Here is a 71,596-nt window from a genome sequence, read left to right as displayed (position 1 = left end):
ATCCCGCCAAAGCTTTCCATCCCTGCACAACGCAAACAGAACCAGCGATGTCGTCTGGACCTCACCACCTCCACCCAGCCAAGCCTCGAGATTCAAAGCCCCTCTCACGACCTCCCTGAGCGAATAGTAATTCCCGTCCGGCAGCGGCCCAGTAACAATGAGGCAAAAACCTCTCCGATCCCAAGCGCCGCCGGACGAGCAAATTCTCAAAAAGGGAGACCTAGGGTAATCCGAGTTTTTGGGAGCTCCTTAGAAGTTTTTGAAGATATATCCACACAATTGTCAATCCTTCGGGATTAAAGCACAGTCATCAATCCTGGCACACTATTATGCAAATGCAATGAAATAAAGTCACGTAAGTGTTGCATGAGTCAGTTGAGGTCTTGCCTTACTTTTCAAGTTTGATCTTCAGCCTTACTTTCCATTGACCTAAGAAACCTAGACCTAGGACTCTATAGTTTGAAAGGGAATGCCAACATACACAAATCTATATATACTGACAAGTGACAACGTGATTGAATGCTAGCTGGTGTAATTGTTCCTTATTTCTTGCCTTGTCTTAAAGCTTTGGTTTGATTAATTTTTTTTTTAAAGTTTGTCTCGTTGTAAATCAACCATTTTAGGTATTATGTTTTGGCATTATTGGCCACTTTTCAGCCAAAGCTCTTTAACCTCTTTCTAACAAGAGCTTACTTACTCGTAATGAATCGTGGAAAGAAGTGGCTGGACTGTGAGGAGAGGCGAAGCTTCTTACTTTGTTATTTGTATTCGACTCACTGAATCAGTGTATCAAGATACGGTAATGCTAATCTAATTGCTCATTTTCCCACCGTTCTTTTCTCCATTTAATGAAAGATCCTCATCCCGCTTCGTGTTCATTTATAGGTTGGGAACCTGTTGATTTGAGAAATTAATTAATCCATGTGTTAGGCGGCTAGAGGCTTCTTCACTTGCACGTGTTCTTCTAAGTTAGTGCCATTGTGAGAGCGTGCCAAATAATGGCCAGGAGACCAGCTAAATTTTGTTTGCTTTGTTCACTCTGTGCTTTTGAACTTCTAAATAAGAGATTGTTAGCCAAGAAATGAACGATCTGCCTGTATTCTCTATGCCTTGGATGCAAGGACTTCACATAAAGTAATGTTACTCATGGATATTTTCGTGTTATGCAATACAATTTGGTGCGTGAATGTGAATGTTAAAAGAGTTTTTCTATTGGAACCTCCAAATTTACTCACTTGACCTCTATGCTTTTTACACCTCTTATCAAATTTTCAAATACTAAATTTACTTACTAAACTTCCTCAAATAACCTCACTCATATAATTTGCAAACAAATTATTAAATCTTAACTAAATATACATTTCTTAATCAAACTTGAGTTTCAAAAATTAATATCTAATCAATAAGAAAATGCCATGAACTATTATGTTTTTTTTTTTTAAAAAAATTTCTATTTTAGCTGTGCAAAAAAAACAAATGAAGAAATCATTTGTTTTTATTTTCAAAAAAAAAATCGTTCGTTTTTTAATGTTTATTTATTTTTCTGTATTTTTTTACCACATGATTAATTATTATTATTATTATTATTATTATTATTATTATTATTATTATTTTGCAAATATAATGGATTAACTTAGATTTAGGTCATAAATCATAAGAGGATTTGTTTTGTTTTTCCTCACCAATATGTGTTCAACATATATATCATACATTTTTATGTCACATGATCTTAACCATATTTTTAATTCTTATTAAATATATATGAATGCTTTAATGAGTCTGTAGTGAAATTGGAAAATGAAAATAGATTAGGAAATTAATAAGGAATACAATCTACTATTATTGAATTCGAAAGTCTACATAAAATAAATATAATATTTTTTTGGTATAATTATTGTCCTTAATAGTCATTTTATAGTAGGTTATATATGTCATTTAATAATTCATAATAGAGTGAGGTCAAGTGAGCAGATTTAGAAGTCCCAATAGAAACTCTCATGTTAAAATAACGATGAAAAATCTATAAAGATAAATATTTGCAAGTCATGATGAAAACTAAAATGAAAGTAAAAGGACACCTTAATTAAAGAAGGGTTAAATACTATTTACTCCCTGAACTTTCAAGGAAAAAACACTTCAGTCCTTGCCTTTTCAATTTCACACGTTTACTCCCTCATCTCTCAATTTTGAACCAATAGGTCCATTCCGTAAAAAAACCATTGTTCTAAAAATCGGCCTAGGCGGCAAGGAACCGCTCCGATTTTGGCCTAGGCGTTTCCCTTAGGCGCTGGGCTACTAGGCGGGCTAGGCGGGGACTAGGCGGCCTAGACGGTGGTGCTAGGCGGTGCTAGGCGGGGACTAGGCGGTTCTAGGCGGTCATAAACCCTAATTTATTCTATATTTTGACTATTTTTATATTTATAATTAATTTTTAGACTTTAAATATTGTCATTTATATTATTCTATGTCATTAAAATAATTTAAAAATAAAAAAAAAACCGCCTAGGCCCCTAGGCCCTAGTCCCTGGGTCACCGCCCGACTAGCGCCTAGCGTTTTTTAGAACTTTGAAAAAAACTCTATTAAAATGTCTATTATACCCTCAGTTCATTTTTTTTCTTTTTCTTAATTTATTTTTTTATCTTTTCTGTTTATCTCTTCTTCTTCCACCTCTCTTCTCCTTCAACATCAAAATTTCTAAAGCGACCAAATCAATCCGAAACACAAAATCTCTCTTCATCTGCTCAATCAAAAAAAGGAAAGAAAAAACAAAACAAAAGAGAAAAAAATATTTTAAAAAAAATTAATTAATTAAAAAATTTGAGGGTAGAATAGACATTTTTGGTCGGAGAATAACAAATTGGACCTATTGGTCCAAAATTGAGAGATAAGGGAGTACACATGTGAAATTGAAAAGGTAGGGACTGAACTGTTTTTTCCCTTAAAGTTCAGGGAGTAAACAGTATTTAACCCATTAAAGAAGCTTGAACCCTAGAAAACTTGTTTATTGGATAAAGATGCTCATGCGATATTTTTTATTTCTTTGATATAATTTGTATAATACGAAAAGATGAAAATAAAATGAGATAATTAAACAACAACAAAATAAATTAAGTGTAGGAAAGTAAATAGCAAGAAGTACGAAAGAATAATTCTTAGGTTCACCCCTAGGGTGAATGAGCATATTCACCCCCATTGTCAATTAACATATTTTTACTTAATAAATTTATAATCCAACGGTCTATATATTAAATTATCCTTTAAAGATCATCTCTGTTAAAAATCAATCGAATCAGAAATTGTTTAATTATCTAATTGAATCAAACAAATGGATGGTTCTAACAACACTTATTATTACTATGATGAACCGTTCATGTATTTCATAGAAATGAATAACTAAAAGGTCTTCAATTTGATTGATTTTTTACAGAGCTAATCTTTATATTACATTATACAACATGAATGGTTGGATAAGAAAATTATAAAGTTATTATGCATTAATCGCAAGAGATGGTGAATTTGCTAATTCACCCTAGGGTGAACCTAAGAATTATTCAGTACGAAATACCAGTACATAAAGCAATATAAATATGTAGATTTGTGTATCTAGAGATTTAGTAAAATACTGAGAATGCTGAATTGTACGGAGATGTATTTGTATTTGGTCAAGGACATCTGACAAAAAATATCTTTTGTAATATAATATAAAGATGTTGAACAAAGAAAAAAAAAATCCCTCCTTTCCCCTCAAAAAAAAAAAAAGAAAACACAATCTCGGCATTAATTGTCGAAATTATTGATAACAAAAGTAAGTTTTACGTAAAACCTTTGACATGGTAATAGAAACTTACAATTAGAAGTTAAAACTCTACGATACATATTCAGGGACTCAGGGTTGCTAGCTTCTCCAAATACTTTGAATAATGAGAAATAATGACTCATATGCTTGGTTGTCGCCTAAATATTTTGCCTTGGAAAAGTTGGCCAAATCCGGCTAGGAATTAACTCGGAACATGTCTCGGGTAGAATTGGCTCAACCTCAAGCACTATTGATTCGGCTAGGATTATAATTAGCCAAACCCTGGGTTAGAGCTAGCCGAACCTTGACCAAAGTTAGCGGACCCTCGACTAGAATGGTTAAAGGCCTTCCTCTCCTCACACTTCGCCTTTGCCTAGTCACCAAAGAATCTGTGAGGTAGGAATGCCAACGCATAAGAAAAGCCTCGGATCCTCATAGAAATTAAGATTCCATGGAACCGCCAGCCATTCCTTACTGCAATTTTTCTTAAAAAGTAGTCACACTATTCTGTGAATTTGGATTCCTCCAACAGTTACAATCACCGGAAAACAGCGTCGGCAAAATTTTTGGTAATCTTATTGTACGTTTATTTGTTACTTGTACTTCTGTTCTGAATTTTCGTTAATCAAAATCGATCTGATTGGTATATGCTGTATAAAGTTGCTTAGTAGGGAATCCGGGTCCAAGTAGAAATAGGAAACTTGAAAGAGAGAGTAATCTCGGCAGGGATTGGTAATCCTTGTCTATATAACAGGACGCCTGCCATTCATTTCTTCATTCTGAAATTACAGCATTAGCTTAGTAGCTGAGCAGAACGTCCCTGCCATTCGTGTCTTCATTCTTCAATTATATATGCTCAGCATCAACACTTTCGATCGATGCTTTTGTGAGATGGAATGGTTTACTGTGCAGGTCTGTTGATACCTCGTCCGATATTCCACCACGTGACGATGATGCGCTTAAGATCAAATTTGTGTTCCTCAATGAAACCCGACACGCTTTTACACCAGATATCATATACTCAAGATCAGATAAAAAACAGAGATACTCGAGAAACTTGGGTGATCCCCCACACAACGACAACAAAGGTCATTACAGTCCGTCCTTCCGAGTTATACAACCACGATTCTACTAGCTAGTATTATGCAATCCTCTTCAGGGCGTATTATAGTAGACTTTCTAAACACCCATTTTCCTCCTCGAGGCAAATTAGAACTCCCCAAATGTTGTGGCAGAAATAATTTATTTTGTTCAAAACTCCATTCCCTTGGTTCCTAATGATTCCATTCGTGTGCGAAGATTTGCAGGGATTGAAATATTGCATCATCTTGATGATCAACTGACTAGAGCGGACCTACATAATCGTTTTGAAGCTACGAAACGTGGGACATGTGCTATTTGTTTGGATGACTTTAAGGTTGGACGTAACACTAGTCGATTGCCTTGCTTGCACGTTTTTCATGGACCTTGCATTGTTAAGTGGCTGGAGATCGATCCTCGTTGTCCCCTTTGCCGATATTCTTTGCTCCCTGAACTAGTACCATGGTTTAATGCATAGTCCACAGCTAGTTTTTTGCAGCAATGAAACTGGATGTTGCATTGGGGCATTTGAGTTCGCTTGGTTGTGTGGTTGAGATCTTTTGCAGCTGTGTAATTTGTTGGTTGTACTTCTGCCCAACTGTTTTCCTTTCCTTTATTTGAATAATCTAAGGTGTAAACTTTATGTCATGTAGTTAAATAGTTCTAAAAACATTGGTTTTTTCATTCCAATTAAGGAATAGTTTCTGAAAATCAGTTTTTCAGCCAAGCTTTATTCAATAGAATGTGCATAACCACGCAAGCATAGGTATGCCTAATCACGTTTAGTCATTTCTAAGAACTCCCATGAGATGCTCAATGTTAATAAGGTTTGCTTAATTCTCTTTTGCTGGCAATGGTTGTTTCCACAGCATTAGCGAATTGAGTTATTATATACTTATGAATGGAATTCTGTGGGAAACAGGCCGTTAACATGTATAATGTGAAGAAAGATAAGAAGCGAAACAACAGATCGGAGAAGACTTCAGGAACCCCGAGCCAGTATCCAACCCTCAGAGCCATTTAACAAGGGCTCTTCAAAGCCACAAGGGATCCAAAAAGCCATTTAACAAGCAGTGATCTTCGAACAAATGCAGAAAATGAAATTCTTAGCCATGACAGAGATAAGCTTTTTTGTTGTGTATCAAAGATTATTTATGAAAGACTTTTGTTTTTCAGGAGAAAGCATTTCTACTCTCTACTCTTGCTATCTCGCTCTGTGTGTCAGTGGCAGTGGGATTGGGATTTGGTATTCCACCAAATCCTCAGAATCTTAGGACGGACAGCACCACAAAACTACTGAGCTCCACATACATGAGATATGGCACTATGCCGGATTTGGGTTTCCGGGTTGGTGGAGTTGAAGGAGGTAATGGAAGAAGTACTAGAGATTGAAGAAGAAGCAGAGGAACCGAACATGCAAGATGAAGAACAGAAGAGATAAGGTTAATGATGAAGTTGAAATTTTCAAGTGCTTGTTAACACAACACCTAGAGCTAGCTTACAACACTACCAATCTAGAACGAACAACAATTGAAATCCAAACACTTTTAAGAAACAAAAATCTCCAAATCGGACTTGTTTTCCTGCTCAATGACGTCAAGAAACAGAGGATCAACGGTGATGTGACTGTCCACGTGCACCACAAACTTATGCTCCCACCACAGAACCTTGGCGGCGCCGGCAATATCGACGGCGGCGTCGAGCACCATCTGGCGCTTGGCGACGTCGGAGACGAAGCTGGCGGCGTGGTGGGCGAGCTGGAGCCCGTCGAGGCGGGCCGGGAGGCGGAGGAGCTTGCAGGACTTGGCGGACTGGGAGCCGGCCTTGATGTCGGCGGAGCCGAGGAGGGAGCCTTTGTAGAAGATGGACATGGTGGTGGAGGAGTAGTGGATGGGGGTGATGTTGGGGTTGGTGATGTGGACGGTGAGGACGAGGCCGGCGTCGAGGAGAGGGAGGTTGAGCTTGAAGGAGGTGAGATCGATGGAGATGAGGTCGAAGGTGGGGTCCTTGGGCTTAGCGGAGAGAAGAGAGGTGGTGGCTAGGGCCGAAGCGGCGCCGATGAGGGCGGAGGTCCAGCTAAATTTCACCTCCCGGCTGCTCATGGTGGGTGAGAGTTTGAGATTTGAGGGGTCGAGAGAGGAGTGACTGAGGCGTTGTCGTTTTGGAGGTTTGAGAGAGAGAGAGAGAGAGAGAGAGGTGGACAGATGGCAGGAGGAAATTAGGAGTAGTAGAAATGTCCTAATTTTAAATCCTCTGATGTCTGCTTCACACTAACAGTGTGAACTTAAGCAGCCTCCACATTTTCGACATTCTTTGCTTAAGAAATGAGAAAACTCTCATAGAATTAATATTAATTATTCAATTTAAAAATAAAAAAAATTAATACAGGCAAACTTTGAGTTTAAGTAAATGAGATATTAAATAAGGAATATCTTACTGCTCAAGGAAAAAAAAGTATAATTTGTAAATACAATTCTCACTAAGATTTGTCTATGTTTGGTATAGATGTGACTTCTTCCTATTTTGCTCCGGAAAGATGTTGTGAGTTAGGTTATGTCTTCAAGTTATATGGAATGTATTTGTTTCATGTTGTTTTGTTTGTGTTCCTCAAAAACAAAAAACTACTGTTCTGTTTGAGCTTCATTGTTTTAAAATGTTAAATGTAGAGCCTGGTTGTTAGTTGGTGTCTGGTTAAATATATTTATTTGGTAGAGACTTTTGTTATTATTTCAAGATGTTCTCTACGTGCTTATTGTAATAAGGGGTCTAGGCTCAATGTCTCCCCCTTGTATTGCACAGTTTCATTAATCAAGGCTTGAGGGCAGCTGTACCAGCATTTATTTAAAAAAAAAAGTTAAATGTAGAGTGAAATATATATATATATATATATATATATATATATATATATATAGACACACACACACAAGAATTCAGTGGTAGCACTACTGAAGAAGATGTCATCTTTTGGAAAGCTTTGTATGCTCAATGAATGAGATTGCATTTTGACGGAGTGTGCAATATTGAGCATAGAATGTAAATGCTCAATCAATTGGACTTGTAGTGGTCATAAAACATAAGAGGAAGCCTTGTTGGAGCAATGGCAAGAGTTTCTTTTAAGTCCTTATGCCATTAAGGCTGTGGCTTTGTTGTGTGGGTTGCAATAAGGCAAGTAGCTGGGAAATTAAAGTAGTTGGAGATGCGTTGAATGTTCTGATAGTCATGCAACATGTGCTCTTGATTAGTTAGGTCTATTTGAGATTACTTTTTGAAGACTCAGAGTTTTTCAATAATTCAAAAAAAAAAAAAAGTGTCTTACCACTCTTACCTGAGTTTTTAGAAGCACTTAAAAATGGTTTTCAAAAACACTTGATAAGTGCTTATTCTTATCAGACAAAAAAAAAGTGTTTCTTCTTAGATAAGCGCTTTTGTCAAATTTAAAAAAGCACTTTTAAACATTTCAGAAGTAATTCAAACAACTTAGTGAAATTGGAAGACCTAGACCTAGCCGCTCTGTTAGGGTTTAATCGTGAACTTCTCAGTTTTCGATCAAAATTCTCAAAATTGTTGGTCATGGCCACTGCTAGACTCATGGCTGAATAGATCCTACTTCTCGTCACTTTCATTCAACCGAGGGTGTTGTGTGGGTGTCACTTAGATTTTGGAGATGGTGCATCAAGCCCAGAGCAACATTTGGTTGCTGACAAGGGTTGGTGGCTCGCGGAGACTCTGGCGCGGATCTCTGATGGCTTTCCATCAGGGCTTCTTGGCCTAGATTTGGCTGCTACATGTGGTAATGGCAATGGCAGCAGCAACCTCAAAATGGTGAAGAATGATGGGATTAGGTTCAGGGGTGGACATACTAGTGTTGGGGTGATTGCCGACAGTTGTACTATTCTATTTCAATCTGTGTTCATTGGAGAGGCTAACTGTTGGGAAGGGTTGCTTCAGTCAGATTTGTGGTGGTGCTATGTGGCGGTGACATATGGCGGAGGAGGTGGTGATCTGGAATTTGGTGGTTGTAGACTAGTGGACAAGGATGGTCACGGTGGTTCTACCGTCGTTGGGCAAGGTGGTCTGCGATGCCGATGTTCTCTGGCAGCAGTGCAGGTTACCCGTGTTGGTGATTTGGATCTTCATGGAGAAAGCTACATAGTGCTTGTAGCATTCCCTGATTGGGTGCTCTTAGGGTTTCCATACCTTGGGCTATTTGGACCAGGCTTTCTTTGGATGGTGATGTGGACATCGTGGGCTTGGGTAGAATTGGAAGGGGAGTCTACTACTCCTCTTCTGAAAAGTATTTAAATTTTTTAGGTCGCAAAGATCATAATCTCTGAGGTTTTTTATTCTTGCTTCGGAGGTTACTGATCTTTGTTTGGAATAATGGTGCATGAATTGTCAAGAAAGTGGGTGTACTGGGGGTATATTGGGTTCTTGTTCTTGTTTTAGAATAGGAATCTCAATGTACTCTGAGAAACTATTTTTTTTGTCTGCCTTATAAGAGTGTTTCGTTTTATACTACTTTCTAAATCTATATAATGGGCAATTATGGTGCTATTGGTGCAATTATGAAGAAAATGAGACTTCTAGTATCAAAATGGAGACTACATTTTAGAAATATGTAAGTAAGAAAAATAATTGAGTTGCTCACAACTTCGTTCGGTTAGTATACACAATAATTTACACAATGTATTAATTGCAAGGAGGTTGACCTCGCCTCCGATTGACAGTCAACGATTGTATTGGAGTTGGAAAGCAGTTATTAGTTCTTTTTTTATTTTTTTTGGTGTTTGGGGGTAGGATAAGCAGTTATTAATTTTTTTTGTAATAAAATTCTTTTTTGAGTAGAAGGAGGTTAGCTATTTTTATTCAATATGAAAAAAGCAATATTACACAGTTACCCTTCCCAATGGGCCCATCATAAAGAGACACCGCTAAACACAATACTACTCCACCAATTGAGTGAAGCTCAGGGGAGAATAAAGTAATAAAAAACTGACAGTAGATGTTACGTCCCGTGCCTTAATTTACCCATTTACTGGTCATTTGGATGGTAAACGACAATTACTTTCACTTTTTACATTGTTTCGATACTTTTAGTGGACCAAAAGTTGACTTTTAGTTCGGGTCAGTTTTTGAGAAAATTTTATTCACAAAAGTTGTAGATGATGTTAAACCGACCTCGTGGACACGTGGTGCACTTAAATCGGAATTTTTATGCTAAAATTATGGTCAAAATACTAAAATTACTGTTTATGGTAAGTTTTCTATAAAAGGTGGAGTTTCTGTGGTAAGTTTCCATTTTACTGTGGTAAGTTTCCATGCTCTCTCTCTCTCTCTCTCTCTCTCTCTCTCTCTCTCTCTCTCTCTCTCTGACCTAGTCAACTTTGACCAACAATAACTCCTCCGTCCGGCTACAGATTTTGACGTTGGAGCTACATTTGGAAAGGTCTCGCCGTCCTCTTCAATTCTTGGTGGTTTGGTGGCTTGGTTTGGACAGTAGAAGGTGTAGCACGGAGAAGAAGATCATTGCATTGTTGTTCTTCTGGTTTTGGTAGGAATTCAGGTTTCAGGTCACCTCCGGCGACGATTCTTGTTAGGTCTTTAGGCTCTTGGATCATACAACCATCTCTCAAAGTCTCTTGGTCCAATTTGAAGTGTGGAGCACAAATTGAAAGATTGAAGATTTAGGGTTTCAAATTTCCCCTCTTTGCTTTTGAGGTAAATTCTGGACTTTTGACTTCAAATTGGACTTTGTTGTAATTATGAAAGTTGTTAGGCTTGATGAGAGGAAGATTTTGGCATAAGTTTTGATCCCGGTTCGGGGGTTGGCCGACCCCACGGCCCACCACTGTTGATGGCACGTGGAGACGCGTGGGGACCCATTTGGTCTCCTATTTTGGTTGGTTGGGTTCCTTGTAGCGTATAGAACCTGTAGGTATGAGTTTGGTGGAAATTGGAGGAAGTTTGATATTGATTGAGAATTTACGAAATTTCATATTTTCAGGTGTTGATTTCCGGAGATCCAATAGTTAGATTTCCTTAATTTATGCTCTAGAATGCTAAAGTTGATGAAACTATATTGTTGGTAGAGTTTGGTTTGATTTTGAGGAGTTTTGGAGCTTTTAGGTTTGAGAGGATTGGTGATATCAAGTTTTCAGCGTAATTATAGTGATTTATTTTGAACCCTTCGTTCAGTTATTTAAGATGTATTGTTGTCTATAGTACGGCAAGGAAATCCTTCATCCACTGCTTTGTAAGGAAATCCTTACGCCTGATCGCCTAAGTCGTACTGTGAGTGGAATTTGATTTTAAATGATGCATGTCTTTATTTCCGAATTTATGATTTATTTAATTATGGTTTCATTTATCGAGCATTGAATTGGTTTAGATTATAACTTGGTTTATTGATTGGATTTCCGTCATGATTTTCGAATATGAGTTTGCGATGCTCGGATTTGGATTTATGATTTATAATGATCTTCGATGGAATTATATTGATCTATCTATTATTTCTCGCTATATGTTATTGATTAGAGAATATTTTTTGCGTGTGGGACACGTCGTTGTTTTATGTGATTTCTCATGAGATTTTCCGAGTACGGTTGGGAATTGTTCTCATGACTTTATTGTGAGATCTTGGGGAAGCCTTATGGATTTTACTGTTTTCGAATGTTTTCTTCACCATACTTGGGTCGCTTTATTAGTTCTCCTAGTCTCCTCACGTGGGTTGTAGTCGAGCTTATTAGTTCTCCTCCTCACTTACTCTGTGTTTGTGGGTGGTAGTCGAGCCTAGAGCCTGGGAAGCTCCTTTATCGTATGGTGATTCCTTCTTCCCCATATCCTACTGTTACTTGACTAGCGGGGCTACTCCAATTTTGTCCAATCAGCGGCGGGGGGGGGTTATGTTTTCACCAGATTTCGAGTTTAAAGAAATATGTTTTATAAACCTTACATGCATCGAAGTTTTGTAAATAATTCAAATTGTGGGAAATTATTAAAGCTCATTTCATTTTAAATTATCTTATTTTATTAATTTATTTTTGTCTACTCACACTAACGTGTTTTTCAATACTTTCCCCTGGGCCCTTCGATTTCAAATGCCCAGTTTACAGACCAGATTAGTCGAGGCATAGTCAACATCACAGCTTCCGCATATTGTATTTCTTTTTTCCTTGTTTACCTTGTGGATTAGAATTGCTTTGATAGCCTATGGGGTTAATGTTATTAAGTTGATACTTGAACTTGTGAAACGAGAGGTGTTGTGATTTAGGGAGCCGGGTGGCTCCAGGAGAATAAGGATGATTGTTTAGAAGTGTAAATGTGTGTTTCTATATATGTTGGGTAATCCATTTCTAGGGGTGACTCTATTAATTTTTCGGTAGAGTTATTCCTAAAGTGGGCCCTGCAGGTCCACCTTGAATTTCAGGGTGAAAATCTAGGGCAAGTCTTGTTCTTTTAAATTTTCTACAAAGTCCCTCAATAGACTCACTAACAATCTCAGACCAATAGTCCCGCCAGTTCCTCGTGGGTATTGATCTCAATCAAAATAAAAGGTTGGATATCAAACTGGGAGTCGTCCCTGATCCCAAGTTTTAACACAAAAAAAAACCACCTGGATCCTAGATCAGGATCCAAGACTTAGTAACCCTAATTTCTACTGCTATAGACCACCCAAAAAGTCTCAAGCCCAAGTCTAAATAACAGACTTCTCTTAGCTGTCATTTCATCTTGGTAACAGGCCCTGCCACCGCCGACTCACCAAAACCCTATATCAGTACCTTGCGCACTACCTCACCTGAGAAAGTCCACTTGCTGTGCCGCCGTCACTCACCTGAGGGAATCAACCACTCCCCCTAATAGCTCGATGGCAAACCCACAACAATCAAACCCTTTAATTCTGACAGACAATCTCGTCGCTGCCAATAATTGGCCACCGTCGCCAAGAAATTGTAAGAGAGCCATTAGATTTGGTCAGAAAACAATAGCCAACATCCTTCGCCACCCAACATCCAGATTTGATTTCCATGCGCCTTCAAAGGACTTGAATCCCAAATCTGGATCTGACCCAAGACCTCCCATTTTCCATCGAAAGGTTGCCAACCACCCTTATTAGTCTGCCAGACCGAATTCAACAATGGTTGCCAGGTCATGGCGACTTGAGAGAGAGGGAGAAAATCATGATTCACCGCTGCAGAAGAAGACGAAGACCACGCCTTCATGGAGCAAAACGAAAGAAAGGAAGAGATTGTTTTGGAGATGAAGAAGAGTATAGAAACTCCCACTCATCGGTAATGTTCTATCAAACCCTAGCAGAGAGGGTCTTGATTTTTTTTTTTTTTGGTAATAAAATTCTTATCTATATTATTATTAAGATAAGAAGTTTTGTTAGCCAAAACTGAAGAAATGTACCAAAATAATCATGAAATATTAGTAAAATTTATTACTTATAAAATATATGGGGATAATATAATCAAATTACAAAAGAAATAGAAAAATAAGAATAGAAAAAAAAATGGTGGAACAGATAAGTACGTGGGAAAAACTATCCACTGAGTCTATTTTTCTCTGCAGATAACTACTCACTATTTGTGGATAACTATTGTTCTACATACATGATAAGGAGCAAACGCGCCTTAAAACCAGAGTGTGGCTTCTGTGCAATTGCTCTCATCCGGAGGCGCACAACGTTGGGACGGGCCACTGGCAATAAGTGAAAAGTTTGCTTGCAATTTAATGAAAAACTAAGCGCCAGAAGATTGCAGGCATTACTCAAACTCACACCAAGAATACATCTATGTTACCTAGAGGCAGGAATTTGTAGGATTCAAAGTTACTAGGACAAAAGTCTGTCTCTCCCCTAATAGCTAGGAATCTAGGATAAATAATGATACTTTCCTTAACAAACTTGGAAACTAAAAACATATTAGGAAAGTCTAGCATAAGTAATAGTATATCTTTGATCGAGGTGATCCATCAATTATTTAAGTACCATTTAATTTGGATTTATTGTTCTTTTTTTTCCATCTTTAAATTAATTTAGATCGATGAGTAATTTTTTTATGGTTCTGGACTACCACATGGGTATTGTCAATGACAAATAAATACATGTTACGGACCAATGACTGATATTCAGGCCGCCACATTGTACCATGGTCCAAGATGATATAATAATTTTTCTAGATCGATAACCCTTTGGCCACGGTTTGTACCCCTGACTGGAATAGATTGATATATATTAGGAAATGGATTAGATTGGATTTTAATATCCGAATCTCTTATCTGGTGTTTGCATAAATAGATAGTACTTTAGGAAATTAAAAAACAATTTTTGATGTAAATTAGTTAAACTAAAACAAGTACATATTGTCAAAATTGTAAGTTTGCATCATTATCGAGCCTCCATTGTAGTTACTGTCAAGTCATTTCTAGAAAAAGATCTGTTTGAAAGTAATGGATTAACATCAGTGCCGAAATTTCTTCTGTAAACAACTGCCGGCTGCTTTGGCAATGGAGGAGATGCTTCATCACTCAACATGAAAACAATGGCTGACATGGCAGGTCGGTCCATCGGATCTTCTTGTACACACAAGAGAGCAACTTGTATGCATCTCATGGCTTCATTTGGATGATATGACTTCAGTGTTGAATCCACAATATCCAAGGCTGTGCCTTCTCTCCAGAGCTCCCATACCTGCAGTTGAAATTTAATTTAAAAACAAATACGAGTCAGAGATAAAATGTTAGAAAGATATGTGTTGCTTACACGTCCTATTAAGTTCACGGAAGGATCCTCCGGATCAGAACCATTGTTTTTCTGGCCACTTACAATCTCCAACATTATGATCCCAAAACTAAAGACATCAGACTTTGTGGAAAATCTCCCAAATACTGCGTACTCCGGTGACATGTAGCCACTGTATATAAACAATATAGAATGTTAAACCCAAAAAATAGCATAACAAAGATTAAATGTGATATTTATTATTCTTACTATGTTCCGACAATTCGGCTTGTCTTATCTTGCAGTTGGTCTCCATGGAATATTCTAGCCATGCCAAAATCAGAAATTTTTGGGTTCATCTCATCATCTAGTAGAACATTACTAGTTTTTAGATCTCTATGGATAATCCTCAATCTTGAGTCTTGGTGAAGATACAGAATCCCACGAGCAATCCCGTTGATAATTTCAAAACGCTTTTCCCAATCCAAGAAGGACCGTCTTGTCTTATCTACATCAAAATTGAAAAGACAAATGGTACTCTTTAGTAAGAAGCTTTAAATATGTGCTTTATATTTGAGAAATGGCCTAAACCAATCATTATTTCCTCTACACGTACCAAAAAGAAAGGAGTCCAAGCCTTTGTTAGGCATGTATTCTAGGACTAACATCCTTTCTTCTCCCCTTATACAACAGCCTAAAAGTTTCACAAGGTTCCTGTGTTGAAGTCTTGCTATAAGTGCAACTTCATTCTTAAATTCTTCAATCCCTTGTCCTGAAGTTTTGGACAATCTTTTCACAGCAACTTTCTGTTCATTTGATAGCTGACCCTGAAGTTATGTTCAATATAAATATTAAGCTTTTACATACTCAACAACTTTCAGAAGCAACTAAACTGTTGATTAACTAATTAAGAATAGTGAAAAAAGCAGCCATGCCAGAACCTAACTTAGCCAGAACAAAAAGAGATTTATGAAGCTTGTTTAGGACATCTAAATTTGTTGCTTACCATATAAACAGAGCCAAAGCCACCGCGGCCAAGTTCATTGACATGAGAGAAGTGGTCTGTGGCTGCTGTTATTGTGTCAAGATCGAAAAATTGCAATTCGGGGTGTCTCTGAGTTTCCTCAAGCTCCTCTGCCTCCACAAAGTCTATGCCTAAACAATAAAGAATATTCTCTACATCATTCTATTGTTGTTGTTCTAACTGCATAACCTCCTCATTTTAGTCCATGTTTTTAAGATGCAAATGATTTTATTTTAGTTTTTCATGTGATTTACAGACGGAACAAGTTTTACCAGCTCATGACAACTAAAGCAGTATAACTAATCAATCAAAATAGATGAGAACTTCATTCACCTCTTGTGTTCCTGTTCTTCTTACGCCACTTCCATGCAAGCATAATGATTAGTACCAATGCTAGCGCACTGCACAGTATTGGAATAGCCAGCATACCCCTCCTTTCCCACAAACCTTGTGATCTTCCGGCATTTGCCGCTACATAAGAGGGTGACAAAGGATTAGAAAACAATGACATAAAAAACTAGTAATTTTGTGATTCAACACTTAAATGTAGTTAGTTGCGTGTGCTTCCATTGCAAGCAGATTAGTACCTAAGACAGTTGCATTCACACGAACATAGAGATCTCTTCCAATCTCTGTGTACACTAAAATGTCCATCAAGTCATCATACCATGTCAAGCAATCAACAATCCCTTCATTTTCATCGCTCAAATATGCAGTGCAAGAACAATTTCTTAGGCACTCCTGTGCACACTCTTTGCCACTCATACCTGATTTTAATGATGCTGCTATCGATGTGTCTGGATATTTAACTCTTGCCACCTTTATAAACCCGTCTCCATCTCCACACTTCAACAAACCAAGTCGATTACTCACACATCCACCTGAACCATTTTTCTGATTCCAATCACTTATAGAATTAGGCACATACCCTGGCAAACAGTCACACTCAAACAGATTAACATTATCAGGGCTACATCTGCTGTTGGCACCACACTGTCCGTACCTGTCACAACGGGACTTCGGTGCAGAGTAATCTTCCTTCCATTGAAGGCCACCACCATCCCATGTAAGGCGCTCTAAGGCAGAATCAGTCACTGTTATTCTTGCAATTGCGTTGGTTTCATTCATGAAATAATAAGTTTCATCTTGATTAGCGACCAAAGTAGGCGCTGGCCCTGGATCACTTCGCCAATACTTACTCAAACCTTTATACAAAAAAAATTGGGGAGATGCATTATGATCTGAACTTAGCCTATAGGTATAGTCCCCAGTTCCAGGGTCATCTTGTGACTTCCAAGATGTTAAAACCCATTCTTGCCCAGTTTTCCAATTCACCCCAATTTTCATACCTGGAATTAAAGTATCTATAGGATAATCAAAACTTTGCCATATAAAGATTTCATTTTTATCATCCTGGAACACAACTAAATTTCCTGTATCCAAAAGCTGTGCAGATAAAGTGCTTGTGTTAACATTTTGAACCGACCGTGACGCATTTGTGGACCATATAGGGCTGCTCTCCATGTTATAAGCATAAAGGACTAGTTCTCCATACCTGTTCATTGTGAGCACACCAGAGGTATCATTGATGGGATTGTTCCTGTTTGCAATCCACACCACTGTTTTATTAGGTACTCTAGTCTGAGAATACCAGATTCCAACATACCGGTAGCTAGAATTTCCGGGGCTGAAGAAACCCAATTCAAACTTGCTTTCTTTGGACACTAAATAGTCACCATCAGCATCCTTCAATTGTCCTTCGTTCCCTCTCATGGTGTCCCTGGAAGTGCAGAACTGAAAGAAGAGAAAGAGAAGCAGAGCTTTCAAAACCATTTTCTCGGTATTTTCAATTCTGTAGGAATGAACCAATGGCATCTTTTTTCTCATTTTCATACTTGAGCTGGTGATAAATGAGATGAGTTGCATAATGTTGATCTTCCGGGCAATTCTTCTACTTTGAACTTTTCCAAATAGGGTCATTTTGTCTAGTCTGAGATGACAATAACTCATCTAAAAGCCGGTCATTCTAGGCCAGACATCAGTCTGAGGTCTTAACTTGTGCCTGCATGTTGACTGTGACTCATGTTGATAATCTGGCGGTACAATTATTAGAGTGAAGCTACTAAATGGAGAAAATGATTTTCTTGTTTAGTACTTAATGCCGGGTCAACAACGCATCTGATAACTAGACTTTGGGCAGGAGTTCGACACTTCTCAGATCACGGTAAAACACCAAATAAGCAGGACATTCTTTGAAATCCACACCGTCATCAGGTTCTGTTTTCTCTCCAGAGGTCCCAAACCGGTACTTGGAAGTATGAATTGAGAAATGGATAAATAATTACTCAATGCCTGAATTTGAAATGCTGTTAGTATTTGGGGATTTGTGTCATAAATTTTTTTTTTTTTTTTTGTGATGTTTTTGGAGCTTAATAATAGGTTCACAACTTGCTGTGGCGTTAGCAACTTGTCGCCAAGTTGACCATGGTTGATACCAAGTGATGCAACTCCTTGTAGGAAATAGATGAGCGAACAGAGAAGAAGCAGAGCAGTATAGATTCAGCTAAATTTTGCCATTGAGACTGTTCAGTGAAAAGTTTGCTTGCAATTCAATGAAAAACTAAGCACCAGAAGATTGCTCGCCCCACTTAATCTCAGAGGCAAGTAATTTATATGATTTATAATTACTAGGACAAAAAGTTTGTCACTTCCCTAAGCACTAGGAATTGCGAAATTATGCTTTCCCTAAGCACTAGGAAATTATGCTTTCCTTAAAAAACTTGGAAACCAAAAATAAATTAGGAAAGTCTAGCACAAGTAATCCTATCTTTGATCACAGCTAGGGGTTTCCTTCTATTTACTGTATTTACCATTAAATTCTGACTTAATGTTTTTTCCATATTCAAATGCTGGTGACCCTTTGGCCACTTTTGGTACGCTTGACTGGAATAGATTGATATTAGGAAATGGATTAGATTGGATCGTAATATCCTAATCTTATCTGGTGTTTGCAAGAACAGATAGAAGATGGATAGGAATTAAAAACAAAAAATTCTGATGAAAAATTGATAAGAGCATATTTATGCGATGTTAATAGCGTTAATCTCCATACTTTCTTTGTTAGTTTAGTGTATTTTCTAGTTATTTACTTTGTTTATTTGTTTTATAGGTATCTTGGAGTAAAGAAGAAGAAAAGAAGTAAAAGAGGGATTGAAAAGCAAAATCGGGAAATCTGCCTGTGCAGATCAGTTAAATTCGACAGAGCACTGAGACCAGCTCAGAACGATCCAGAGGATGATCTTTATATTGATGGATAGCCTCGGATGTCTAGTTTCCAGATCTTTTTACGGCTCATCAATATCATTTTTCTAGAAGAAGTTATGGTCGATTTAGTACAAGAAGGTCAGGCTGCGCGTGAATCTGAGGTTGGACGGGAATTTATGTTTCGAGGCCCAAATCACACCGAGAAGCCCGAGGACGAGTTTGTGCTTCATATTCCGACTTATGATGGACAAATGGCATGATGTGAATGGTTGGAATGAGTCATCAAGTTCAAGAGCCAATAGGAAAACTCCACCTAAGCACGCTAACCCTAATTCTTTTAAGTTTTGGATTTCCTACACAACAAGAAAGATGGAGGCAACCTCTAACCATATAAAAGGAGATGATTCTGCAGCAGCTCTCGCGCTCTCTCTTCCTCCCTTTCTTTAGTTTGTTTTATTTCTTCCATGTTTAACTAGTTTTTATTAGTTAGGGGGCTGCTTGAAGCCCCTAGACATGAACTACAAGATGATTTGACCTTTGATGTTATTTTCTTTTAATCCAAGATGAGACTTTTGTTTACTGCTTTTCCATTGATGAATTCTTGCTTGTATGCTTTGAGTGCACGCTTAGTATGCATGTTAGGATTCTACCGCTTTGATTGTTTGATGCCTGTGTCAATAGTTGGACTCCTCAAACCTTCTAGAGAAGCAGTTGTTAGTTTTCACTATCAAGTAAACTAAGTCCTAGGTTTAGCAAGGCGCTAAGTTTATTGCGATGCCTAGTGATGTCTCAAACTCTTTTAGACCTTAATGATCTCTGCATGTTTAATCTAATAAGCGTACCTTTCGGTTGCATTGCTTGGGAATAGTCTAGGTGTAGAGCACTTCCTGCCTAGCGTACGAAGTAAGAAAGGGTAATAGGTTGTGTTCAAGCGTACCGAGCCAACCTGAGCATCTTCATCTAGATTAATTGAATTAGGATTGAACAAATTGTCTTGTGTGTGATTGTCCGGGGTGGATGCATCTTCCCTAACTATCTTTATCATATTGTTTTCAAACCATCTTAAAATCTGTTTTCGTTACTTTCTGTCCTCTATATTTTTATAATTATTTTATATAGTAAACGATATCCGAATAATACCAAATTTTGTGTGCTAGACTCCCTGTGTGTCTAGTATATCTCTGTAAATTTTCGTAATTTTCTGAGTAGTTTAGATTAGGTTTTTAATTAGGTTTTCGACTGCTGTTCGCTAGGAACAGTGGTCACTTTTGTGACATTGTTTTGAGTAGTTATAACCTTAGTCCTCTGCGGGAAAGACACTTGTTTACCCTTGCTACAATTGACAATCTTAAGTGTGAATAAGGAAAATCAATAGCTTATAAATTTAGCTATCAAAAATTAATTAAACTGAAAACAGGTACATATTTTCAGAATTTTAAGTTTGCATAATCATCGAGCTTCCATTGTAGTTATTGTCAAGTCGTTTATAGAATAAGATTCTTTCGGAAATAATGGATCAACATCAGCGCCGGAATCTCTTCTGTAAACAAATGCTGGCTGCATAGGCAATGGAGGAGATGCTTCACCACTCAACATGAAAACAATGGCTGACATGGCAGGTCGATCCTTTGAATCTTCTTGTACACACAAGAGCGCAACTTGTATGCATCTCATGACTTCATTAGGCTGATATGACTTCAGTGTCGAATCCAAAATATCTAAGGCTCTGCCTTCTCTCCAGAGCTCCCAAACCTGCAGTTGAAATTTAGTTCAAAAATAAAATAAATACTCAGAGATAAAATGTTAGAAAAATATGAGTTGCTTACACGTCCTATTAAGTTCACAGAAGGATCCTCCAGATCAGAGCCACTGTTTTTCTGGCCACTTACAATCTCCAACATTATGATCCCAAAACTAAAGACATCAGATTTTGTAGAAAATCTCCCAAAGACTGTATACTCTGGCGACATATGTATAGTGGCTATAAACAAAAGAGTGTTATAGCCAAAGCATAGAATAATAAAGATTAAATGTGATATTTATTGTTCTTACTATGTTCCGACAATTCGGCTCGTCTTATCTTGCAGTTGGTGTCCGTGGAATATTCTAGCCATGCCAAAATCAGAAATTTTTGGGTTCATCTCAGCATCTAGAAGAATATTATTAGTTTTCAGATCTCTATGGATGATCCTCAATCTTGAGTCTTGGTGAAGATACAGAATCCCACGAGCAATTCCGTTGATAATTTCAAAGCGCTTTTGCCAATCCAAGAAGGACCGTCTTGTGTTATCTACATCAAATTGCAAATGGTACTATTTAGTATGAAGCTTCAAGCATGTTCTTTATATTTGAGAAATGGCCTGAACCAATCATTACCTCTACACATACCAAAAAGAAAGAAATCCAAGCTTTTGTTGGGCATGTATTCTAGCACTAACATCCTTTCTTCTCCCTTTATACAACAGCCTAAAAGTATCACAAGATTCCTGTGTTGAAGTCTTGCTATAAGTGCAACTTCATTTTTGAATTCTTCAATCCCTTGTCCTGAAGTTTTGGACAATCTTTTCACAGCAACTTTTTGTTCATTTGGTAGCTGACCCTGTGTTAGGGAATTTAATCCCTCCGCCACGCAAGTACTAGAAATAGAGATAGAAAGAAGAAATAACCAAGCCAAGAAGACAACAAGATTTAACGAGGTTCGGCCAATATCCTTGCCTACGTCCTCGGAGAGTTTCACCTTCACTAATGAGAGAATTACACAAGTACAAGATTACACCGCTCAAGTTTATGCCCAACCCAATCCCTTGTATCCAATAGGATACCCCTTGTACACCCTCTCTCAACCTAGAAGATCACTCTACCCCAAGAGCTATTCACACTCTTGAACACAACTCACTTTGCTTCTATACACGAAGACCCTTAGAGTTGCTCTAGACCTCCCCTTGCTTGCCTCCACACAAGCTTCATCTATTTATACCATTGATGCAAGTCTCTAGACTCACTTCATCAATGCTCATACATGAATCAACCACCCATCTCCCACATTAATTCCCTAGGAAGACTAAACAGGTCAAAAACATAAATTTAACTATGCATTTCTTCCCAATGCATCAACTTGACCATGCATTTATACCCAATGCATGCACTTTTTTTTTTTTTTTTTTTTTGAAAAGGGTTTGGAACCCAGCCTAGCTGGGAGGCTCAGCCCCACGCCCGGTTCCATTTATTTTATTAAAAGTAAAATTTTGCATCGGGGGGGACATAAAACCTGAACCCCGAGCTACAGAAAAACAGTGACAATAATCCTCGTAGAGAACATCCTGAATAATAGCAGGAGTCTCATCTAACCAAACATCATCAATAACAACAACACTAGCAAGGTGTGCAAGTCTATCTGCAACACCATTTGCTTCCCGGTAGGTATGTAGAATTCTAACTGATTGAAAAGAAGAAAAGTATTCTTTACAATCATCTAAAATTCTACTTACCTCCGACAGATTCTCCTCCTCACTTTTAAGAGCAGTAATCAGAGTGGCCGAATCGCTCTCAATATCTATGTCCGCCCAACCTTGGTGAATACCAAGAAGAAGACCAGCTCTACACGCCTCTGCCTCCATACTAAGGGCTGAGTGTGCATGTAAAAAAGGTCTAGCCATGGCCGCGATCCCCCTACCCTCATGATCTCTGACAACTACACCAATACCTCCACAACCATCGTTCACACGGAAAGCTCCATTAATGTTGATTTTCAGTCTGCCGCTAGGTGGGTTCTGCCACTTAGTTAAAGGCCTTTTTCCTTGTTTTCCAGCTTTACAGTTAACCCTCTGATACTCCTCTAACTGTCTGCTACACCATTGAATCATCCACAAAGGCCGACAAGCACCATCATTCCAAACCAGGTTGTTCCTTTCCGTCCACACTGTCCATAACGCCATAAAAAAATAATTCACCTGTTCCTCTGCCATACCTTCAATTTGGTCAAAGATCCAATCTCTCATACAACTCCCAGATTGCTCCATTGTCACTAGCTTCAATGGCCCACACATCCAAAACCCACTAAGAGCACCACACTTAAAAAACAAATGCATGCTGGTCTCTTCCACTTTATTACAAAAAACACATTTATAATTAGGTAGAACAACTCTACGTGATTTTAAGGCTGACCTTGTAGGAAGAATATCACGTAGAAGCCTCCACATGAAGATCCGTACTTTGGGTGGGACAGCAGCCTGCCAAATCTTATTCCAATAACCTCGGAGAGCACATTCATTCTTGCTTGATGATGCTACTGATCTTGCAGCAACCTCCATAGAATTCATAAACACGTAATAACCACTTCTGACACTATACTGGCCTTTCTTATCAAAATGCCAAACATAACGATCATTGGCATTACGAAGGCTCAGAGGGATAGCAGCAATCCTCCTTACCTCTTCCTCTGTGAATAGTTCCCCCAGCAAGTCACACATCCATTCTTTATTTTCTTCGTCAATGAGGGCAGCCACTGTCCAATCTTCAGTACCTTCCATAATTGGTGAAAAGGGTTTAAATGAGTACGGCAAGGGCACCCATGGATCCCTCCATAGCGAGATATTTAATCCGTTTCCCACTTGAATCCGAAGGCCTTTCTGTAGCACCAACCTGCCGGACATGATGCTACGCCAAGTGTAAGACGCTCCTCCCTTCAAAACAGCTTCCATGAAGGAGCATTGAGGATAATATTTAGCTTTTAGGAGGCGAGCAATGAGAGAGTCCGGTTTGTGTATGAGTCTCCAACCTTGTTTTGCCAACAACGCCAAATTGAAATAATGCATATTCCGGAATCCCACACCTCCTTCATTTTTAGGGCGGCACAACTTATCCCAAGAGAGCCAATGAATTTTCTTGCTATCAGTGGAATCTCCCCACCAAAATCTAGCCATGAGTTGGTGCATTCCCTCACACAAATGTTTCGGTAATTCAAAACATCCCATAACATACGAGGGAATTGCTTGAGCCACAGCTTTTATTAATACTTCCTTTCCTGCAATACTCAAAGTTTTCTCCCTCCAGCCTTGAGTTCTGGCACGAATTTTTTCATTCAAAAACCCAAAGGCCTTTTCTTTAGAATAACTAATCTCCGTTGGAAGCCCCAAATATTTATCATGCTTCTCCACCCTTGTAACACCCATTGTTGCAGCTAACTCCTCCTGAAAATTGAGTGCAACGTTTTTACTAAATGATATACAACTCTTCTGGTAGTTTACCTGTTGTCCCGAGGCGAGCTCATACTCCTGCAGAATTCCTTTCAACGCAACACAATCTGCCATTTCAGCTTTGAGAAAGATAAAGGAGTCGTCGGCAAAGAAAAGATGGCTTATACTTGGGGCACCGACACAAATCTCTATTCCATGCAGCAAGTCAGCCCGCTCTGCTTGCATAATCATCCTGGATAGGGCCTCCGCACAAATAAGAAACAAATATGGGGAAATAGAGTCCCCCTGCCTCAGGCCTCTAGAAGGAACAACTTTCCCCCTAGGTTCACCATTGACAATAAAAGAATAGCTCACCGTACGCACACAACACATGATCCACTGCACCCACTCCCTACAAAACCCCAATTGCATCATCACTGCCTCTAGAAACCCCCATTCCACTCTATCATACGCCTTGCTCATATCCAACTTCAAAGCACAATACCCTTTCTTCCCACTGCGACGCCTCTTTAGACAATGTGAAATCTCAAAAGCAGCCAATGCATTATCCGAAATTAAACGCCCAGGTACAAATGCGCTCTGAAATGGAGAGATTAGAGAATCTAGCAAGGGCTTCAAACGATTTGCTAAGACTTTCGACCCAATTTTATAGAGCACATTGCATAGACTAATAGGGCGAAGCTGAGACATATGTTGTGGTACTTCCACTTTCGGAATTAACGTAACCAAAGTGGAATTAATTGTCCTCAAATGCTCCTCTGAACCCACCATTAATCTTACAGCCCTCACCACATCCCTGCCAACAAGATCCCAGAACGTTTGATAAAAAGAAGGCGAAAAACCATCTGGGCCCGGTGCCTTTGAAGGGTGCATGGCCTTTAATGCATCGTAAATCTCCGTCTCTTCCAACTCCCTTGTCAAATGAACATTGTCTGCATGTGAAACCAACATAGGGAATGTATCTAGAATGTTCTGGAAATTTGCATGGGAGGTTGACGTGAAAAGTTCTTTAAAGTATGAAAGCACAATATTCTCCAAAGCATTATCATCTGTACGCCACACCCCATCACTATCAAACAGCCCCACAATTGTATTTTTCTTTTTTCTATTGCTAGCTCTCTGGTGAAAAAACCTTGTGTTCATGTCTCCATTAGTTAACCAGAACACCTTTGCTCTCTGTCTCCAAAAGTCATGCTCTCTCCTTAGAAGACCATTCAACTTAGCTTCAAGTACCAATCTCTCTGCATCAGGAGGCGCCGACGGTGACACATTAAAAAATGAGGAGAGTTGTGCTCTCGTCGACTCAATCTCCTGCTTTAAATTACCGAACAAAGACTCACTCCACGTCTCCAATGCTACTCGGGTTTTTTGCAATTTGTTCCATAAAATATGGAAAGGATCAGGTCCAGCCGTGCTCTCCCAGCCCTGTCTAACAACTTCTCTGCAAGCCTCCTCGTTCAACCAAAATTCCTCAAACTTGAAACGTCGCCTCCTTTTTTTCCTACGCAACCTTTGGTCCCGAACTTCCAACAAAATAGGTAAATGGTCTGAAGCAGAGGGATTCAAATGCGTCACCTTCGACGCTGGGAACAAACTTTTCCAACTAAGTGACCCAGTAAATTTATCCAACCTTATTTTCACTTCCTCGCCCCCACGAATCCCACGCCATGTGAATTTCGGTCCCACCACCGGTAGCTCACCCAGCTCACAAAAAGCCATTGCCTCTTGCAAACCCGCCATCTGACTTGCCCTTCGAAACGCACCACCCAATTTATCCGAGGCAAGCGAAATTTCATTGTAATCTCCTCCAACAACCCAGGGCAGATTGCCTTGCAAACTCAGAGAACGTAACAAACTCCAAGTCTTATATCGATTCTCCACTCTAGGTTGCCCATATAAACCAGTAAACCTCCAACTCTTCGGTTCTCCACTCTTTCCAATAGTGACATCGATATGGCTCTCCGATAAAGATTGGAGAGACACATCCACTTCCTCCTTCCACATCAAACACAGCCCACCAGCTCTACTTACACCCTTGCTTTTTTTCTTTTTAACAAACTTACAATCAACTGCAATTGCATTCCTCCACCCGATCTGATTCCTGACTTCCACCATTTCCTTTGCCGTACATAGAGTTTCACTTAAAAAGATTACACTGGGATGGTTGAGGGATACTATCCCTTTGAGCCCTGTAACTGTCCAGGGGTTCCCAATGCCCTGGCAGTTCCAACATAGTACATTCATGGCTCGTGATGGGTCGATTCCGGACCCATCACGGAAGAACGATCAAGAGTACGCTCAACACTCAGCTGCAATTTCTTTGGAGACTTCATCACCACTGTGACCCCTTTTCTCTTCCCACCGCCAACAACAAACACCTGCTTAGCCACGGGTTTTTTCTTCGTGGCAGGCCAATTAGACTCAGGAGCCAGTCCGGCCTCATTCTGGCCCCCCAAGTCACTAGTATTTGCCGAAGACCCAGCCTTCCCCGATAATAGACTCCGCTTTGAAGACATCTCATAAGTAGGCCCAATAAGACTCACCTGTTTAATTGGAGCAGCCCCCCTCCTTGTTTTGCCTTCCTTCTTAGACTTTGGACCCAGCAGTTTCGAGTTGGGCTGACTTGACTGAGGCCCAACCCCATTACTCCCATCTATAACTACCTCATGAGAATTTGACTTCAACTCCTCCTTATTTAAAATGTTACTGGGTGGAAAGTGGATTTGACGTCCAAGGGAAGTAGCAGTCAACTTAATCTCTTCCACAGATTGCTCCCACTCACCGCCAACCTTTTCTTTAGCAGACCCATCCCTCATTAATGCAAACGACAAATCTGGGGGGCATTGAGTTTCGCTTTCTCTTAGATTGAGATCACACAATGGCGTTTCTTTAACAGAGGAATTACATACCTTAAGCCTGTCAATCGTACCCTGGTCACATGGGGTAGCCTTTCCTGTCAAGTCAGTAATACCCTCCGACGCCGCCGAAATCAGAGATGAGGCATTGTTATTTCTACAATCCACCCTGGCATCATCTCTAGGGTCAACTTCGACCCCACATATAATCTCGGGACTTACTTCCGAGTTGCAGATCTCCATGCATGACCCAATAGGCACCTCAGATACTGTAGCTTGTATTTCTCCAATGCGACGTCTCTTTTGCCTTGAATCTGACAACAGGTCCCCGGTTTCCTGTTGAGTGGTAGCACCATTGGGAAGTTCACCAGTTGAACAGTACTCATGCACCTGGTTCCGTTCGAAATCATCTCTTGGTCTAGCAAAACCAGAGACAGAATCAACAAACTCCGGTGCCTTCAACGACCAAGCTGGTTTCATTGGCTCAAAAAAACGTTGTTGATAGCGGTTGTTGAAAATAGGTCCTTCATGCTCTGCTCTTAGAAAATCTCCAAATTGTCTTTGTTGGGGAAGACTCAAAGAACAATCTTTTTTATTGCACTCCCCTTCAACGTGATCAAGGTGACCACAAATAAAACAGAAATTGGGAAGTTTTTCATACCTGATTTCATAAAGTTTTGACCTATTATTGATTTTGAGCTTGACAAAGCGCTTGATAGGCTTGAACACGTCAATCGCCACTCTGACTCGTAAGTAATCTGTTAAGCAAACCCCAGCTTCACCGAGATCAGCCCATTTGTAATGGCCTAGGCATCTCCCTGCAAGTTGGCCAACATCCTCGGTCATATCTTCCGGGTCGAGACCATGAACTTGTACCCAGAAATACCCAGTTGTCAAGGGGATCGAAGTCGGGGGACCCTTTCCATTCGCATCTGCCAGCACCAACAGAGCTTTATCTATCGACCAAGGACCACCTCTTAAGATTCTGGACTTGATAGCTTCAGAGGAGACTTCAAAAATCAACTTGCCGTGACCCAGACCACCCACTCGAAGGCCATTATCCTTCCAAACATTCCTGAAAATCTTGAGCAGCCCTCCTCTGCATATGGGTTTCGAGCTCAGGACCAGACCAACCAACAAGTGTTTGGTTTGTTTAACTGCACCAAGGTCAGATTCCAGAACGAACTCAATCTTCTCCTCATCGGTAAGGGCGAGGTTGTTTGCAAAACGGCCAACTAAGTCCTCCATTCTTGAGAAAACCCACACTAACACCAGTTCCCACACTTTAAGTAACCAAAGAAAAGTGTACATAAGCAAAGGGCGAGAGTAAAAACTACAATGGGGAAGTTAAAGGCAGGGTTGGTGGAGGTTTGGGTGGGTAAGAAGAAATGAGATGGTTTGGGGTAGGTAGAAATTATGGGTATGAATATGATAGGCTGAAAAGGATTAAAGGGAGTTGGGAAGGTGGCCCAATGCATGCACTTGACCATGCACCAATTTTTCATGCATAAGTTGTCACCTTGAATGCACAAACAATTAATACCATGCATTCATGCCATGCAAAATATCTCCACCAAGGAGGGATAGGCACCAAACCCAACACCCTGAAGTTATGTTGAATATCAATATTAATCTTTCACATAGTCAACACCTTTAAGGAGCAACTCCTGATTAAGTAGTTATGATTACTAGTAAAAGAAACAACCATGCCAGAACCTAACATAGAGCAAAAGGAGATTTTTGGAGCTTAGAAATGTTTTGGTTATCTAAATTTGTTGCTTACCTTATAAACAGAGCCAAAACCACCATGGCCTAGTTCATTGACACGAGAGAAATGGTCTGTGGCTGCTATTATTGTGTCAAGATCGAAAAATTGCAATTCGGGGTGTCTCTGGGTTTCCTCAAGCTCCTCTGCCTCACAATCTATGCCTAAACAATAAACAATTATTCTCTACATCATTTTATCCTCGTTGTTCTAACTGCATAACATCATCACTTTAGTCCATGTTTTTAAGATGCAGATGATCTTGTTGAAGTTCTTTCATGTGATTTACAGACGGAACAGTGTCAATAGCTCATGACAACTAAGGCATGCAGTTTAACTAATTAATGAAAATAGATGAGATCTTCTTTTACCTTTCGTGTTCCTATTCTTCTTACACCACCAATAGGCAAGCATAATAATTAGTACCAATGCCAGGAGAGCAGACAGTATTGGATTAGCTAATTACACGCATTTTTATGCGCGTAATTGGATTCTAAATATTAGAATTACACTAATTCTCAAACCAATTATTATGTAATTAATTCAATTTTATTTGTTTGTAGGAAATAAAGGGGGTTGTGGATTTCGGAAGAAGTCGTGTGAAAATGGCGGCAATTGGAATTACTGACAAAAAGACGAAATTGTTGACATGGTCAACCACAGTCAAAGTCAAGAAATTGGATTCTAAACATTAGAATTACACTGATTCTCAAACCAATTATTATGTAATTAATTCAATTTTATTTGTTTGTAGGAAATAAGCGGTGTTGTGGATTTCGGAAGAGTTGTGTGAAAATGGCGGCAATTAGAATTACTGACAAAAAGACGAAATTGTTGACATGGTCAACCATAGTCAAAGTCAAGAAAGAGTAGAATGCAATTATGCATAATTTTGGGTGCAAGTGCTTGAAAATATAAGGAGTTAGCAATGGATGAGAGAGAGAGACAAGAAGAAGAAGAAAAATAATTCAAAAAAAAAGAAAAACAAGAGAGGAGAAAATGAGTGGATGGCAGCATAATCAATCAATTAAACATTGATTTGATTAATGTTTAATTGGGGAAGGCTAGCAGCCCATCACGTGGAAGAAAAGATTAAAAAAAAATCCTTTCAATCCCAGCCACACATGTCAACCTCACCATCCATTTCTCTTAAATCCCAATCATCCATTTCTCATCTGTCTCTTCCTTTTCAAACAGCCACCCACTTCAATTAATCCATTCTCTCCTCTCTCTCCATATATATAGACCACGACCCATTCATCATACCTTCTACAGTAGCCGCACCACCACAAAATTGAGGCAACCCTTTCGCCTCGTTTGTTTCGCGGATTTGAGAACTTAGGAAAGGAAAGATTCATTTCATTTGTTTGGTAACCATAAAGTCCGGAAATGCTTTCCTTACATAGGAGAAAGTTGGGGGTAAACTCATTCCACTCAAACTTCATGGGATTGAGTTTCTCATCCCATTTTCCAGCATTAATTGCAATAATTTTAGACAATAATACCCCAACATTAATTGTTTGAGTACCCTTGATAGAAAATTCATTCTAGGTTGTTTTTATTTTAAAATAGAAGGGTATTATTGAAACATTGATATATTTTTACTTTCCTTTCCTACACCAACCAAACATCGGAAGGGAAATCAAATAGTCTTTCTTGGATGCTTTCCCTGCTTTGCCAAACACAGGAAAGGAAATATAACAGGAACTTTAGTTTCCCTTCCCCATGGGAAAGACAATGGAATTGATTTCCCTTCCGTGAACCAAACGAGGCCTTTGTTCTGCTCTCTTTCCCATCTTTCTCCACCATTTTTCCATACTTTCTTTAGTTTTATTTTAGGGATTTGAAGGATTTACTCACCCAAAACTTCAAAAATTCATCAAAGACTTCTTCTCTACAAAATTCAAGACTTGGGTAATTGTGGGAGTTGTAAATCAAGACTAGTAGTCTTTTAGCTATTTATTCTTGTTTTCTCCTACACTTCTCTTCTCTTTTGTATTTAAATTTTGTAATTTTGATGTCTATGATTATGGGTTGTGAATAATTTCCTTATTGGGGTAGGGTTGTGTGCCCTAGCCTAAATTTTGTGTAAAAGATGTTTAATTTAATGTAATGATGCAATTTTCATATGATGGATGCTTATATCTATTTTTATTGGGTTAAAATGCATGTCTAAGAGCCTAGTCAACTCTAGGGTGTGTATTTTGAGCATGTCTAGGACGGAGTTAGAGACTTGATCCCCTCTAATTCCTAAGCTAGAAACCTTCAATTTCGTATTCGAGGGGTTATAAGCATGGTGATTTACACCCGTTGCGTGATTGTGCAAGCGGATCGCTTAGTAGTCTAATTCCTCGATCTCTAGACCTCTTGATGTGAATTAGGGACCCTTGAACCGGCTCTAATTTATGTCAAGTGAGTTCCTACGACCCTTGAATCGGAGCAAAAATACTATGAAATGGAATTTCGGTCCTTGAGCCTTGAACCGCCTTGGATACGACTACCGCATCTACATTATATTAACTTCCGACACATAGAATTTGGGTGAAGGAATCTCCCTAACACCCGACATTCCCATTTATTTGGTTACACTTTTATTAATTTCTTTGCATTTTTATTAAGGGGTTGTGACCACTTACCCAAATATGGTCCAACATTTCCCCAAACACTCCACCTACTTTTATTTGTGCCCACTTACCCAAACCACCAGTGACACGACGCATATAGGCTCCGAAAATTCCACGAATTACAAAACTGCCACTAACCACTAAATACACGACTCAAATTGTGCCAGTTTCCTCTCTCTCACACAAGTCAAATCGGTTTGAAATTCTCCGTCCCTCCATATTCTACACACACTCTCTCTCTCTCTCCCTCGCTCGCTCGCTCTATCTCTCTCTCTCTAACCCCGGGTAAACGACCTCGATACTCACCGAAGGCGATCGAGTAATTTTCTAGGTCCAGCAACGCTTCTTGTTCCTCCGGCTTTGGAAATATAGAAAGAGGTAAAAAATCGATTTCCGTCTATTTTTTCCAGATTTTCAAGTTTTCTGCCGAATCTATTACATAAATGTTGCATTTAAACTTGTTGATCACTTCAATTTGGTTCATTCTTGTGAAATCAGTGATTTTGAATTTGCATGTGCGAAAATCTGTGAAAACTAGGGTTTCTGATTTGCATGTGTGGAATTCCGTACGGGAAGTTGTTCATTGATTGTAAACTGGTAATTGAGTGATAATGCAGACTGATTGGAAGCCTATTTTGAATTCCTAACCATAAAAACATAACTCTTTTACCGCCCAGTAGACTTTGTATTGGGGGTCAAAGATCAATGTTCTGTTTATTTCAGTACTCTAATCTGCTATTTGAATGAAAAAAGGGTTATTTTTGGTGGTCTACTGGGGGGCAATAGGGAGATTATTGCCAATTAGTAATGTCTTAACTAAAACATAACTCTATTACCCCCAGTAGACTTTGTATTGGGGGTCAAAGATCAATGTTCTGTTTATTTCAGTACTCTAATATGCTATTTGAATAAATAAAAAAAGGGTTATTTCTGGTGGTCTACTGGGGGGTAATAGGGAGATTATTGCCAACCAGTAATATCTCAACTAAAATATAACTCTATTACCCCCCAGTAGACTTTGTATTGGGGGTCAAAGATCAATGTTCTGTTTGTTTCAGTACTCTAATATGCTATTTGAATGTAAAAGGGGTTATTATATTTCTGGTGGTCTACTAGGGGGCAATAGGGATATCATTGCCAACTAGTAATGTCTTAACTGTGGTTATTTATCGATTTGTCTGGGGGTCTATTGGGGGGCAGTAGACTAATTATTGCGCCTCAATTATGTTTTTATTTCGGGCCAGTAATCTTCTAATGTTGTTACTAAAATGATTTTTGTTTTTTTTTTTTTACTGTGCAGAATGACTAGATCTAAATTCACCTTGTTGAGTGATTCTGAAGAATCTGTCCGCAGTTCAGAGGGTTCCGATGTGGGAACTAAGAGTACATTTAACCAGCCACTTCAACAGAAACTAGACCAAATTAGAAAGAGGAAGCGACAAGAGGCAGAAGAGATCCAGGATGAAGTCTCTGCAGAAGAAGGGGTCAATCAAGATTCGGAACCATCACTTGAAGACGAATCAGAATCACAAGGTGAACAGACAACGAAGAGGTTTTCCATAAAAACAAGACAACAGACAAAAAGGAAAACAGTTGAAGAAGAAGTCGAATCAGGAAAAGAAGAAACAAGGAAGAGGAGAAATGTTCAACCGCCGAAGGGTAAAGGGAAGAAGGCAATAAAAGGGACAAAGAAGAAGGAAGAACCGAAGAAGGAGGTCCAAAAAGCTAAGATTGAATGCAGGCAGCAGAAGTGCACACTCAGTGCCTTCTAGAGAGTGGTAGACGCACACAAGGACAGAATACCAGAAGAAACAAAGGAAATTTTGAGGGGTACGGATTTTGGTGAGATGATCGAAGCATTCTGGGAAGACAAGATAACCGAGAACCAGCTCCACAAACATGAAGCGGACTTGGAGGTAATAATGAGGCACTTCGACCGCAATGATAGCAAGTGGAAGTTTGGTGATGTTGTTATGGAAATTACGGAAGCAGACATCACGGCTTTGTTTCACCTTCCTGCTGAAGGAGAAGTGTTCAACGTGAACAAGAGGGTGGTCAGGGACGAAATGGAAGACTCCCCAATATTTGGCAGTCATTCGAAGAAGCAAGCTGTCCTTAGATCTGATGTGGAAACAAAGCTCATAACTGAGTTGAACAAGCCGGCAAAACTGAAGGACGCACGGAAGTTAGCCGTGTTGATGATCACGTACCTGTTCAGCACGTTCTTTTTCAGCAGAACCGGGGCTCAGATTACATGGGATATGGTCGCGGTTTGCGAACACATTGGGACCATCAACATGTACAATTGGCCAAGGTTGATTCTGGACTTCTTGATGGAAGGGCTGCAAAAATATAGGAGAAACAGTCCTGCAACAATGAATGGATGCCTGCTTCTGATTTATTACTGGTTCCTGGAGAAGACGAAGGCGAAGACCTGGATCCCGGGCAAGCAAAATGAAACTCCAAGGTTTCTTCGATGGTCAATAAAAGAAATTTTCAACTTGGAGCAGCTTTTCAAGAATGAGAACCTGGCTGTGGTAAGCAAAACAAGAAAACTATATTTTCATGCACGTTACGTAGCTTGTTACGTAGAACTGACTTATAAATGTAACAGGATCTAATCAAAGCTGGACCGTGGACTTCGGATATAGGACTGGGCGACTTCGAGCTGGATGATGAGGTGCAGGACACCCCAAGCTTCGATAACTAGGTGAGTATAACTAACTGAGCTTGTCTGCTGCTAATTACTGGGGGGCAATAATGTGATTATTGCCATCAATAATGTCTGGACCTGGTGAAGTTATTACATAAATTAGTGCTTTGAAGAGTATTCTACCTGTTTTTATGCTAATTAAAGAACATTGGCCAGCGAAACATTCAAACTATAGCTATTCTAGTTGTCTACTGGGGGGCAATAATTCGTTTACTACCCCCCCCCCCCCCCAATAACGACATTATTGGGCCCCAGTAACTTAAATGGTTTAGTGCCACTATTTGCAGGTTCCCCAAGCAAGCCAAGCCGAAGAGGAACAAATCGAAAGGCTTACGGGGAATATCAAAGAACTTATCAGTGAGATGGGGGCAGCCATTGGTGAGATGAATCCTACCAAAGAGATGGAGGAAAAGCTAGGAATGCTTGCCAAAGCAAACGAGGACCTGAATGCACAGAACATGGATTTATGGACAAAGCTAAAGCTGGCCGATGAGAGGATTAAAGGTCTCGAGGTTGAAAAGAGAGCCAAAAACAACCTCATCAGGGCTCTATACATTAGGCTCGGAAAGGAGAAGGGAGAGGTGCCTCCACAACAAAGACAGGTTCAGGTAGTTCCATTTACACCTAGAGTGGCACAAGAAGAAATTGAGGAAGAAACTTCAAACTTTGGAGCAAGTCTGGGAGAGGAAACAAGTTATGCAGCCACTGTGGAACATGAGACAGAGAGGGTGAAAGCAGCATGCCCAATGTCTATGGAACTACCTGAACAACAACAAGGTGGGGAACAGGAGGAGGAAGCCCATCTTGATATGATCGTGAACATGATTGCTGAAAATGAAGAGAATGCGGACCTTGGAAAGAAAAAGGATGAAAAAGGTGCCCCAGGCAAGCAAACAGAAAAGAAAAACATGGAGATCATGTCTATAGTGAAAAATGTCAAGACATACAAGCGGGGTGCGAAGAAAGCCAAAGAAAATGAATGGGAGTACGACACACCCGAAGAAGCAAAGATGAGGAAGAGAGCCCCACCTAAGAAAAGTAGGATCGTGCCGCAGACCCGAAGAAAAATGGAGAACAAGATCAAGATAAAGGGAGTCAACTGCAAGAAGCCTACTTGGAGGACACTGGACCCGGCAATCGGAAAGTACTTTCAAGAATTCTTCAATGCTACTGAGAAAGACACGTAAGTACACAGCCTGGTTTCAATTAGTTTATGTATTTCATATGGTTTACAAACCAATTAGAATCGATTGTTTCTGTATGTGCAGTACCGAATACTGGATCAGCAGCGATCTTTTATGCCGGATAACCAAGGATGACCTCAGAGTGATCATTCAAGAGGGTGATGTTGAAACTGATGTAAATCTGGTCCAATCAGTAATGTCTACTGGGGGAAAATAATGTGATTATTGGCCCCGAGTAAAATGTTTAATTTTTAGGCAAATTACTTTTAATTTTTTGACATATAGTTCTAATGGTGAGTAATATGATACAATTGCAGGTGATCAACGTTTATATTGACTTGTTGAAGTCCGATGCCGGAAAGCTAAAAGCTAAAGTGGGATTTCTCAGTATAGACGCAGCGGTAAGTAATCGAAACCAAGCAAATGGAGTTTGGTGTTTAATGTTAGTAGACTGTGAATTACTGAAATGTAGCCTGTGTTTGGGGGTTTATTAGGGGGCAATAGACACATTATTGCCCCCGAATATTGTTTTAATTGTGGTTTATTCATCGCTTATTTCATGTCATTGAAAACTATTATGTTGATTGGAGTTTATTGACAGTAAATGGAGTGTTTTGTGATGGTCTATTGGGGGGCAGTAGACGTATTATTGCCCCCCAAAAGGGTTTATGAATCGTACATTTTTCGAAAGTAAACTTGTATTAACTTGGTTATGTTGTGTACACAGTACTATGCGATAAATCATGAGATGAAGAAGGAAGCAGGTGAGGATACTAGACCGTTTGAGTGTGGTGTCGAAACAATGTTGATCGAACCACTGTGGTCGATCTTTCGTTTCCCAAAGGTGCTAGTACCAATTCACCACAGCACAAGCCGACACTACAGTTTGCTGGTAATCGACAATGAACTAAGGTGCTTTACTCACATGAATTCATTGAGGCCACCAATCAATGAATTCACAAATGAGGAGAAGTACCACCTGAATGCATCAAGAGTGGTATGTCACAAATTCTACTGACAAGTTCGTTTCCATACAGTTGAGGATGAATTTCAAGAAATAATCCTTTATATATTCCAAAAACAGGAGAGGCACATCAAGAAGTTCATACATGTTGGGAACTTGACAAAGATCAGGTTCCCTGGTGACAGCCAAGATCTAGAGGTCACGTGAGAAAAATGCAAAGGAGAAGATGACAAAGAAAACCTTATTATCGTTGAAGAGAAAATGACCGAGGAGGAAAAAGAAACCAGGAATTGGATATTGCAGAACAACATTGTGGAGACAGACTATGACCTCAATGAAGACTTCGAGTGCCCGCAGCAGAGCACAACATTGTAAGTACCTCAATCTACACGGTTTGACTACATCTTAAAGCTGCAAATATGAACTATCTGTTTATTGCAACGCAATAAAAATTGAACATGAATTCATTTACTTAAATACAGTGCCGATTGCGGACCATTTATGCTCCATTTCATGGAGAGCATAGTGAATGGCGAAGAACCAAGCAAGGACGGCGGGGACAACATGAGAAAAAGAATACTAGAGAGAATCATGCAACTAAACTTCGGAAAAAAGTGAAGTCTGAAAACCGGGATAACCTATGTAGCAATTTAACTTTAGCATTTCAAAAACAGGGATTGTAAATACTTGGGCAGTTAAACTTATTTTGAAATTATGGTTAAATTACATGCAGTATTGGATGATGTAATATACCTCTGTTGCCTTCAATTTATAACAGGTCCTTTCAAAAAGCTGCTAATAGAATCATGCACTAAAATAGTCAGGTTTATTGCCACCCAATAATCTTCACAATATTGGTCAGAAGGTGCCCGTTTGACTTTTTAGGTTAGTTTATGTAGGTAAACATCTTCCAATCCAATACGTGATAAAATCAAAGTTCACCAATAATTGGGTTTATTGGGGGGTCATAATATTATTATTGTAACCAAATAATAGTTAGGAAGATGGTCACATGTATCAATTTTGGGTTTTAAATTAGGTTGCAAAAGTATAGTTAGTTTTCCAATTACAAGCTGTTCTAGTGTTGTGTCATAATCATTCTTTATTGGGGGCAATAATCTGTCTATTGGGCTCCAATAAACCATGTATAACCAATAACTGCAACTCAAACCTGTTAAAAAATTTCATTTTATTTCTCTTTGAGGAATTGAAATCAAAATAAAAATTAGGATTAAATTCAGTTTACCCCCCTGAGGTTTGAGGGTAATTTCATGTTAGTCCCTGTCCTTTCAATTTAATCAATTTATCCCTCAAGCTTGTCAATTCTCCTCAACCGTGTCCATTCCATCCAATTTGGACTAAGTCTGATTTTTTAGGGTTAAAATGGTCATTTCAAGATAAAAAAAATATTTTTTTTTATTATTTTAATTTTTTTCTTCTGCTTTTTTTTTTTTTTTTTTTTTTTTTTTCGTTTTTTAAATTTTTTTTTCTTCTGTTTTTTCATTTTTTATTTTTTTTATTTTGTCTTCAACCTATACACCACAATTTATAATAGGTTTATAAGAACAAAAAGATACTCTAGGTGGTTGAAAGCCGCTCACTGATCTACGATATTTGTGATATATCTCCGATAAAGTGAAGAATTTTAGGAGATATCTCCAATAAAGTGAAGAAATACCTGTAAAAAACGATTTTACACTTTATCTTGTGGTGTATATGTTGAAGACAAAATTTATATATAAAAAAAATGGAAAAAAAAAATTAAAAAAACAGAAAAATAAATTAAAAAAACGAAAAAAATAAAAAAAAATCTTCTTTTTTTTTAGTTTTTTTTTGTCTTGAAATGACCATTTTAGCCCTCAAAAGTCAGACTTAACGGTCCAAATTGGACGGAATAATAAAAATTGGACACGGCTGATTGAAATTGGAAAGCTTGGGGGGGTAAACTGATTAAATTGAAAGGACAGAGACTAACATGAAATTACCCCCAAACCTTAGGGGGGTAAACTGAATTTAATCCTAAAAATTAAAATATGTAATTCTGAAAAGAATAATGGTTCAATGAGCCTAAATATAAACAATTACTGGCCCCCGATAAACCTATTATTTCCCCCCAGTAGAAAAGTGTAAAACCTATCAACCCTTTACATAATCATGTACTACTACTGAACCAGAGGTTCTGTGCAGCTCAACTTGTTATGAGTTCCCATTTTTCTGCAACGGCCACAACGAATCTGCTTCTTTTCGACCTCTCCAATAGACTTGAACCGCTTCACCCTAGGCCTCCCGGGTGGTCTCTTCGTAAGGGGAGGTAATATAAGGTTAGTATCACATTCAAAAGAAGACATATCAACATTGGTTATTGGCCGGATAGGAAAACTGTAGCTCTTCTTGAACATATCAACATGAAAGTACTTATCAATATAATCATAGACATTTTCAGAAGCAGCTTGTATTGCAGCAAGGCCGTGAGGACAAGGAAAGCAATTGATCTGTCATTTCACACATGAACATGAATGCTCAGAAATGTTAACTACGTACGAAAAGTCAGAGCGAACCTCATAAACACCAGGGCTAGAGTAATGGACACTGAAACGACGAGATTTATCCATCTGCACCTTCAACCTTTCCTCCATTTTGGGAGTTAGTTTTGTCGTCCAATGTTGTGCCTCATCCCTCCTCTCACCCATCTGCTCCATTTGCTTAATTCTGGTCTGATCCAACATACAATATACCGACATCAAACGCTCAAGTGAAATCCAAGAGTTAAATGATTCTGCAATCCCATTGGCCATATTCCATATTGGTGGCCTGCATAAAATGCACGGCACCAATGTTCAATTGGAATTTCAGCAAGAAAAGGGTTAATAATCTCGGCACCTCCAACTTCTCTAAGTTTATGCAAATTGAAACGGTATTCCTTCTCGGTAGAGGAATATGCAACCTTAAAAAACTTCTGCTTAACATCTTCTATCAAGACATAATTACCTTTACCCTTATATTTACCGACAAGGTTAGCCACCAAATGCTTGTAACAAAACAGGTGAGGATGTCCAGCAAATACCTTATCGAAAGCACTCAAAAGTCCGGTAACCCGATCACTAATAAATGTGATGACTCTTCCTTGAGGTTCAAGTAAACTCTTCAAATGCTTGAGAAAGAATGTCCAATTTGATTCTGTCTCAGAATCACAAAAACATATGGCTAGAGGGTAGAATCATGCACAAACCAGAATACAAAAACGTTAGTCTACTAGTACCCAATAAACAAATTATTGGGGGCCAATAAACTAGGAAGTTACCTTGATTTCCATTCCTTCCAGTTGCAGAAAGAATCTGACCCTTGTAAATGCTTTTACCAAACGTTCCATCAACATACAACACCGGAAAACAGAATTGGAAGCCTTCAATACAACCTCCATAAGCTATGAAAAGCCTATGAAAACGATTAGTGGATGGGTCAACTTCCAACTAGAGGTGGCAAACGGGCCACTAAGCACGAGCACGGCACGGGCCCGGCACGCTTAAAAGCGGCCCGGCACGGCCCAAGCCCGTTAGTGGCCCGGCACGACCCGAGCACGTTAGAATAACGGGTCGGGCTGGGCCTAAGAATATTGGCCCATTGGCCCGGCCCGGCCCGAACCCGTAATGGGCCCGGCACGGCCCGAGCACGACATATTGTGGGCCGGCCCGTTACAAACACAAAATTTCATTTTGTTTTTAAAAATATTAAAAAACTACAATGATGAGATTTGAATATGAGACCTCTTTATTTAAAATCTCATGACAATTCCACTAATGCTTTCTTTTATGTAGTCAAAATAATGAAACAACACATTATATCCTTGTTTTGACATAAGTATTTTTTCGAAATATTAAATATATGTTTATTAATAAAGACTAATCTCATAATAATACAACTATAGAATGAAGGAAATAATAATAGATACTAAATCTTCATTATATTAATAAAGATTAATCTCACAATAATATACTAAAAACAATATATTTTGAGTTTTTTTTTTCTTTCTTTCTTATAGTGGAATATAAAAAATTAGGATTAAATACTTGTTACTCCTCAAACTTTTCCCTGAAAAACAGTTTAGTCCCTCGCCTTTCAAATTAAACTGGATAGTCCTTATTCTTTCTAATTCTCACACAACAGGTCCAAAACAGGTATAAAATGACTATTCTACCCCCAAGATCCTTTTTTTATTTTTTTTCTCTCTCTTTTTCTAATTTTTCTCTCTTTTTTTATTTCTCTTTTTTTTTTTTTTTTTTTTTCTGGTTCTCTCTCTCTCTCTCCAAGACTATTCTACCACCAAACCAAGCGCCTCTTTTCTCCTTCTTTCTTTGTTCTTCTCTGCTCTTTCTTTTTTCCCCCTTCTTACTCTACTCCATATTCCAATTTAATTTAATCTGGAGCCAATCCTCCTCACAAAATTCCTCCACCTCTCCAAATTCACACTCCCAAATCCAAGTGTAACCCCATACCAAAACACAGTAACACACCTTGGCCACCTCTTCTCCGCCAAGGCCTTCTCCGCATGCCTGAGATCGTCAAAATGGACGGTCACGATCCCGTCGCAGGACCTCTCCGTCTGAACCCACATCACCTGGCCGAACGCCTCCTCGGACAGATCCGAGAACTCTTTGAAGCCGTGGACTGCCGTCTGATCCAGAGCTTGGTGCTCGGCGGCTCTGCATGTACTCCTTTCGCACCGGAGAAGATGAAGGGTGAGGAGCAGTGGCGCTGGAGCTTGCGGTGTGCGTGTGGGGACCGAGATCGACGTATGGTCGTGATTGGCTCGTGTTTCGGTCTGGATTCGACTGGTGATGGTGGTGCTGTGAGATGGTGGCCGGAAGTGGTTGTCTTCGATGATGGCAGAGGAAGAGAAGAAGAAGAGAGGTTGAGGGAGAGAGAGAGAGACCGTGGTCTGGTCCTCTGCTGTGCTCGGAGACTTGAACTTGCGGCGGCTATCTTACTCGGAGATTTGGATTGCTTGGAAGAGCCTTGCAGCGGCGGCGGAGGAGGACGAAGAGACTTGAAGGCTGGGTTCGAATGTTCGACTAAGGGATTGAATTTGAAATATGGAAGGGGATTGAATCATTTGTATGGGATTGAAGGCTGGGTATGAGTGTTCGACTAAGGGATTGATTCGATTGAATTTGAAATCTGGAAATCTAGGGTTCTATTATTCGAAGCTAGAGTATAGAGGATCGGGGACAATTGAGAAAATTAGCAAAAGTGAAAAACGATACCGTATATGAGGATTTTCCGATCTTGAATCCTGGAGTGGAGCTCGGTCCTGGTTGGAAATGGGATCGGAGCTGGAATTGGGGGGAGAGAGAGAGAGCAGAGAGCAGAGAGCAGAGAGAGAAGCAAAAAAAAATTAAATTAAAAATAAAAAGATAAAAAAGAGAAAAAGAAAATAGAGAAATAATAAAAAAGAGGAAGTGAGGGGTATTATAGTCATTTTATACCTGTTTTGGACCTGTTGTGTGAGAATTAGAGAGAATAAGGACTATCCAGTTTAATTTGAAAGGCGAGGGACTAAACTGTTTTTCAGGGAAAAGTTTGAGGAGTAACAAGTATTTAATCCAAAAAATTATTAGAAATCTAATCTTAAAAAGCTAAGATTAAGAAAAACGTTGTAGAACTTAATTTATTTTAATTTTCTAAATAGTTAAATAAAATTAATTTTTATTTGTTCAAATTAAGATTTTAAAATCGTGCTTTATAGTGGGTAGGCACGAGCACGGCCCGTTATTGACCCGGCACGATATGGGCTCGGGCCATGGGTCGGACCGGGCTTAATATTTAAATAAATGGGCCGGCACGAGCCCAGCACGATAATAAGTGGGCCGGCCCAAGCACGGCACGAAGCACGACTAGGCCCGCTTAAAATGGGCCGGGCCGGCCCGTTTGCCACCTCTACTTCCAACACAAAAGAAGAGCCCAGATTACTCTCCAAAACGGTTTCCTTATACCAAGATAACTTGCTGAATGAATCTACAACCGAACCATAAATCACTTCCTTAGCCCTTTGCTTCGCTTTCAAGGCAACCTTAAGGAAATATCAAAACCATATGTTGACTTGAATTTACTCATAATTTCCCTTGGCTTCAATGAAAGATTATAGCTAACATCGGCAGCAATGCAAGTCTTGACAACCTTGGATCCCAGAAGCCTGTGCTTTTGAGTCCTAACTACACCCTTACAAGTGTGAATATTATTCAACTCCGTTATATAAAGGCAACCATTCTGAGATGATGAAAGAGCGCGAAGATGCCAATCACAGCCTTCGGTTCCAACATTTGAACAAACTGCATGAATACGGTCTAAATCGTTTCTCAAAAACACAAACTCGAAACCAAGTGCAATTGAATACTTCCTGAGTTTCTCACGGAGCTCAGCTGCACCATGAAACTTCTCTCCAACATGATGAATATAGGAACTCCACTCATCAGACAAATACGACTTGTGAACTTCAATCCTAAATGCCTCCCCCAAATAATCGTCCTCATCCACAACTTCCGAACGACTATCCACCGAACACGTGTTGCTGCAACTTCCACCAATCTTTAAAACAGAAATCTCAACACATTCTAATTTATATATTCTAGCACCGCAGAACAGCATCTGGAAATCAAGATCGGAACGAAGAAAACATACTTCACAACCCGGTACTGAATATTGAAGCTCAATAACATCACTTGGCAAAAACTGGAACGTACGGAAAATGACAGGACCCGCCCCGAATTTCACCCTGAAATCCGAAGTGGCCCTGCGGGGCCCACCTTAGAAGAAATTCTACCAAAAATTTGGCGGAACTTCCCCTAAAATGGACAACCCAAAACCTGTAGAAAGAGAATTTACACTTCTAAATCACCCATCCTTATGCTCCTGGAGACACCCTGCTCCCCAAATCAACATCAGTCTCCAATTCACAAAACACACATCTCAACTCAATAGCATAAATCCCATAGGTAATCAGAGCAATTCTAATAGAAATGTAAATGAGGAAAACCTAATTCAAGGCACTCGCGGAAGCCATATTGTTGACTATGCCTCGACTCCATGTACGCCCGACCTCAACTAATTTCTCCTGCACACTGGGCATTTGAAACCGAAGGGCCCAGGGGAAAGTACATAAAAACGTTAGCGTGAGTGGACAAAAATAAACAATTTAAAACCAAATGTATTTTATACTTTCCCACATCTTCGATATATATAAAATCCGGATGCATGCAACATTTATAAAACACTTAAGAAAATAATCCGAAAAACGTTGAACTCCAGAAAACCGACTAGCCCCGCTAGTCACAACAACAGAGTAAAAGATTGAAATTTCAATACTCGAAAATATAAGTCCAGCCCCGCTGGTTAAGGAAACTCAGACTAGTCCCCGCTAGTCCAAAAATAGTATAAGTAGGGGAAGATGATAGCCATACGAATAAGCCACTCAGGCTTGGTTGGGTGATAGCCTCCCAGGCTAAAGAACTCCCATAACTCCCGTAATATACCCTTACGCCACTAAGTGTAGCGATAGGATACTGGGCTACAGAATTACTGTCACAGAGACAGTAACCTGCGCCACAAAGGCGGAAGGGCTACGGTGATCCCATCACCGCGCCACAAAGGCGGAAAATCAATGCTAGCATGATAAAATCACCCCTCAGTATGGCACAGGGAAACATAACCGAAAACCAAGTAAATCCATAAATACATAAGGCTTCCCCAACTCTCGCAAATGAATTTCCAACGACGTGTCCCACACGCCAAAAGTATCTCCAAATCAATGGCAGAAAGGCGAGATCAAACAAAATCAAAATTCTCAAACCGAAATCATTACTAAGGCATTCCCAATGCCAAAACCAAAGATCGAATAAATAAACAAGAAATAATTCCATCGAAATCCCATTTCGAAAATCTTTCAGAAATCTCAAATCGATGAATGAAATTAAATATGAAACTCCGAAAATCAACATAAATCACAAACTCGAATCCGAGCATAACGAATTAATATCCGAAATTCATGACCGAGGTAAATCATAATCCATCTCAGAAAATCATTATTGAAAGCAAATCCATGAGATAAACCAATAATCAAATTCCGGAAACAAATAATATGCTTGAAAAGTAATATGATAATTAAATAAAGAATTAATTCAAGAAATAAACGCATGCATCATTATTTAAAACAAAAGTCCACTCACAGTACTATTCCGACGATCACGTATACGAGTTCCTTCATCGAGCCAGGGCTCGGTACGACATCCTGTACACGATTATATTCCGTGAATAATTATTCAACAATTTAATATAATTCCTAAACTCAATTCCTCATAAATTACATCTCCCATTCTCCTCGGATTCAGCCCAAATTATACCACTAATACCAATTCGTTAATTTAAAGGTTCCAAAGCAGAACCGAGAGATATCCGACGGTCGGATTCTCGTAATTCGATAATCGAAACCCTAAACTTCAAAAATTCATAATTAATTCCAAGCTTCTCCAAAAATCACCAAACTTCACATACAAGCTCTACAACATTTATAGAATTTAATGGGCTAAAAACTGGAATTAAAACACTGCCCTACACGCCTCCACGCGCCACCCACAGTGGCAGCGCGTGGGCCCCACGCGCCGGCGGCCACCACCTCCGATGGCCACCAAATTTTGGCAGTAGCTGCAAAACAACAAACCCAACCTCTTTCTCAACTACAACACATCCAAATAACAAGTAAAAACAGCCGAAATCATTTGATGAACACAAACCCAGAAATTTCCAAGAACCCTAGAATTTCATTTCGTCAATTCGACTTCTACACAACAAATCGTGACACAAGGCCATAGGGGAAATGATCAGTGATGAAAACCGAACCTTCGATGCCAATTTCGTGGCCGGAAACGGCCGGAATCGCCGGAAATCGATGAAAGTTCTGATCGGCTACAGTAACCTTCACAGCTCAATTCCGAGCTCCACCGGTCGAGCCACCGCCAAACACCACCCCAGGCGTGACAAGGAGGAGGAGGCGAACCTGCCGGTGCCCGGATTCCGTCGTGGGTCGGCCGGAGAAGGAAGAAACCGGAGGGAGAAGAAATCGGGCCGAAGAGGAAGAAAATGTCGGGGGAGAAGAGAGAGAAAAGGCCGGGTAAGTTTCCAAAAATGGAAACTTACCACAGTAACTTGGCTATTTATAGAAACTTACCATGAACACTAACCGTAAACAGTAACTTTACTATTTTGCTTATAACTATCGCATACGAGCTCCGATTTTTACGTACCACATATGCACGCGCTTGGTTTAACGTCCCCTACAACTTTCATGAAGAACATTTTCTCAAATTTTGACCCGAACAAAAAGTCAACTTTTAGGGCCACTAAAAGTGCTAAACCGAAAGTAAAAGTGAAAATAAAGGTCGTTTACCGTCCAATTGACTAGTAAACCGGTGGATTCAGGTTCGGGACGTTACAGAAAACGTCTTCATACAAGTCAGAAAAGCTCATACATTGATTCAGAGGAATCATATAACCTTATTTCCAGAATAAATGCACCTAGCAACTAGGGAATCAGGCATAATCCTGAAACAAAATAAAAAGAACAAAACTATTATTGCCTCCCAATAAATACATTATTGCCCCCTAATAATTTAAACAGAACTACCAAAACACATCAGAAGCATTAACAAATTACTATTAAACTAAAGAAACGGATCACTAGACAACCAATAGAGAGACTTTATAACAGTTAAGACACATTACTGCCCCTCACTACGCATATTATTGGGACCCAATAATGTAATAAAAACTACCGAAACTCTTCAGAAAATGTAACAAAAAGCTCTACACGGAAATGAAAATATCATTAACCAACAAATTTAGAATCTGAGTAACAATTAGAACACATTACTGGCCCCCAGTAGAAAAATTATTGGACCCCAATAATGGTCTGCTGCCGAATGGGTGATTTCATCAAGGGGCTCGGGGACAATTTTTGCTGCTTGAAGTTTGCCAGGATGGGCTTTGACGGTGGGTTTGGTGCAACACCCCTGAAGCAAGGTGGTCAAGCTGTTCTGATTCTGGGGATGTCAATGGAAAATTGGGAGGGACTGGATTTCGATCCGCTTTGTTTCCTAGTAGTGACGTTGGCATCTGATGGGCTACATCGATCTGGAATTTGGGTGGACTCAAACCGATTTGTGTTTGAGTTTGCTTGGGTATCAGTGTGTGGGGCTCATGGGTGGTCGAAGTTGCTTTGTCGGAGGCATCTGGGATCGAAAACGACGTGGTCATGGTGGCGCTGGAGTGGCATCGACGTGGTTGTGGTTGTAGCCACCATGCGAAAGAGATGGAGCATTGGGCCGGGTTTGGGCCATTTTTGCTAGGGTTTGAGTGGGACTACCCTTTGGGCTGCTGTCAATTGGGTCTGAGTGAATTGGGTCTGGTGTGAGCCCTAGGCCTACCATTTAAGCCCCTATTTAGTTAGTTTTTTCTTTCTAAATAATTTCCTTTTTTTATGGTGTCTATTTACTGTGTCTGTTTCATAGTTTATAGGCTTGCTTGAACTTGAGCATGTAAACCGTCAAATGAATATTGGACATGATCTATATATCGCTGTGATACTACCACAAACTTTTTATCTATCCAAAGTCGGTAGAGGGAGAATATGTAATGGCCAATTCTGGTTAGAGTTTATATATAATATCGACATGATATTCATTAAAAAAAAAAAAAAACTATTGGTGGATAAGTCTTTATTTTTTAATACTTTTTTATTAATTAAATTTTAATGGAAATTACAATAGAAATTCTTATTTACATATGCTGGTTTGCAGTTTTGTTTGAATAATTAAAAAAAGTTTCGCACTGGCCTCCCAACGACACCGTTCTGAGAGTGGTCAATTGAAGAACGTAAAAAACACAAAAAGCCCTCTATCTGTACCTCTTTGTATTTTCGCCACTTCTTTTGTTTTATGACGGCATAGCAAGCAGGTAACTCAAAACCCTTACCTCCAACGCTAAAGCAACCCCCACCGCCGGGCGAGGTTTTAGAGTCGGACCTCACCTTTCCAGGGCTCATTTTTTCATACTAGTGCACTATCTATTCCCCAACCAGTTAAAAAAAAATGCATAAGAACAAGGGAGGCGACAGAGGGCGACAAATGGGTAGGAAGAACCCGAACCCGAAGCCGGAAACCAAGGACCAAGAATTGGACTCCACCGACCTAAGAATGGACATGAGGGAGATTTCCAAGCGTATTGAGCTCTTGGGTATGTCTAATTCACTCTTTCTTTTCACATTCCATGAAATTCTTTTTGTTTCTACCATAGAAAAGAAGAAAAAGGAGTGGTAGAATCTGTTACCCTGATGCTGATTCCTTGTGATAAGCTAATGAAAGCGCTCTACATATATCAGTTGTGTTACAATTGGGATTAATTTCGGGCATGGGTGTCAATACTACATTGCTCAAGTTTTAGAATCTCAGTACTATCTTTAAGATGAAGCTCTGACTACTTAAACTTCTCGAATAACTTATGGCCTCCATAGTGGAGTCATAGTCCTGTGCTTATTTTAGGTAATTAGCACTAACACCTAACAGATTGGGTGTATGTTGGTACATGACTTTGTCTCTCAAGAAGTTGAGACTTCAAATATGGTTTGATGCAGTTGAATTCAAAACTATAGAGGGATCTTCATGAATTGAACCATCATTTGTCTAGTTAGGGTCATGAACAGCTCAATTTTGGTCTTTTTTTTATTTTTTTTTTCTTTATGTCCATAGGTCTCAGATATATAAATACCAAAGAAAAATAAAATTGATGGGTTTCATTGGTATCCAGGGTTGTGGAAGGTATTAAATTGGGTCATGCTTCTCTCATTGTGAATGGTTAATTGAGAAAACCGAAATTCTGTAATTTTTGGGTCAAGTATCCAATATTATGGATGCAATGTTATTTAAACTATAAGATTTTGCAAAGATCTTCTCTGTGCAGAGTCCTTTTTACACGTTCATCTGTTACTATGTCCACTTCTCAATTTCTTATATGCTACTTGCTGCTATATATTCAGAATTAGGAATGCAAAGATTTTTTTTTTTGTAATCTTTGTGCAACCTTATCTTTGTATGGTAGGAAATAGTATTACAATAGCAGATACATGATGGGATGACAATTGTATGTCCTAATTTAATCACCTGACCTACTCCGCTTAATTATCTCTTACTGTTGTAGTCGTGCCTCAGTCATTTTCTGAGCCAAGAAATAACATTAGGGAGGTAAAATGAAATTAACTCTATTCTTAATTGTAAACCACTACATGGATAAGAGATTATATATGTTACCACTATTGGGAAACTAATGCTCGCCTGCATTGGCACATAACCTAGTCACTGAGCCTCACAATCTTAATTATCAATATTAAAATTAAGTTTCTTTGCACAATGTCATTGTGATGAGATTTTAGTGTGGAACTCTGGGTAGCACCACTTGTTTTCCCTATTGAACCAGTAAAAGTGCAGAGGGCCTTGCAGCAACAAATAGGCTTCCCTGTTCCTTTCTTGTTCACATGTGTTTCTTTTGCAATTCATGCCCATGCTATGGGCATGTGTAGGCGTAGTTGCAATTTGTGTAGGTATTAGTGTGTGTGTGTGTGTATATATATATATATATATATTTTTTTTTTTTTTGGGAAGAAACAAAATTTTGCTAGAAGATGCTAAAACCAAATGGTGGATAAGGAATCCTACAGAAACTCTTAGAGAAACAAACAGATTAAAACTAGACAGCAGTAATTGATGCCCATAAAGCAGAGAAAATTCACTCTCAGGCAAAAAGCTCTTTTACTCCCACTCGCTTATTCTTCCTCAAAATATTTTTGTTTGGTTTTAAAATCCCAAACCTGCTTTGCAGATCCGGGCTCCAAGCTGGGGCAACCTGTTGAACCCTACAGTTTATCACCCTACAATCTTATATGCTACTTGCTGCCTTTGTTTCTATGTTCCTGCAAAAATAAGAAAATGAGAAGCCACCGCTATAATTCTGGTCTTCAGGGTTTCTAAAGGATGGGGAAAGCTTTTTCAAGCTGATTACAAAGACTGTCACAATATTTAAATTACAGCTATTTGAGAATTTGTCCACAAAGGCTGGAGTACATTATTCATGATTGGTGGATTAAAGCTACATGTAGAAGTAATGAGACAGAACAAATTCATATGTTTGCATAAATGCATTCGTGTGCCTTCTTAGTTATGTTAAATCTAGTTTGGTGATTTCATCATTTGTGCATTTCAGGCTCTTCTCATATGACATGGAAGGAGAGGAAGGAGTTGGAGAATAAGAAGGTGGTTGCTCTAGGCGGAAAGGTATGGTTGTAGCCCTTATTTTATGCAAAGCACATAATGCACCAATGAGGTGATAAACTGACATATTTTGTGAGGAGATGGTTCTAGGAAGGTGATTCCTGTAGGAGATATCCTGTTCTCATTGTTTGATTGCTTTGAGGCTTATATGTATAGGTTATTTCAGGATGTGAGGTTGAAATTGATATTCCTACATTTTTTACTGTTATTTATTTAGATATTATCTCCCTTTTTTGGAGGGAAAAAACTGAGGTTTTGTAGAGTTAACTGTATTGACAGCTTTCTGATCTGGTCAGAGGGAGTGGTACAGTTTTCTGGAGAAAAAAAAAAATGAAAGAGGAAGTTAGTTTTCAGTATTCACTTGTTATAGGCTTCAAATCCTAAGCTATTTATTCCGTTGATGTATCTTGCACTGGCTCTATTTGTGAAATTTAGTTTGTTTGTTTGTCTGTCTGTCTGTTTGTTTGTTTTATTTTTTATTTTTTATAAACATATCATTCTTTCATTTCACCGGATGGAATTTGAATGAATTAAATCTACAAGAACCATTAACTATTTTCATACCTTCGATTGTTTTCCAGTGGACTCTTCGTTCACTACGATGTATAGTTTATTGCATTGAGTTTTCCTTTCTAATATAACATATAAGTGGAAACTTGCTTCATGTCACAAGTAGTCCTCAGGGGAAATCATTGATTAGAAATGGTCGTCCGCTGTGCAGTATTACCATTTGACTTCACTGTAGCGGCATAGTTTATCATTCTTTCATTTCACCGGATGGAATTTGAATGAATTAAATCTACAAGAACCATTAACTATTTTCATACCTTCGATTGTTTTCCAGTGGACTCTTCGTTCACTACGATGTATAGTTTATTGCATTGAGTTTTCCTTTCTAATATAACATATAAGTGGAAACTTGCTTCATGTCACAAGTAGTCCTCAGGGGAAATCATTGATTAGAAATGGTCGTCCGCTGTGCAGTATTACCATTTGACTTCACTGTAGCGGCATAGTTTATAAATTCCCCCAAACATTCATAAGTGCTTGTTCTTGAATCAGCCTCCAAAGAAGCAGAGACTACCTCTAAGTATAGCAAGAGTGGTCATGAAGAAACAAAAGGACAGGGAGCAAAAGCAGCTACAAGAGGTGATTGTTCTCTTCCATAACCCTTTTTCATGAATGTTGCAAGCTTGGTCAACTTGAACTAACTCAATAACTATAGAATGTGATTCTTGGACGTTTTGGAGGAAAATCCGGAGGTGGCTCAAAAAGATCTGTGGAGAAGCGAAGGCCTGAGGACAGGGTTCTAAGAGCAAGTGAAGGTTACTTCAAAAATGGTGTACTTGATGTGAAGCATTTGTTACGTCCAACATCATCCAGAGACAGGGATGCTGCTGCCCGTGTGAACTTCTCAGGTCCAAAGAAGGGAGGTGGAAAGAAGGGAGGTGGAAAAAACAAAGGGAAGAAGGGCGGTAAGAAGCGCCACTAATTCATTATGATGGACTCTCTTTTCCCGAACACGAGAAGAGGATTTTGTTTCCATTGATGTGAACCTATTGGCATTGGAGGTCAAACAATGTTATTGTGAGTCACCCATAGAGTTCAGCCTGCAAGTAGTTGTACTGAGATTAGTTGTTAGTTTGTTACCATATAGTAGGAACTCTTATATGTTATTGTTCTTTTCTTCCTTGCATTTCAAGATGCTGCAAACCTTGGGTATCATGCCCCTGGTTTTTATCAAAAGGGATCCTTCTCAAGAAGGATCTTCCATGTATACATACAGTTTGTACTTTTGTTCTTTTAAATTGTTTTTGTAGAAGATAGAAATGATGTTAACACACTAAAGCACTGCGACAGTGTTTTGTCCATCTCAGAGTTCATGGAACAAAACAGCTTCAGAGCACATAAGAGCTAGTTCGTGGTGGGATTTACCGCCATTGTGCCCAAATTTTCAGTACTGCCCGAGGAGAGCAAAACTAACTAGACAGGTGCTAGTGATATTTCATAGGTTGTGTTTTAAGTTACAAAAATTGGTTATCTTGTAAAATATTTCATACGAAATTTCCCGTAGAGGGTTTATTTATTGATTAATATATACTTGAAGCAGACACTATACGCGTGAGACAGGACTCCCAAATACATGTCGTCGACAAGTTTACAAGTTGCATCATATTTTCTATAGACATTGCTGTCCTCAAACAGCTATTATTTCTTCCAATTATAACAAACGGTCTGGTTATTACTCAAGTTCTTCACTATGCAAGGACCTTCTGGTGTTACCCTCCACATACAAACATGTTTGCTCCATTCACAACTGCCATCTCTTCTGAAACTGTAAATATTAAAATAGCGAGTGTGTGACGGCCAGGCCATAGAGCAGTAAAACAAAGTTGACCCCACGATGTTTGGATTGAAACGAAATTCATAAGAGTCGAGGTAGGAGAGTACGTGGGCGCCGAGGTTGTCTTCCCTGGATTTACAATGAACGGTTAGGTCCATGTTGTTTGGTAAATCGTTAGTGATGCGAACATGTGTTTTGGCTTCGGACATGGTTAGGACCATCAACACAAACATCATTGGCAGGAAAACAAAAGTACTTCTGAAAACCAATGAGGCCATGTCTTGCTGTTTGATGAAGGTGAAGGTGCAACACTAGCTACTGCAACATGCTGTTTAAATAGGGGGAGTGCATACAGGCTCTCACATAAAAAGTGCATGCAGATTTAACTCATAGGAGGTTAATTACGTAGACCACTTCCTTTGTTAAATTTTAGAGCATGCTTTTCTGACTTTCCACTTTTTCTGCTTCTTCCGTGTGAGGTTGATGGAGATGTGTACAATTTCAGTAACTAAATTAACAAAGTCATTTGATTTGGATGAAGTTCCAGTTCTTTATAGGGAACAAATGAAAATAAAACTCTATCGATCATTTCTATATTTTGTGAAATTGACTGGCTAATTAATAATATATCAACGCGCGTGTTAATAATATTTGTTTTCCTTTTGCTGATATAGATTAAATTGGTGCATATGAGGTTCTTTATTTTATAATCTGCTCGTCTGCCGGCATATGTTATCTCATTTTGCCATCTCTATATGCCAATGTTTAGAGTTGATTAAATGATCTTTTGGTTAAAATTTCATATATGGATTCAGTTTTTTGGTTCTGTTGGAATGATTGAATATATATTCTTCTAACGAATGCTCCCATGATACCCTAGAGGCCTAGACTACACATAATTTCCGGAGCCATTCCTTCTGTTGGTTGAAGCTTTGGTGAGGTTTTTATAGAATATGGGAGTTCATGTTCTCTGATAAAGAGACATGCAATTACGAAAATATGGGGTCATGGTAAACTAGCCTACCACTAAATTGAGCTAATATATACTATTAATGTATGAAGTTGATTGACATTAATGTAATGATGCATCAATGTATTGAGAATGAACCCTCACACTACACGTCATTAATTAAACTATAAAAATCATGTGCATAAGGAAAACGGAGAGTGAAGATCAGTAGTCTAACTAGTCTTGCACCGTACCTTGTAAAAACTGATATTGTCATCAAAGGGAACTACGTACACCCCCTAACTTGGTCTTGCTTCTTAGCCAAGTAATTGTATTTCTTCAACCGGTGGAAGAACAAGGGCCATGGTGAACTTGAGGGTCTCCAGCTCCACCTTTTGCAATGCACACACAATAGCCCATTACATGCATGGAAGACCTCCCAATTTCAATACTGAACAAATTTACAAGCGAAGATGCCCATGCTCAGTTTCATTTTTTTTTCTTTACCTTTTTTTTTCTTCCCTATTTCTTCTTTTTATTTACGTACTCTCATTCTTCTAGTTTTCCTTCTCCCCCATATACTGCATAAAAATGGGATTAATCGTTGCAACTACAGACTTGCAACTTAGACCATCTCCAATGGAGTAGTCTTTTGCCACTTGGATAACTGATGCAACTTAGAAGCCTAACCTATCAATGAAGGACCATTGAACCTCCAAATGTGGCAGAACATGTTAGGAAAGTTAAACTCACAGTATTTCTTGGAGAAAATAATTTAAATTTAAATATATCTTTCTTTTTCACCGCAAATTACATCCGTACTAATCAACTCATCATTGTTCTATCCCTAATTGACCCAAGAAAATAATATATTACCATGACCTAGCCTAGTGGTTTTACGGCCGGATTTACCAACTCTAAAATTTGCTCTTTTTTTAGTGAACATAATATAAGTTAACAAAAATGTTTGTTATCAGCGTTGGTGACATCAACGGCAGACGGAATCACAAAATGCCACAGCCTCCCCACGGCGTTCACAAGATACTTACGGCACAAGAACTCCTCCGCAAAAGCCTTCTCCACCTTTCGATCAATGTCATGCAAGAACACGTGCGTCGAGCCCGGTCCCTGCCTCTTCCTGGCCATGACAGCCGCTGAGAATATAGCACCCATTCGACCAGGCGCCTCGGCAAACCAACCCCGAGGCGCATCGATCATAATCAGGTCCCACTCCCTCTCGTACACCTCATCTGGTAGGTTGCTCAGCGCTAACTTGCACTGTGTGTTGCCATGTAGCACTGTCTCGGACGGCCTACACGTCGCTTCAGATTTGTACGACGATAGTAGGTCGTTCGCTTGCTTGAGCTGCGTGCGGTAGTTCACATGTACCGCACGCAGCTGCGGCGCCTTGTTCAAGACATTCTTGACCCACTTGGGGTCCTCCTCGAGGAACAACGTCGTGCCATGTGGGTTAAATGAGGCCCACATCAGCGAGTCGTGGCCGAGACCAAATACGAGGAAGTTGCATGGCGCTCGTGATTTCAAGACCTCAAAGGAGACGCTAATCTCATCCTTGGACTGCTGCGGTATTGTTCGAGATGTGGCGTAATGGAGAATTGCCTGTAGTTGAATCGCTGTGGGGGTATTATCGTCCTTGCCAAAAATGGGTAAAGAGCAAAAGAATGAGTTTCCAGTTTCGGTGAGGCTGGAGATGAACAAAGCAGCACCGATAAAGAAAACCAAAACTGCAGCTAGGAGACCCGTCTTCTCCGATGTTAGAGTGCTCCGATGCTTCATCTCCAATATAGACACAACTGATAGAATAAAGAAGAGAATGTATGATATTAAAAGTTTGGGAAATGTGGAATGTCAATAAGCTACAAATTAAAGATTTTGGGAGAATTTCTGGGGGTTTCTACTCTTTCATATGGAGGACATTGATATCATTGCTCTCATTTACATCAAGGTTATGAAGGGAAGGACGCAAATCCAGTACTTGGTTGACAAAATTTGATAGGTTTTCCTGATGGCTACTCATCATATGACTCATGGGACTAACTTTATCCCCATTATGCCGTTCCACGCGCTCTTGCTGTACGTTACTGCATGTTCAATTCAAGTACTACTTCAGTCAAAACAGTACGTGGTGTTAGGCAACAGATTTGATTTGGTCATGATTTTCCTTATTTAGTTTGTGTTGTTGGAGAAAAATACGCAATTTGGGAAAAATCTCTTACCACTAAATTTATAATATTTCTGATGGGCAGAGGAAAGAAGAAAGAGGAAAACAATTGGTAAAGCCACGGTCGCTTAAATTTGTGAATTAATAGAGACGAAATCAAGCTTGATGCTTAGCGGCTTTATTTTGCAGTTTCAAAATTAATACTTTTTTTTATTGTTTATTTATATATAAACATTAATAAACAATCGTTAATAATATTACAAATGAGAATGTACAATAATAAACTCGTGACCGAAACAGTATTTTGCTTATAAACTAAGCACTAATGTTATTCATACTAGAAGTAATTATTTTTTGACCAAACAGAATCAACAATTTGTATTTTATTTTATTCCTTTACAGAATCCATGACCACTGTGAAACAGTCGTCTTCCACTGCTACCCGAGAACCATGATCCCGTGATTTTCAAAACAAAATTGATATTTTAATCTCATAATTTTTGTGAAAGAAGTGGTCGTACTCTTGATTCAAAACGTAAAAAAAAAGTAAGGTACGAGAGAGTACGTATACTTGCTCGACCATAGGTAGTTTACTTGCTTAGTGTGAGGTTGCGAAGAACAAATTATATATAGACTTATCATCCTTCTTCACAGAAAGATGAAGTCCCAGAACTAAAATAGAAAATAAAACCTAGAGGTAATTATGTAGGGCCAAAAAATACAAAACCCTATGGGTGTCTTCTTTCTCCATGTGACAGCAACCGCCGCCGCCATTCCTGCTGCCAGCGGTGTTGTTCTTATAGCCAAAACTATATTAGCTGCCACCATCACAAACTGGAAATCACCTCCAACCATAGCCATTGCAAGAAGCCCATATATTCATCATGCATGATTCCATAACTGCGTAAGCTTAAAGCTTGCTGCACAACCACCAATGCTAACCATGGAAACGAAACTCATGGTAGAGGACACCAGCGAAGCAAATCACTACCTCCATGCACAAGAAATTGTGGTCCTAAAATCATCTTGTAAACCTTGTTTTAAGTGCTAAGCTTGGTTTTTGTGAGTGGAAAAAAGAAAAACCAACAAAACAATGTATGCTACACTTCATTGTATTCTAAAAACATATTTGATCATTCCCCTTCATTGTATTCTAAAAACATATTTGATCATTCCCCGGCCTTTTTGCATACTTGATAGAGGGATAATTTATGCCCTAAAGATTACAAGAGAGCTTATGCATGCACACTGCATGATGCATACCTATAGGTTTACTATAATTAGTGGGTATGGATTATGAGAGAATTTATGATTCTATGGCATGTTGTAGTAATGCTTTTCTTAGGACATCATTTGCCCCTCTATCAAGTATACAAAGAGGAATAATAAAATATACCTCTGAGATACAATGAAGCCCAGCCTGATGTTGTTGTTGGTTATGTTTTGCACACACAAAAACCAACTTTAACATTCAAAATAAGGTTTCCAAGATGGCTCAAGATTATAAGAAACTAATTGTGTGTATTAGTTTCAAGTAGTTATTTTGTATGACAATATGAAAATGGTGAATATTGGAGGCTTAGACAATAAGTTCTTTATATAGAAGTGGCTTAGACAATAAGTTCTTTATAGAAGTACATGTGTTTCTTCAAGTGGTATAGTACCTTTTCAATTGTATCATTTAACTTTGGTCACATTAATTCACTTAGACAAATCCAAAATATGCAAACTCAAATGGCACCTTTTGATGTCCATCAAATTAACACTTAAAAATTTCTCCAACACCGAATAGTCCGCATAAGTCATATGTCCCGACCTACTCGAAAGCAGTAGAAAGTAGAAACAGTCTAAACGACTTTTGACTCTCCAATCTAAACGTACTATATGATAATACAAGAGTTGGAGTGTCATTGCTGGCCCGCTTCTTGTGGTGTAATGATTAATTAGCATTGTCTCAACAGCCTTGGATCTCATGCAAGACTTCAAGACTGGATATCTGACTCTCTCATCTCCTCGATCCATGTTCGTTAGCCAAGTTTTCGGGACAGCCATGGGGTGTGTCATGTCGCCTTTGATATTCTGGTTCTTCTACAAAGCTTACTGAGTTGGCGATCCCACGGGCTCATATCTTGAACCCTATGGCCTAATGTACCGTGGAATTGCACTCCTTGGAGTTGAGGGCTTTGGCTCACTCCTCAAACACTGCGTCGCACTTGCAGTCTCCATTTTCGCATTTGCCATTGCCAAACTGAGCTTTTGAAGCGTTATGAGACAGTACAAGATCTACAGATTTGTTCCAAATGCAATGGCCATGGCAGTCCCGTTCTATCTCGGCTCCTACTTCGTGATTGACATGTGCATAGGAAGCTTGATCCTTTTCAGCTGGAAGTTATGGAACAAACAACAGGCTGAGGATTTAGCACCGGCGGTTGCATCTGGTCTCATTTGTGGCGAGTCTATGTGGGGTGTTCCAGCTGCGATGATCTTGCCAATGTCAAAGCACCAATATGCATGAAGTTCCTCTCTAAGACAGACAATGATAGAGTTGATTCCTTTTTATCTTCATCAGGATCTAGATAGTCTTCTAGTGGTTTTTATTTTTTTATTCTTGTCATTGATGTTCTAGTTTTTAGTTTCCACTAACTAGTTTTAGCTTTCTTCGCCAAAAAAAAAAAAAAAAAAAGGTTTTCGCTTGTCTACAATTTAAGCTACAACTTTTTGTATTGATGATGAAACAATTAATTTGTTATTTTTCAATTCGTTTTTCTTCAATTATTTCTTTTTTCAATGTGGTTGCATTACTGGGTGGCTATGATGTTGGGCTTCTAGACCAATGGACCTTTACCTTTGGGGTCTGCAAACTCTTGGTGCTGTTATGGAGTTGCAGTAAGTTTCTTACTTTTTGCTAATTTCTGAAATGTGCTACGGTTTGGTGCAATTGCTAGTTCCATAGAAATATTGAAAGTTTTGCTACGATCGGCATGATAAGCATAATACGGATTACATATAGTCACTAGCTTTATGATAGACTGGTCTACTTAAATTAATGTTACAAATTTGGATTGTGCTGCAAATGTTGTGCTACTGTTATGCATGGTGCAAATTTTGGTTTACAAATTCTATTGAAAAAATGGAAGAGTAGTATGATATATGTGGTGTGCCACTTTCTACCTAATTTTGTAGAACTATAGTACATTTAGAACTGACCTACTCCTACTCTTAATGGGTGATTACTGTGATTAAGTTGTTGTTCACACTGTATTTATGATTAAGCCATGCTCTAAAGTCTTGTTTTCCGTTTGATGAATCAGTTATCAATGGAGTATAGGAGGGGCGGTTTCTGTTTTTTTTTTTCTCCTTTGTTTCTAGCTTGGGTAAGGAATGAACACATACAGGGTGGCCGATATTGTGTACACGGGTAGTTTACAAATTCCATCATACTGAATATGTTATTGCCCCTTGAAGCAGTGTATATGATGTTTATTGATCAGCATAAAGACACAATGTGCTATGATAATAACATACCCTCTCCTGAACCGAGATCTTTCATATTTGTTGTATTTACCAGACACGCGTGAATACATCTCTGTGTCAACCATCCTACAGAACATATTTTTTCCAACTTAAGTATCAAGTGTTCACCACTTTCAGGGATTTTCATCTTTCACTTTTTTGTCAGTAGCTTTTTCTGTAGTACTTGAACAAGTAACTGAATTTATCACTATTCTAGTTTGTGCGTTTCAATACTGGATGCTTACTAGCTGATACTCATTCCACCCCAAATTTCAAAAAATTTGGGTTGAGTCCTCTAGTGTAAAGAAGTGTTAGGAGACTGATCAATATTTACCTACCAAGTTTCGCTCATGATGAATATAAGTCAACTGAAACGTCTCAAAAAGGCCCATAAGTTGTCTGCAGTTGCTAAGGGGTGGAAATCTGTATAACCTGCTTTCAATCTGATAAGATTTTGAATATGATTTATGTGCATAAACCCCAAGCTTTTGTCTGCAGCAGCTGACCATGACTAGCATTGTGCATAAATCTGTGTGTCCAATTACCAGCACTGTCCCTTAAAAACCCCCCAGCAGCAATTGAAACAAAAGCATCCCTGGATCTATTAACATTGAGTTTAATATTACAAGGAGAGGCTTTATTCAACTTAAGATCTCAACTGGAGATGGTCATTCTGAGTCTTACTTCTGGCAGTAGCATCAAGCCATTTAGTAACATAATTCAAGATATGGCAGTAAAAGTATTATAAGGCTCATGGAAATCTCATTACAAACACTCTTATTCCTTAACTTTTGAAAGAACCAACATATATATGAACATAACACATGGCTGGCAATCCAGTTCGACAGATTCGGAACCGTTCGTATTCATTGTTGTAAATTGCAGTTTTGAATGCCTTAATGATCACCAATTTGGCTGAAATTTTGTAGAGATGATCTATACATTAAGACCTAAAAAATGAACGGTTAAGATGTAAATGTGTGATTGGAAACTGGGGAAAAAATGGAAATCCGTACCTTTTTCTTAGGTACGGACGTCCGCACCTGAGAATGGTTGTGTGTGTGTGTGTATATATAGCAATGTTTTAAAACGCTGAGGCGTAGGCCAAGGCGTTTTGGGGAGAGCCTCAGTAAGGCGTTCGCCTTGAGGCGTAAGGCGTAAGCCTTACGTATAAACGATCCATATATATGTCATTATTTGTCCCTCTCCAAGCATGATTTGATCCATATATATATGTCATTATTTGTCCCTCTTCAAGCATGATTTTTCTTTGTTGTTCTACTAGTACTAGAACTCATTGTGCATGCACTACACATAGCATTTCAGTACTTAATAGGGATAAACCACCAAGAATATGTCAAGATTATTAAGTAAAGATGAAACACAGTACAAGTAATACACCATCACCATTTAGTGATTAGCTTAAATGAACTGGTAACCAGAACTTCAGTGATTGGCTTATTGCTCGCCTTCACACAAAAGCTTCCTGTTATACTGGTAACCTGAACTTCAGTGATAATCGTTCTTCTAGCTCACTAAAGTTGGGCCTGGTGCCCTGGTGGTATCATTCGTGGCAGGTTTGCTGCTAACCTGCTGGCCAAGTTATTAATGCAGAATTATGGGGTCTCTATTTTGGCCTGAACTTAGCTACTGGCTTGAATGTAACTGTTATATCCATTGAGATGGATTCTACTATATTCTAATTCACAATTGCAGAAGGAATGAAGGATAATCAAGATGATGAATCAAATTCGCCGCTTTTACACATCTACAGAGAAAATAATACTCGACTTTAATTAGTACCGAACCAAACCAATTTCCATGCATGTATGATCGGTTGCTAAAAGTAGTAAAGGACAGGACAGAAAACAGATTGAATCAGAACATGAGTATCCCCGACATCACAAATTCACAATACCCACCGCCATCTGATTCAAGAAACGCATTCACAATAACTGAAGTAGCACTCATTAATTCATTATAGAAATAGAAGGAGAGGAAAATTGGAACTAACCATAACCTGGGAGCAAGAGAGCCCGGGAACCCAACAGAACTGCTAATTCGAGAAACCTAAAGATGCATCTTTGACAATATTCTAGGACAGTGTAAACTATACTGGGCATATTCCAACTCCAAGTCTGGGAATCGAACTCCAATAATCGAACTCGAAGTCTGCAAATCGAACTCCAAGTGCGAAAATAGTCTCCTTTACAGCCAAATCCTTGAGAAAGCTAATGGGTTCTAAGAGATTTGCATAAGCTTGTTTCCTTTTGGAACCTTGGTCACCGCCTCAGAAGCCTCGTCGCCTTATCGTCGAAACCCACTCAATTTAGGAGCTGATTTCCGCTTTTTAAGCCTCAGGCGCGCCTTAAGGCGCGTTTTTTAATTCATTGATATATAGACACATCTCAATTTGATAAAAGATGAGTTAACTGTTCATCACTGTCCATTTGGGATTGAAAAGACTTTTGCCCTCATTTTAATAAATTTTACACTTTGCCAATGACATTCTCTTCCTCCCTTGTGTCTCTCATGTTAATTTTTTTTTTTTTTTTACAACTCTGCCATATAGTCTCTCTTCCTCCTAGATTGAATTTTTTTTTTTACCATGCTTAAATGCTTCATATGCACTACTGTCATCTTATCTTCCATACATATCTTTTCTCCTAGATCATTCCTTAAGCTGTATGTTCCCAATATGGACCAAGTCTTGGTGCAATAGGGTCTTACTTGGTAGGATTACTTCTGGTGGTTTTTTTTCCCATAGCATACTCTCCAGTAAGGTAATATATTTAGTTTAACTTAGATTGCTATAATATCATTCCACCATAGATGAAACACTAATGTAGGGTTAATGATTATGACCTTTCAGTAAGACCATTTTCAAATTGTTATAATATCATTCCACCATAGATGAAACACTAAGTTAGCATATCCAATTTTTTGCAATATGTGCATATCTGGTTAGCATACCAGGATCTAGAATATGTAAAAAATACTTTAGTTATTTATATAAGGAAAAAAAAATGCAAACAGTATCTGACCTTTGGCCCATTAGTAACTTTGATACCTCAACTTCAAAAAATATCACTTTAATACCTGAAGTTCTGGCCCCGACCCCCAACATTAGTACCTAGAACACTGTTGACCGTTACGATGTTTGTCAGGTGGCAAACTTTGAGGGGTATTCTCGTCCTGTCACTAAATTTCTTCTTCTTCCTCAATCTCTCTCTGTCTTCTTCTTCCTCCCAACTCTCTCCCATCATCTTCTCCAGACCATTTCCAAAAGAATGAAACCCAGAATTGGGGCAAATTAACTTCATTTCTTGGATGCCTGAATAAGGCCTTGTTGTGATTATGTTACAAAGGTGAAGCAGTTGCTGGAAGAAGCAGGAGTTTCTACTTGATGTTTTCCTCTGGTGTCGTTGGCCTCTGTGTTTCTCAATCTAGATTTAAAGTGATTGTAATAAACTCTAACTAGGCCTAGCAACGTGCGGGTATAGTGCGGGTACGGTGCGGGTTCTTAACGGGTCGGGTTTTTAACGGGCCGACCCGGTAAAAACCCGTTAAGTCAAACATTGGTACTCTGTTATTTCTGAAGTTGTATGAATGTCCCATCTATGAGATGCTTTCAGTCAAAAAAATAAAAAGAAATCAGACTCCGAGTTTGAATCAGAAGAAGTCGTCGTTGTCTCTCTTATTCAAATTCCGACGAGAATTCAGAAATGGCTTCGAATACGAATCAGTCTCTGCTGCCGGAGATCGGACCCGACGGCCTTACTCGGGAGGCCTCCATCATTAACTACACTAAGAAAGTGATCGAGGAAGAACAACATCCATTGAGGAAATATATAGAAGAAAATTACTCTAAAATCCACGATGTCGAGCGAGAGTTTGCAAGTCTTTCATTTCTCACCCAATCGTTCTTGGTTTGTTAATGATTGAATATTTAATGTGGTTGCAATCCAAACCCAAAGAAATTCCTCTCTCTTGTTCTCCCTTCTCTTCTCTATAACCAAAGAAATTCCAGGCGAGATGTATCTTTTCTTCACCTGACAGTTAAAGAAAAACAAGACCCATAAAATTAAAATGGTCCATCAAAATAAAAGAAAAGAAAATGGTGCTGATATAGGATTTTTGACTGATTCAAGAGACAAACTAGTTTCTTTCTTCATCTTTTTTTCCAGATTCTTCATTTTCATGGGTCTGCTGTGTATTTTTTCAAATGTATTGAAGCATCAATCAAGTTGGATTGGTTTAGCCTATTGAATATCCAGACTTACACTTTGAATTGAATTAGGTTTTGAATTTATTGCAGCAACAAGAAAATTGGGTTTGGGATCTTTCCTACAGAGAAGGTGATGGTGGGCGTATGTACAGAGAAGGAAACAATAGGATGGGGGGGAGAGAGAGTTGATCCACTGCTTTTGTGGAGGAGTTGAGTTTTTGGAGTCTTTTAATTCGTAACTGTTGGATGGTGCAAGAATGACGTGGCATCTTCCCAATAAGTTCAAGAAGATTCCAACACTTCTTTTTCCTAGTACAGAATCCGAATCCATAAAAAAATAAAATAAAATAAAAGATACAAATTGACGAAAATACACCAAAAAATATGACACCTGGCAGACGCCGTTACGACCAATAGTGTTCCAGGTACTAATGTTGGGTCGTGGCCAGAACTTCAAGTACCAAAGTGAAATTTTTTGAAGTTAAGGTATCAAAATTTTATTAATGGGCCAAAAGTCAGGTATTGTTCGCATTTTTTTCCCTTTATATAATATTTCGAACATTTGTAATTGTTGTAGTTAGACATGTAGCATACCCGCAGCATCGCCCAGGGTCGATGCCTAGTACATATAAAAATAGAAACCCATAAATTGATTAACAAAGGAAGATTCCAACACTTCTTTTTCCTAGTACAGAATCCGAATCCATAAAAAAAAAGAAATAAGTCTAACTAAGCCAAGCTTCAATGGCTGCCAAGTGCCCACCAAGTGCTCCACCAAATGACTGAGTGAATATTAGTACTATTACTCCCACATTCTTCAGGACATCTGTAGAACCCAAAATGCTACCACCCAAAAAAACCAAAGCCCATCAAACCAATTTATTATTCAAAAGAAACCAAATCCTAAAACCCTCCGATCCAGTCTTACACCCCACGCTTTAATTTTAGTTTTAACTCGTTTCATTGTTTTTTTGTTTTTTTTGAAGAACAAAGCATGACTAAAAATCATGTCGCTTAATTCCATCTTAACTATGGTCTTCTCCAATATGGTATTAAGTCATTTTTTTGCTAGAGCTCATTTATTTAGGGAGTGCTAGGCTCACACTCAGGGTGTTTGTGTGAGCCACACTCACTCTTAACTTGCCACGTGTGAGCAGAATAACTCATAAAAATTTGGTCTTTTATATTTCCCTTCTTACCCCTCTTTAAATTAAAAATTAAAAATAAAAAAAAAACTCTAGGTGCAACCCAAATCCAATCTGAATATAGAACTTAAACCCGGAAAAGATAAACAATTCTAGATCGAAAAATCTGAAAATTCAAGCAAAGCTTATAACTTTAAGGCCAGTAGATGGCGGTGGCAGAGATAAATAATAGCCAGACTCATCTCTTCTTCTTCGAGCAAAAATGCAGCTAGCCTTATGCACTTCATTTTTTTTTTCTTCTTCCTCTTAGGTACAGATCACGACCAACCCATTTTTTCTATTCCCTTATCCTCTTTTCTTTCTCTCAGGTACTAACACGGCCACCACTTCATTTCTTTTCTTTACCCACTCACCCATCACTCACTCTATCTTCTACCTTTCTCCTCTTAATTTCGTTGATTTGTATTTTCAATTTTTGGGTCTCCACAGCCCCAATAGCAATTCCAACTATAATCCCAGTATCTAATCCCAGAGACGACATCAACGGGGTGCTCATAGGCGAATTCGGCGGCGGAGGACTCTTGGTTGTGGTTGGCGTCGACGGCGTTTTTGGCGAAGGCGGCAAGGAGACGGTTGGGGGGAAGGTGCTGGGGTGAGAGAGAATAAAAAAGAGTGCTAGGCTCACATTAGATTGGTTGATTTGGTTGCATATAGGGGATTCTTGGTCGGAGATCGGAGCTAAAATGGGTTTCCGTTTGGGCTTCTTGGTCGGCGCTAAAAGAGTACTAACATGACCTTCAACTGTTCATGTGTATGTAAGTGGTGGGTGAATTGCTTCTCGGGTTAGTGTTGAGTTTGTGATTGGATTTTTTTTTTTTTTTTTGAAAGTTGAATCAAATATGTAGTCAAATCTCTTGGCCTTCGCTGCCACTATCTTCATAGTCGAGTCTTTGGTTTTAGGTCAACCCAAACACGAAACGGCCAATCTGTTGCAGTCGTTTATTGACAACGTTTTGCCGCCGGGGATTTTGGACGACAAGAGAGGAGCACCGATGGTGCCACCGTCAAGTAAGAAAGTGAGGGCGAATCTTCTTGTGATTACGATTTGGTGGGTTGAGGAGGCAGATAACAGGGTTGTCACTGAATGAGAGAGAAGATGAAGAGCTTTTAATATTATTTTTTTTTAATTTGAAGAGGGTAAGAAAGGAAATAAAAATATCAAATTTCTATCAGCTCTCCTCCACACACGTGGCAAGCTGAGAAGTGAGTGTGAGCCTAGCACTCCCCCATTTCTAATTGTTAAATTATTGAATAATGTTTCATTATTAGAACATCAAAACCAATGGCTTCATTTTCAAACCACACACAAATATGGGCCCCCATGGGCAATAATGACAAAAATTTGAAGCTGAAAAATCTTTTCTTTTCAAAGTTTGGTCATGAGTCAGCCATTAACTGCTTAGCTTTAATTGTATTTGTTGGAGCTAACCGTTGTTCCTTTTCTTTTTTTTTAGCACAATAGCCTTTTTACATTATAACGATATTTTTTTTTTTTTGGGAATAACTCAAAACATTTTTATATACTCCCACTTCATTTCTTCTAGTCTTCAACAATCCCTACTTCCTCCCAAAGTTTTCTTCTTAAATTTCCTGCAAATAAGCTATCATATTCAGTTGTGCAATTTTTCATTTCTTAGTTTTACTTTTTCAAACAAAATATCTGGTTCTTCGAAGAGAAAGGAAAATTGGTCAATCAATTAAGATGAAAGGCTTTATGATGCTTACATAGTCATCTCCAAAGATAAAAGAAAATGGAAGAATTAATTAAAAGAATTGCTTTGCAAGCGCGTCCAAAAAAATATATATTGAGTTTTACAATAGCAATCTTCCAGTTGAAAGATCGGATGATAGTTGTAAAGAATTATTTATTTATTTTTTTTAAAGGAGTTGTAAAGAATTATAGGTGTAAAGAGATTGATACCAAAATATTAGTTCATCATCTTCGGTCATTTTTCGTCTGCGCTTCTACCAATTAGTGGTATCTATTTGAGAAGTTTGATACCAAATTATTAATTTGAACAAATAGATAATTGAATAGAAAGTAGTTGAGATGGTGAAGATGCATCCTAAATTACACAATTTATTGAAATTTGAAGATGAGGATAAGGGATGCTATGTGGGAATAAAGCCTGTCAGAATTTTGTAGACTTACTATGCAACACATGGCACTCAAAACTCATATATAGTAATTTGATAAGATAGCCTTAAGATAAGTCTTTCTATGTGAGCAAACAAGCATCAACATTATTAACGCGCAATCATCAACATCATCAAATAATTTTAGAGCTCTTCTACATATACAGCTTAAATAGTTTCTCTTAACAAGATAAAATGTAGAACACTGGATGCCAATCAAAAATATGATACGTACCAATGGTTCGTAGCTGTAATAGAACTTTCAGAAATTGTGTATGTGAGAATAAAAGTAAGACCTATACTAAATCAACATGTTGTGTGAATTTTAAAGTTCTCATGTCAATTTTAAAGTCTAAACATAAGAAAATGAGGTAGCTGAAAATCCACATCTCATCAACCTTTCTTCAGTATACTGAATATAATGATTTGCAAAACTTGCACTACTACATAATAACACAAATGATAAAGCTAAGATCTTGCATAGTAGTAGTATTCTTCGCAATAATGGAATTCTATTCATGTTAAGTTCCACACGTTTTCCCTATTGTCTAAACTATGTATTCAAAAGAGAAAGAGAATATAACCTCTTGCTCTATGGTTATTATAGTAACAGTGATAAACTTACAAAATAGTTGCATGAGTATATGATTAGATGTACTAGACTAAGACAATAATTAAATACCTAAAATTCAGGAAGATCATGCAATAAAAAAAAAACTAAAAAATATAAGAAGACCATAAACTGAATAGAAAATTACTACTATTACCAGCTTATTTGAGCAATATTGTTACTATAAGAAGAAAACAAAGCCCATCATCCTAAGACCCATCAAACCAATTCATCCCACAAACCCTCAAATCATGTAACTCTTTGGTCCAGTTCTTTTTTCTTTCCTTTTTTTTCCTTTTTTTTTTAGGAAAAGATGACAATCTTTTATTAAGGTGGAACTAGTTAATTTTTTTTCTTCTCTAAATTAAAAGAAGACTATAATCTTTTATTAAAGTGGCACTAATACAGTGGAGAGTAACAAAGTTACACAAAACTGGAGGATTGAGTTCCCCATACAACTTGAAACCCTCTAGTCCAGTTAGCTTAGGTGATTTCATTAAAAGAATGATTTAATATTTCTTAGTTGAACCAATAACGGGAATTATCCTAAACTCATTAATGAGAGAACGATAAGAGGGGATTGAAGCGCATGATAATATCCAAACGGCTAGTTTGACTTTCAATTCCAAAATCTGTAAATATCCATCCCACATCATCTTCACAATTCACACTTACAGTTAGTTTTTTTCAATTTCAGTTCAGCATAAAGGATCAAAATCTCTAAACAAAAAAAAACCCTTGAATTCTATCTCTGATCTCGTTGTTCAATTCAACTCATTTGCTTGCTCAGTTTTTAATAAATCAATTCATGTCTCTGGAGGAACTTCAAGTGGGTGTGGTCAAGACTTTCCACTAACGTCGATTCGGTGGGTGTCTGTCTCTACAACAAGATCTTCACTACCCCAACTTTAGGCAAACAGACATTCCCGAAGATCAATATATATTGCAAGACCGCTTTATCGCTGTGAGAGATATGGAGAATCTATCAGCCGTTCAAGTTACAATACCAAGATTTCATCTACTTCTTGGCCGAAGTCAAGAAGTTGGGGGATTTACGCTGTTCTCACAAAATTTGTTATGATATGGGCATATGTAGTGAGATCGGGATGAAAAGGTAGAGAATCAGAACTAAAACATCACAAGCACATCTAAGAAAGGAGATTCAAAGAAGAGCAAATTTGTAATACCCGAAAAATTCAAATTAACGTCCGATGTCATTTTGGAAATGATTTCGTAGGCGTGGGCACGAATACGAAGCTTGAAGGAGTTGTGGAATTAGTTCGAACGATTTTATTTCGAAAACGAACGTTATTTAGGGGGTCTTAAAAAGTGACTTCTTATACGTACAGAATTTGGGAAAACTTTCTTCATGAAAGTTGTAGAGCTCGTCGATACGATCTCGTGCGTATGTTGAACGCAATATTCGGAGTTTGTATGAATAAGTTATGAATATTTGAAAATCGGGATTTTTTTTCTATAAATATGGAGAATTTCTGGAATTTTTCTTAAATCCCAAAATTTCCTATTCTTTCTATTTTCTCCCCCGGTTTTCTCTCTTCTCTCTCCTCTCCCCCGACCTTTTTCTCTTCTTTCTGGGCGTTCTTCCTCTGCCAGCAGCGCCACCGTCCGGCCACCTCAAGCCGCTCTCGAGGTGTCCACGGCTTCGCCTCGACGTCGTCTAGCTACTGGACGTGACCACTTTCCCCGGAACGGCCTCAAATCCGGCAAACCGGAGCTGCAAGGTTTGAGCCAAAAACAGTCAACGCCGGTTTTCTCCTAATTCCGGCCACCAAAACTCACGATCCTTAGCTCCCTGAACTCACCTCAACATGCTGATCATCATCCTAGAAGGATCGCACCTGGAGTGACCGGATTCACGTTCGTCGGAGCTCGGCCGGCTTTAATTCGAAAACCACCTTCGAATCCGATTTTCTCGAGTTATAGACCACCTTTTCTTGTGATTCTTGGCCTGGTGAGTTCACCTTGAGATTATTAACAACTCTCAAGAAGGGATCGAGGCCTGAGGTTGAAGTTTTTACGTCGGAATTCAAGCTCGCCGGATTCTGGAAAATTTCCGACCACGAAGACTTTCGATCAAGATATCGCGAGCTGTAGTGCATCGTTTTGATTGATTCTTTTTCCAGTGGGTTCCCCTTGATGTTGTTAACAACTCTCTAGAAGGCATCGAGGCCTGAAATTGAATCTTTGACGTCGAAATCGAGCCTTGCCGGATTCTGCAAAATTCTGGAATTTTTCCGACCACCGAAGCTTTCGATCGGTATATCTCGAGCTACAGACCATATTTTTCTGTGATTCTTGAACCAGTGAGTTCTTCTTGAGTTTCTTAACAACTCTTCAGAAGGAATCGAAGCCTTAAATTGACGTTTTTACGTCGAATTGGAGCTCGCCGTTTTCTGCAGTTTCTCGCCGGTTTCTGGAAAATTCCGGCCACCTTCATACTGTTCAAGGTAATTTTCGACCCCTTCCGGTCATTTTCAGACTTCGTGCTAGTTATGAAAGTTGTTAAGCATGATGAGAGGAAGAAGAGCAGCCCGGCCCCGACACCATTGGTGGTGGTCGGCGGCGGCTCTGCCACTAACTCCGGCGGCCCTTTCCGGCCACCTCCGGGGATCAAAAATATGGTTTCTGTACATTTTCAGATTCTATATTTCAATACGATCATTTCGATATATTATACGCAATTTTTGGATATCGTATGATTAAGTTATGAATTTTTAAGTTTAGATCGATTTCGATCGTTAGATTTGTGATCTGTGAAGTTAGGACCGTCAGATGGACTTGTAGTTTTGATATGATGATCTTATGACTGTCCCAGTGGCTTTGTGTGGTCATGGGCGAAGATCCGACCGTTGGATCTTCGTATAAATGCAAAACAGTGATTAGGAAGGCGATCCGTGAGGATCCGACCGTTGGATCATCATTTAATTTCAATCCGACCGTTGGATTGTCGTTTGATTATGTTTTTGAGTTATTGGCTAAGTTAAGGTCATGTTTGATTAGGTGATTGACGGTTTGAGTTGGCGGACGATTGTGAATCGTATTTTGAGCTGTTAAGAAGACGCAGCGGGATTAGAGGTGAGTAAACCTCACGTGGTTCATATTACGAACCGAATAAATTTAATTACCTTATTTTGTCGTAATTGCGTGAAAATATTTATGAAATAAATATTTGTTTTAAAATCATATGGACTTGATCAACTACGGTCCATGGGTAAGTAAAATGATTTTTACTATACAAATGAATTTCTCGGTTTTATTGCATGTGAACTATAGTTGGTATTAGTGATTATCCCTGAGCGGATAATTACGTATATATATATTTACGTGATTATATGTGAATGGTGTGACATTGAAGAGTGTGGAATTGGGATGATTAAATTATTATGAATTGACATGTGACTTACCATATTTATATGTGATGAACATGATTGATGAGTTCTTGTTAATATTCATGATTTACATTGGAGGATGTATAGAGTTAGAGAATGTAGGGTTCTGAGGATGAGGTGTCCGAAGTTCGACGGTTAAGGATAACCGGAGTGTTTGTGTACTGAGGACGGGGATGTCCAAGGTGTGACGGTTTATTATTAACCGAAGTTGTGTGCTGAGGACGGGGATGTCCAAAGCGCGACGGTTTATTATTAACCGAAGTATATGGTGCTGAGGACGGGGATGTCCAAAGCGCGACGGTTATAGTGTTAACCGAAGTATTTTTGCCGTTGCTTGACCCTAGGCCAAGGTGTCAGAGGTAACGAGGCAGTTAGAGCTCTAACGTGTTATGGGATGGGACCAAAGTGGTGATAGTGTTGTGTGATAGGACCAAAGTGGTGATATTGAATTGGTTGACGTTTGCGTCGTGGATGTTGAGATTGTTGGTTGTGTTGTTGAGTTATAAGAATTGTAATTTAAAATCAACAGTTCTTTCTTGTTTACTCATACTGGCTGTAAAAAGCTTACCGGGTTTTGTGTTGTTGCAACTCCCGGTACACTATTCAAATTGTGTAGCGGGTAATCCTACAGGTCAGGAGAACCAGGACGGTGATCGGGCTGCTTAGAGTAGTGTTATGTGAATTACAGCATTATATTGTGAGGTTTGTTATGCTCATTTAGAGCTTTACGATTTTACTTTGTAAGAGTGAATTGTAATAATTAACTCGAGGTTTTTCGAGTTTTGTGTTGAGTGGCGAGTGGTGTGTTTGTTTCTGAGAAAAAAAAAATTCAGAACGTTATTTGTATTAATTGTTTATTCATGTTTCGGATTTGAATTTATTATTCAAAATTCGGGGCGTGACAGTTTGGTATCAGAGCGTAAGGTGCATATTTGGTGATGTGTCAATACTTTCCGAGTGATGGCCCGTCTGCAGCGGATCCCCATCGTGTGCTCTTCGGTATTGGCTAAGTCATTGGGTATGCGTGAGTGTTGGGAGTTGTTTAGGCCGCTAGGTCGTTTTAGGAACGTGAATACCTTCCCTGTAGTATTGACTTGGCTAATATGGACTTGTATTTGACTCATGCCATGTTTTAAGTGCTATACGTGTATTAGCCAAGCATACTATACTTCTTAGGTGATGGATATTCGAAAGGGGTAGTACATTGAACCTTAAAGTTGTTTTGGAAGTTCGTATTAGAATGAGTTCAGTTGCCGCGAGTTATAATCTTTAAGGAATGGAAACCTTCGGATTTAACTCTGTTGAGTCAGTGAGAATTGTTTTATGGAAATGAGGTTCTTTTGATTGTTGAAGTGTTTGGTTGAAGGCATGGTGTGGACCTATGCACGTACCTAGTGTGGATACGAGTATTAATGGATAGAAAGTTTGCCTTCTTAAGTTGGACGTACATATGTTTTTGGATGAGA

At 38.9% G+C, this 71,596-nt stretch overlaps 5 protein-coding genes and 3 long non-coding RNA genes across 8 annotated transcripts; 3 read left to right on the top strand and 5 right to left on the bottom strand.

The window, feature by feature from the left end:
- Window positions 1-6,315: 6,315 nt before the first annotated feature.
- LOC133732050 (uncharacterized) lies at window positions 6,316-7,086 on the bottom strand. The gene has a single exon (XM_062159505.1). It carries the CDS (start codon window positions 6,977-6,979, stop codon window positions 6,425-6,427), a length of 555 nt encoding a protein of 184 aa, XP_062015489.1. The 5' UTR covers window positions 6,980-7,086; the 3' UTR covers window positions 6,316-6,424.
- A 7,093-nt stretch (window positions 7,087-14,179) lies between these two features.
- On the bottom strand, window positions 14,180-17,586 carry LOC133734236 (G-type lectin S-receptor-like serine/threonine-protein kinase RKS1). Its single transcript, XM_062161873.1, has 7 exons — window positions 16,210-17,586; window positions 15,956-16,093; window positions 15,605-15,753; window positions 15,215-15,425; window positions 14,869-15,106; window positions 14,641-14,791; window positions 14,180-14,568 (listed from the first exon to the last, which is right to left on the bottom strand). The coding sequence occupies exons 1-7, from the start codon at window positions 17,546-17,548 to the stop codon at window positions 14,266-14,268; spliced, it is 2,529 nt and encodes an 842-aa protein (XP_062017857.1). The 5' UTR covers window positions 17,549-17,586; the 3' UTR covers window positions 14,180-14,265.
- A 2,749-nt stretch (window positions 17,587-20,335) lies between these two features.
- Window positions 20,336-20,856, bottom strand: LOC133730707 (cysteine-rich receptor-like protein kinase 5). Its single transcript, XM_062158248.1, has 2 exons — window positions 20,713-20,856; window positions 20,336-20,638 (listed from the first exon to the last, which is right to left on the bottom strand). Exons 1-2 carry the CDS (start codon window positions 20,854-20,856, stop codon window positions 20,336-20,338), a joined length of 447 nt encoding a protein of 148 aa, XP_062014232.1.
- A 26,281-nt stretch (window positions 20,857-47,137) lies between these two features.
- LOC133734410 (uncharacterized) lies at window positions 47,138-51,675 on the top strand. The gene is made up of 4 exons (XM_062162049.1): window positions 47,138-47,466; window positions 49,486-49,556; window positions 50,616-50,702; window positions 50,779-51,675. Exons 1-4 carry the CDS (start codon window positions 47,322-47,324, stop codon window positions 51,043-51,045), a joined length of 570 nt encoding a protein of 189 aa, XP_062018033.1. The 5' UTR covers window positions 47,138-47,321; the 3' UTR covers window positions 51,046-51,675.
- Window positions 51,676-53,620: 1,945 nt separating this feature from the next.
- Window positions 53,621-54,910, bottom strand: LOC133734448 (arabinogalactan O-methyltransferase 2-like). Its single transcript, XM_062162101.1, has one exon. The coding sequence runs from the start codon at window positions 54,641-54,643 to the stop codon at window positions 53,801-53,803; it is 843 nt and encodes a 280-aa protein (XP_062018085.1). The 5' UTR covers window positions 54,644-54,910; the 3' UTR covers window positions 53,621-53,800.
- A 4,970-nt stretch (window positions 54,911-59,880) lies between these two features.
- On the bottom strand, window positions 59,881-60,903 carry LOC133732526 (uncharacterized). Its single transcript, XR_009857171.1, has 2 exons — window positions 60,556-60,903; window positions 59,881-60,469 (listed from the first exon to the last, which is right to left on the bottom strand). It is a non-coding gene; the product is annotated as an uncharacterized LOC133732526 (long non-coding RNA).
- A 3,034-nt stretch (window positions 60,904-63,937) lies between these two features.
- LOC133732750 (uncharacterized) lies at window positions 63,938-65,146 on the top strand. The gene is made up of 2 exons (XR_009857305.1): window positions 63,938-64,756; window positions 64,875-65,146. It is a non-coding gene; the product is annotated as an uncharacterized LOC133732750 (long non-coding RNA).
- Window positions 65,147-67,916: 2,770 nt separating this feature from the next.
- LOC133728379 (uncharacterized) lies at window positions 67,917-70,921 on the top strand. The gene is made up of 3 exons (XR_009855823.1): window positions 67,917-69,188; window positions 69,742-69,816; window positions 70,747-70,921. It is a non-coding gene; the product is annotated as an uncharacterized LOC133728379 (long non-coding RNA).
- The last annotated feature ends 675 nt before the right edge of the window (window positions 70,922-71,596 follow it).

This window comes from Rosa rugosa, chromosome 2, assembly GCF_958449725.1.
Source record: "Rosa rugosa chromosome 2, drRosRugo1.1, whole genome shotgun sequence".
NCBI classification, from domain to species: Eukaryota; Viridiplantae; Streptophyta; class Magnoliopsida; order Rosales; family Rosaceae; genus Rosa; species Rosa rugosa.
This window is presented reverse-complemented; position numbering and strand designations above follow the sequence as displayed.

Excerpts from the sequence above, each read along its gene's own strand:
- LOC133732050 (XM_062159505.1), bottom strand. The coding sequence starts at position 6,979 with ATGAGCAGCCGGGAGGTGAAATTTAGCTGGACCTCCGCCCTCATCGGC.
- LOC133734236 (XM_062161873.1), bottom strand. The coding sequence starts at position 17,548 with ATGCAACTCATCTCATTTATCACCAGCTCAAGTATGAAAATGAGAAAA. Across the intron at positions 15,754-15,955 it reads GAAGAACAGGAACACAAGAG|GCATAGACTTTGTGGAGGCA; the intron begins GTGAATGAAGTT and ends TTTATTGTTTAG. Across the intron at positions 14,792-14,868 it reads AGCCGAATTGTCGGAACATA|TGGCTACATGTCACCGGAGT; the intron begins GTAAGAATAATA and ends GTTTATATACAG.
- LOC133730707 (XM_062158248.1), bottom strand. The coding sequence starts at position 20,856 with ATGTCGCCAGAGTATACAGTCTTTGGGAGATTTTCTACAAAATCTGAT. Across the intron at positions 20,639-20,712 it reads CTGTGAACTTAATAGGACGT|GTTTGGGAGCTCTGGAGAGA; the intron begins GTAAGCAACTCA and ends TTTCAACTGCAG.
- LOC133734410 (XM_062162049.1), top strand. The coding sequence starts at position 47,322 with ATGCATAAGAACAAGGGAGGCGACAGAGGGCGACAAATGGGTAGGAAG. Across the intron at positions 47,467-49,485 it reads CAAGCGTATTGAGCTCTTGG|GCTCTTCTCATATGACATGG; the intron begins GTATGTCTAATT and ends TGTGCATTTCAG. Across the intron at positions 49,557-50,615 it reads TGGTTGCTCTAGGCGGAAAG|CCTCCAAAGAAGCAGAGACT; the intron begins GTATGGTTGTAG and ends TTCTTGAATCAG.
- LOC133734448 (XM_062162101.1), bottom strand. The coding sequence starts at position 54,643 with ATGAAGCATCGGAGCACTCTAACATCGGAGAAGACGGGTCTCCTAGCT.